This window comes from Rhinichthys klamathensis, unplaced genomic scaffold, assembly GCF_029890125.1.
Source record: "Rhinichthys klamathensis goyatoka isolate OS25496 unplaced genomic scaffold, OSU_Roscu_1.1 h1tg000157l_1, whole genome shotgun sequence".
In the NCBI taxonomy this organism is placed as follows: Eukaryota; Metazoa; Chordata; class Actinopteri; order Cypriniformes; family Leuciscidae; genus Rhinichthys; species Rhinichthys klamathensis.
In genome coordinates this window covers 4,820,055-4,876,895 of record NW_026606692.1, presented here as the reverse complement: position 1 = coordinate 4,876,895, position 56,841 = coordinate 4,820,055, and the positions used below count along the sequence as shown (strand labels likewise).

The 56,841-nt window shown below is 40.5% G+C and overlaps 2 protein-coding genes across 2 annotated transcripts; both read left to right on the top strand.

Moving 5' to 3' along the window:
* Positions 1-2,445: 2,445 nt before the first annotated feature.
* LOC130091030 (interferon-induced GTP-binding protein MxA) lies at positions 2,446-7,468 on the top strand. Its single transcript, XM_056258707.1, has 12 exons — positions 2,446-2,688; positions 3,892-4,029; positions 4,117-4,271; positions 4,352-4,490; positions 4,590-4,788; positions 5,137-5,215; positions 5,299-5,421; positions 5,530-5,671; positions 5,941-6,099; positions 6,627-6,703; positions 6,865-7,110; positions 7,199-7,468. The coding sequence occupies exons 1-12, from the start codon at positions 2,490-2,492 to the stop codon at positions 7,421-7,423; spliced, it is 1,881 nt and encodes a 626-aa protein (XP_056114682.1). The 5' UTR covers positions 2,446-2,489; the 3' UTR covers positions 7,424-7,468.
* Positions 7,469-20,714: 13,246 nt separating this feature from the next.
* Positions 20,715-36,783, top strand: LOC130091031 (interferon-induced GTP-binding protein MxB). The gene is made up of 13 exons (XM_056258708.1): positions 20,715-20,980; positions 30,791-30,928; positions 31,005-31,159; positions 31,319-31,457; positions 31,557-31,755; positions 31,947-32,025; positions 32,116-32,238; positions 32,367-32,508; positions 32,815-32,973; positions 34,112-34,188; positions 34,449-34,691; positions 34,781-35,494; positions 36,566-36,783. Exons 1-12 carry the CDS (start codon positions 20,782-20,784, stop codon positions 35,003-35,005), a joined length of 1,878 nt encoding a protein of 625 aa, XP_056114683.1. The 5' UTR covers positions 20,715-20,781; the 3' UTR covers positions 35,006-35,494; positions 36,566-36,783.
* The last annotated feature ends 20,058 nt before the right edge of the window (positions 36,784-56,841 follow it).

The following is a 56,841-nucleotide window of genomic DNA, read 5'->3' as shown; positions in this document are numbered from 1 at the left end:
ACATCCTTCAAACTACTTGGCTGACTCTAAAACTGGAGCTCAGTTTCCATTCCACCCAAACTATAACTTCAGGATGGCTTGTTTCAGCTGCCTGACTTTCAAGACACATCCAGTCATGCTATAGCACCACATGCAATGTCTAATACTGAGGCTTGGGTGGGCTTGGAGAGCCAGCTAATGTATAAAATCACACGATCAAATGGGGTCACAATAATGCTTCCTCAAGACTATAGACGTAATGGGAAATATCTGACACAGAATAAATATTTTAAAAGCTCATTTATAACAATATTTACAACATCTTTCAATGTCCCTGAAAATGTGTTCTGGTCAATAAACACTGGTCAAACAGCCAGTGATACTAACAGTCCTCCAAGGCATTGAGCAAAGCTTGTGCATTACTTTGAACTTGCACCTTGTTGGTTTTCAGAAGAATAGTCTAAAAGAAAGCACAAAATGAATTAAAACCATTCTTTGAAGCAGTTTTGGTAAACAAACAGTATAAACAACTGCTGTACTTTTTCAGTAACAATTTACAAAAACGTCATATTTGAAATTATGCAGAATACAATGTTGACAGAAGAATTCCTGTCCTTTTACACTAGTTTACAGTGTTAAAAATGTGATGACCTGTGTTCAATGAAAAGAATGCACTTGCCAAGAGCTATACATGAATTAATGTCAGCTGTTAGGGCTTGCGGTGGTACAAATGATAGGAATGGTACAAATTATAAGTCATGATACATACATAGACTACAGCATGATAGGTTTAAACTTTTGAGATGACTTATTATTGTGGGTGCTTTAATTATCATGGTCAGAAAACCTTCTAGTCAGACAGTGCTGCTCTGTTCACCTAATCATCTCTGTATTGTGATTATGGATAAACACCCCCCTCTACAGGGTATTTCAAATATTATTTCTAGAGGTTATTTTTTATACCCTAGCAATATATTTTGATTTCAACTGAAACTTCACCAGAAAACACAAACTTCAACCAAAAATTGACACTAAAATAAATTTTTTTTTGAATTAATTATATTTATTATTTTATTTAATTATTATTATATTTCAATATCAATCATTTTGCAAATAACGCATGGGTATAACTTTAAAAAGTAATTGATCATATGGGGAGATTAGGGCCTAAATTGCATTTGTAGCACTGTATTGCTTTTATGCTAATTCATACACAATGCTCGTAGTAGGCTACATGCTAAAACAAATAGGGAAGCCATGCATGCGTATTCATTTGAATAGAAACAGCAGGATATTGTTCAGTGTTGCCAGATTGGGCGGTTTTGAATTTTATTGTGCAGGTAGAAAAGGGTTTGGGCGGGTGGTCAAAATTTGGGCTGGTTTGGGGTCATTTCGGCGGTTTTCAAACATCTACATTTTAAAGTCTAATCGGTTAAAAAAAAAACGAAACTAAAGTGCATGTAGTCCATAAAATCAGTCATCATGACATTACTGTACACGCACACGCTCATGCAGAGTCAGCTGGCGTTAGTGTTGACATCACCGACGAGCACGCACTTTTAGCCAATCAGCGATCCGCAGGCAGACGCGATTGAGCGCGAGAAGTTGTAGCTGTATATTCAAGTGATCGCTAAGGCAAAGTGACATAGCCTACTATACAAAAGAGCGTACAGTAGTGAGCAACTCTAAAAAACGCACACGTGGAAGGAGATCACTCTATGGTGAATATAACTCTCTGAGAGGAGAGCACAGTGAATGACTTGAATTGAAATCAAATATGGGACGATTCCTGTCCATGTCATATGTGCACACTAGCCTAACCAAACATCTGTAACTTTACACCATCCAGACTGCACTCTACTTGTCCCTGACAGCTGCTGAAAAAGGTTTGAATCAACGATGAATCCGTTTTGACTGCTAAATTCTGCGTTATGTTCTGCAATGTGTAGGCTACTTCCGATCGAGGGTTAAAGTCTTCGGTTCATTTCTTGATTGCTGTTTTGACAGTGTCCACCTGGACATTTTAGTCATATTGTCTAATTCTCCTTAATTATTGCCCTGTTTTGATCTGTTTTCCTGGAAAATGTTTTTTTTTTTTTTTTTTTTTATCATCGTTATTTTGTTTTAAGGAGATACAAATTGTGCTTATCAACCTTAAATGACTTGGTAATGAAATGATATCACATTATTTTGCAGTACAATTTTGGGCGTTTTTTTCTTGTAGTGGGCGGGTTTTGGTGAGCTTTTGGGCTGGAAATCGCCGTCCCAATCTGGCAACACTGATTGTGGTATAGTCTAACGCGTATTTAAAGGGGCGAAACGAAACTATTGTGATACCCAAGAAATGAAACTTACCCACGTACATAAACGCTCTAGGATTCACTTTACCGGATACCGATAAAACCAGCATCACTCTGAGACAATCCATACGAGGAGTGCGCGAATAAACAGCGTCAGCGTCTGACATATCAGCAACCTTTATACTGTTGACATTTTGACGTTGTTTAAGGATGGAGAAAATGAGTTACACGTTCAGTCAGCATTATGAGGAAAAAATCCGCCCTTGCATCGACACTATCGACAATTTACGTTCTTTGGGAGTCGAAAAGGACCTGGCGTTGCCTGCCATCGCCGTCATTGGAGACCAAAGCTCAGGAAAGAGTTCTGTTCTGGAGGCGCTGTCAGGGGTAGCGTTACCCAGGGGTAGTGGTAAGGAGAACACATACAATTAAAACATACAACAATATTAATTGTATTGCTTTTACGTAATTAACTTTTAACTTTCTATAAAATACTGTGGATATACCATGGCACAGTGATGGTAGGGGAGACCGGGGACAGTTGCAACAGGGGATGGTTGCAACATGTCATTTTTCTCCAACCAGAAACAAGCTAGAGTAATGGCACTCACACTCCACATGCTTAATTGGATGCCCCCCCTTGCAGAGAAAAATCAAGGAGATTCCTGAGCTTATCCAGGATTTATTGAAGAAAAACTGTTTTTAGAGTATGAAAGTATTTTTTTTCTTGAGCTTTGTTTTTTTTAAACTGTTGTCACTGTTTTTGTGATTCAGCTCAAACTTATATGGTTTAAATTAGTGATATGTTAACTTTAAGCTAGTATGATTACCATGTATCAAGGTCAATTGTTTAGCTAGCACATGTGGTTTTATCATGGCTGACAGGAACGGGGACAGTTGCAACAGTAAATTGCCTTACAAATTGTTCCATTCTTCCTGTCACTAAAAGCCTACTGTATTTTATATCAATTTGAATATTTGACATCTGCATATAAGGCCTACTCATCTAGACAAATCTATAATTGTCATCTAATCAAAGCTGATGAATAAATAACACTGTAATATAACTTCAATTTTTGATAATAATAATTTTGCTAACACGGACATATATTGTAATATATTGTATTTGTAACATGTTGCAACCATCCCCAAACAATGTTGCAACTGTCCCCGGGCCCGGGGTCAGTTGCAACATCTGACTCCTTACATTCAAATGCAAATTGTGAAAAATGTAGATTCTGTAATTATCTTTCAATGGTTTAGACTATTAACATACAGATATAAGTTTATTCTGTAAACAATTGGTTTGTCTAATCCAAACCGTCTCTGAGTAACAGAGCCAAATGCAAAAAGCGTTGCAACTGTCCCCGGTCTCCCCCTACTCTCTATACCACGATACAGAATGATTACCTTCATATGCCATGGAATGTATACATACTGTACGACACTATGAACAACACCATATCTCTTATGAAAATTAACCTTGGTTTTACTACAAATAAAACCAAAAAACCATGGTTATTATAATTAAACCAATTAGCCAAAAAACATGGTTAATTTTTTATAAGGGATGGTGAAACTGTCTGGCATCCACCCTTTCATGTTTTGTAAGGAATTGTTACACGATGCCCTCTTGAGATCAAGATGATAAGAACTAAAGGCGAAGAGAAATGGCATGGGAGAATCAGTTACAAGAACTACGAGGAAGACATTAATGACCCAGCAGAAGTGGAGAAAAAGATTCGTGAAGGTAGAAAATGCTTAGAATGCACTTTGAGGTCTTCCAAAATAGTATAGATACATTTCTAAAAAGTCTTACATCTAATTATGTTTGTAGCCCAGGATGAGATGGCTGGAGCAGGTGTTGGTATTAGTGATGAACTCATCAGTCTGCAGATCCATTCTGCCAATGTTCCTGACCTCACTCTCATTGACCTCCCCGGGATTGCACGAGTGGCTGTCAAGGGTCAACCTGAGAATATTGGAGATCAGGTAAACTTTGTATATACTATATTTGTCAAATTACATTTTGTTGGAAAGACACGATCATTAATCAAATGCCTTTCTTCTAGATTAAGAAACTGATCAGGAAGTTTGTTACAAAGCAAGAAACTATCAACCTGGTTGTGGTGCCATGCAATGTTGACATCGCGACCACAGAAGCATTGCAGATGGCTCAGGGGGAGGACCCTGAGGGCGAAAGAACTTTAGGTGTGCAATACTCATTGCATTTAAATGCTGTCAGTAAAACCATAGGTTACCATGCATTAAGAGCATTAATATTCTGATCATATTTTTACTACACAACAGGCATCTTAACAAAGCCGGATCTGGTGGATAAGGGCACTGAAGGGACAGTGGTAGACATTGTGCACAATGAGGTCATTCACCTTACTAAAGGCTACATGATTGTAAGGTGCAGGGGACAAAAAGAGATTATAGATCAGGTCACTCTTAATGAGGCCACATTAACAGAGGATGCCTTCTTCAAAGACCATCCTCATTTCAGGTGGGTAAATGGTCTGTTGAGAGTTGAGCTGAACGAATGGTTTAATGTCAAACCTTTAATCTACAAATACATATATCAAACATGATATATATATATAGACATGACATTAAATACACATATCAAACAGCATAGAGTTTACTGAGAACCTTCATGTGAGCGGCATGGCTAGTGTTTGTTTCTCTTTTTGAACCGTTTTGCATGCATGCTTGTTTGCACAACTGTACTTAGTAAATCAGGTAGTGTATGTGACCATGCAATCATAAGTACAAACAGATTAGTACCTGTTATTTGAGATTTTAGTAAATCTGTGCTTTTATAGAATGCATGATGTATGCCATTTTTCCTCAGCAAACTCTATGAAGAAGGTTTTGCTACTATTCCCAAGTTGGCTGAGAAACTAACAATTGAATTGGTTCATCACATTCAGGTGAAATAATTAATTTTAACATAAGATAACTACAGGATTTTTAGACTTGTAATACACAGCTAATTTTCATAATTGCTATATAGAAATCCCTGCCTCGTTTAGAAGAGCAAATTGAGACAAAGCTTGCAGAAACACAGAAGCAACTGGAGGCATACGGCAACGGACCCCCATCAGATCCTGCAGAAAGACTGAGCTTTCTCATTGATGTGAGTACAGCCTTGAAATCTACTATATCAAAGTATGAATATTTAGTAAAGGGTCATACTGATATCTCAGAGTCACTGAAATCTTTCACATCTTATCACTATATTTAGAAAGTTACAGCTTTCACTCAGGATATGTTCAACCTGACCTCTGGGGAGGAATTAAAGTGTGCTTCAGATCTACTGATTTTTCCAGAACTTCGGGAAGAATTTGAAAAATGGAATGGCTTCTTAAATCGTTCAGGACATTCCTGTGAGTGAAGCTTATACTTGGTATCTCCTGATTGTACTCTTGCTTTTGGCCAATCTGCTATGTTATTACTTTGCTTAAAATGCTTTATCATTTTCACATCTGATGCATCCTGTTTTATCCTGAGTTGCAATCAATAAATTACCAGCCTAAATTGCTAAATTAATCTTAAATTACTTCAATTCACAAAAAAGCACTTTTAGAAGCCAAACTCATAACTGAGTTGTGGAACTGAATTTGTTTTTCTGACAATGTTCAAAAACTCTGTGCAGTCAAGAAGAAGATTGAGAAAGAAGTTGATAACTATGAAGCCAAATATCGGGGAAGAGAGCTTCCAGGATTCATCAATTACAAGACCTTTGAGGGGCTTGTCAGGGAACAGATCAAGCTGTTGGAGGAACCTGCATTAAAGACACTAAAGACTGTCTCTGGTTTGTGTTGTTTTCTATTTCAAATCTATTTATGCAGTTTTCAGTCTTTTTCTGGTTGTTGCTACATTATACTATATACAGAAGTTATTCCGACTGTACTGTTCTACTTGAGGATACTCTCATAATGCACTACATGACCAAAGTATGTGGACACTTGCACATTGGCAATTAACATCTTGGGTATATACGGCATTGACAATTTTCACGTGGGCCTCAAATTGTGCCTGGGCTCTTGGTCATGCTGAAAAAAAAAAAAAAACCTGTTGCCTCAAAGATAGAATCTTAGAATTTTCAAGAAAACCAGGACCAGGAAATACCAAACCCAATGAACTTTCCAGTTGGCACAATGCATTTGTAGGTAGTTTTGTTGCCTAGTGGATAAATATCAAAGATTACATTGAAAGGCAACCCATGAACTTAACATTCTCTCCTCGAGTGAGGCATGTAAGGCAACTAGATTCATTGGATAATCAACATTGAAAGTGAAAGTTTGCAGTTGTACCAACAGTGTGTTTGTGTTAAAATAGATGTGGTTAGAAAGAGGTTCGTCCAGCTGGCCCAGTGCAGCTTTATTGGCTTCCCTAATCTTCTGAAAATAGCAAAGGTACTTTTTTTTTTTCAAGTGTTGATGATGCTAATAAATTCCACAGAATTACAAGTCACGTTAATTTTCAATGTTCTATTACGCCTTTAAATCACAATACAGATTTAAAGAAATTGTGTTCTTGTTTCATTTTTCAACTAATCTTTCATTTACTTTCTTAGACTAAGATTGAAGCCATCAAGCAGGATAAAGAATCCTTTGCAGAAACCATGCTGAGGACCCAATTCAAGATGGAGCTCATTGTTTACAGTCAAGATGGCTCATACAGCCAGAGCCTGCAGTATGCAAAGGATAAAATGAAAGAGGAAAATGGCGTGCTCCCATATAAAACCCAGGTGGCAGACGTGAGCACAGGCAATCATGCCACCTTGCGAGAGATGAGGTTGCACCTAGAGTCCTACTTCACAGTAAGTGTGCCAACTAAGCTTTATGTGCCATCAGAGGAAGCTCAAAATGTACTGTATATCTGAGATGCTGTCTTATATACCTCACCAGATTGCAAGCAAGCGTCTAGCCGACCAGATCCCAATGGTGATCCGCTATATGTTGCTCCAGGAAGCAGCTTTGGAGCTGCAAAGGAACATGTTGCAGTTGCTGCATGATAAAGATAGTGTGGAAAACCTGCTTAAAGAAGACTTTGACATTGGACAAAAGCGGGAAGGCTTACTCAGTCGCCAGAAACGCTTGATGAAAGCACGAAGCCTCCTGGTTACCTATTAGAAATCACTTCCATTATATAGTCGATTGCAACATTTGTAATGCAACACAGACTGATCTCATGAAATGGCGTATGTATCACACGCCAATTCGTATTTCCATTTTTGGCGTGCTATCAACACGCATAATAGCTTTTCAGCGTGTTTATCAACGCCGTTGACTTAACGTTACATTACTGTATATATAAATATATGACCTACCCCAACCCCGTCCCTAAACCTACCCGTCACTGGGGTTAATACCATTTATGAATCTTCCCCTACCATCCTAGGAAAAAAAATATCGCTCCCCAGATGTAGATCTACATTTTGCTTTGTTTCGCTCGGACATTTAACGGCGTGTACATACACGCGGAATCACTCTGACATTTAACGGCGTAGACATACACGCAAAAGATGACGGTTCGTTTCGGCGTGGACATACGGCGTGGATAGCTCAAAATGCGTATAGATAACACGCCACTTGACTTGAAAGTGGCGTGTATGTTTACGCAAAGTCATGATGCCATGTTGTGCAACAAAATCATATGCTGGTTGTCAAAAAACATGAGCAGCAAAGTAGAATAGAGAATAAAATGGAGTAGAATTTGAGCACTTTATGAACTTGAACTTTACACCACCACCCGAAGTGCCTCTTTATGCAATACTATTGTACTTACCTTTTTCCAGTGTCAATAAAGTTGTGTTCTATTTTTGGGTCAAGTGCAGTATATTGTACAGTCCGTCCAGGATTTCACGATTTTTTTATGTGATTTTTGCGATCAAAATGACTGATTTTGTGGTGGTAATTTCCAAAAATTTGTGAAAAAATTTGCGATTTTGATATTTTATAATTAGGACATCACATTTACCATAATAGTATTATGTCAGTTGCACAATAGTCATACATGACACAAATCACAAACAAAATGCATAAAGCTTGTTTATTTGGTCTAATCAAATTCTTTTTTTTAAATTGTGCTGTAGCCTATTGTTGTTGCTTGATTAACATTAACATTAATGCTTGGTAAATTAGGTTACTGTCACTTTAAGACCTACTACAGTAATGACAAACGTCCCAATCAGTTATTACTGATTGTTTTACGTAAATACTTGCCAAGATGAATATTTTGAAGTAATTGTAGCTATGTGTATTTGTTCAAGCACTACAAAGAGAATTCAATATTCTAACTAGGCCGACAGGCAGTGACACGCAGTCAGTCAGTCAGTCACACACACACACACACACTTGTTGTAGTCAGAGACAGACTGTCACTCGACTGGCTGAAATTAGTTCTCTTTCACGGTATACTGCGCTTTTAATAATTCTTTTAAGTACCATCGAGCATATCATACTTTTTGTTATGTAATTCAATCATGTTAAACGCGTTAATAAGTTTGCCGTACTGCCTAATGAAAACTTGGGCGCTTATGTGAGAGGGCAGGAGAGACGCTTTTTCTTTCGCCATGTTTCTGACAGACCGCTCACAGACATCACGCGTGCGCAACATCTATTCTGTAATCTGTACCCATGTAAAAATGCATTGAAACTTTAATTAACTAGAGATATTTCAATTGGGTGATTATAATGTTTTGTGAGGACTTTTTTTAATTTTTGTGATTATTTTGCGGTTAAATTAGGAATTATGCAGGATCGCAAAAAAATGCGACATTTTGTTGATTTTGCGTTGTATTCAGCGATCGCAGAATCGCGAAAAACTGGAGGGACTGATTGTAGTGTCTTATCAGAGTTTCTATTGGTGAAGCATAAGAACTTTTATTTCCAAAAAACAACTTCATGGCACCTCAGTCTTCATTTTCAATGATTATGCCATTATTTTGTCACAACAGCGAAACAATAGTGTCAGAATTCTGAAAACAAATGTGACACAATCTACAAACAGAACATGATCTTCACCTGCAAACAAGTCACTTTACATGCATTCAAATTATGGTTTTCAAGAACAAGTCACTGATTTCTGTCTGATTTGTGAATCAGGATGTTTTTATTTGTGGATTTTTAATCTTTTTGTAGATCATGCTTTATATTTGTGGATCACAAAGAGTTTGTTTGAGGACTTTGTATCTATTTGTAGATCTTGTTTTACATTTGCGGATCATGAGGACTTTGTTTGCGGATTTTATATCTATTTGTAGATTGTGTTTTGTGTTTACAAGTTGTAATATCTATTTGTGACTTTTAGTCTGTCCATTTTCAATGGTTTTGGCATCAATTTACCCCCATAGAACAAACTCCGCAAGTCCTAATTCTGCAAATGGTACAGCAGCGTACTTGATAGCATCACTCAGCTTTCTCTGGCTACGTGGTTATCTCTGTATATGTACACTGTAAGGAGTCCATAAAAAAGGGCCCTACACTGTAAAAAAAAAAAAGTTGCTGCCTCAAAGGTATAGCGGAGGATTTTCTTTTTCCGGGTGGATCATCAAGACTATTGGTCCTCCTAGTTGTCAATCATTCTGGTGATATTCATGGTTATGAAAAAGCTGTCTGAGGATAAGCTGGTTTTACTACTTAAGTGAAAAAAAAAACAGCATTTAAGGGAAATCCTAAGTGTTTTTGACGTTTCACTTAAAGAAACCCGTAAGTATTAATTTTTAATAGGAGGGTGGGTCTTCTCTAAAATTCGGAAAGATCCTCCGCTATACCTTTAAATTGTAAAGTACAATCACCTTGAATATTTATGTAATTTCAAATTAAATTACATTAAACTGACTTGAAAAATTTGTTAATCTTGTATGACTTATACAAAAAAGTAGAAAATGGCTTAACTTATTTTGATTAGTTAATGCAATGTAAAAACATGTGTTCATAACTTATTGATCATATAATTTTTTTACAGTGTATATTTTAGGCAACAATAAAACAAAATATAAAACGTTATAAAACGTCTCAGTTATGTAACCTTTGTTCCCTGAGTAGGGTGCGATTCTGTCGCTATGGGAACGACGGTGTGAAGAATGTCTGAAGCCTTTGAAGGGTTGGTCAAAATCCCTTGCCTCTTCAAATACATATATAATCATATATCATTTTGAATGGTTATATACTTCCTTTATAAAAATCAATAATCAAATATATTCATTATCACATAATAATTTTTATATTCTTGTGCTTGTGAAATTATATTTTCTTAAATGCATGGATGCAAGTAACCAGTTTCTTTTAGGTGCATTCCAATCTTACTTTGAGATTGCACTTAGTACACGCAGGACACGAAGGCCACTTAACCCACAAGGCCGTTTGTCTCTTTCTCTGGGATCAGTAAAAAGGTTAGAGGGTCCTAAAGGCAGCGTGGGCACATATGATTCTTCGCTGGACATATGGTCAAGCTATATTGAGCGTTACTATCAAACTTTAATTGTTGTATTAAAATGTATTCTTTCCAGTATATTTCCTTCCTTGGGAGTAAATGCCAGTGATCTGTTTTTCTCCCAAACGAGTGAATGTTTTAGCATTATGTTTTGGTATACTTAACTGATAATAAGGAGCTCAGACTCTCTTCAGCCTTGATGGGAGCTGTTATTTGCTAGTGTCTGTTATTTGTGTGTGTGTGCGTATGACATTCTATGTAGGTTCTGGACGGTCGGACCAGACACCCCGGCGCCCTTCTCTATAACCTGCGAGGCCACCACAGACCTAAATCTAATGAGTGGACGACAACTATCTTTACTAATGGCGATAGGCACCCCTATCTCCTCACATGTGTTAAATTGTTTAGGCTTTCATGTTTCTTAGCCAATGAGAATCATTCAACCTGTAAGCAATGACATAGCTTAGACCTTGGAAATGGTATAACTGCTGTGATCTTTGTAACTGTAAGCGGGGCGGCCTACGAACTCCTGTGTGAGTCTTCAAGCTGACTTCTGCTGATGAAAATGCAAACTATCTTCAGTAAAACTTTTCTTTAATTTTTTTATAATTCTGACTCCGGGTCTTCATTCTTCATATCTGGTTCTGGGTCTTTGTATACCCCTTACACCTTTATACCATCACGCCAATCGTACTCATGGAACAAAGGTTAAATACGTAACTGAGACGTTCCATTTCATAGGTCTCTCAACAGCAGTGTTGTGCTAGTTACTAAGAAATAGTAACTAGTTACAGTTAGTAGTTACTTCATTCAAAAAGTAACTCAATTACTTGATTACTTACACCAAAAAGTAATGCGTTACTGTTAAAAGTAACTTTTTAGTTACTTTTTTAAAGAAAGTTCTTAAAAAAAATTCCCATTAATGCCCTTTTATGCGTTATGGTCTATACAAACACAAAACTGACTTAAACAGAAAGTAATTTTTAAACACTATTTTATTTAAGTCAGACCAGCACAAACTGAATATATCAAGGATTTCTGAAATAAATAACAAAACAAGCATTTTTAAAGCTAGTGACTTGTTTGCTTTCTCAACAGTGATATGTTCATGCAGCTGACGGTATACGTTTTTACCACTGTGGTTTTTACTGCATGAATTAATATTTGAGCAATACAATTGTACCTTGATCATTCTTGTTAGTTCATAGGAGGCCTACATTAACTAAGAAGATACAAATACATCTAACAATGAATGATACTTCTACAACATTTATTAACCAAATTTAATGCTAAAATTGTAATCTTATTGTAAAGTGTTACCATTTATATGATTCAAGCTTAAAGAAGATGGCCATATTTAAATATCTGCAAAGGCCAGAGCATTAAAATTACATAAATGTAGACCTATATTACATGTACAGTCTTTCACTTTATTTGCTTACATTTTAGAACACTTGATTAGACTTGATGTCGGCTGCATGAACATATCAATGTAAGCAATCAATCACGTCACTAGTTTTAAAAATACAACTTCGCCGGCTAATGAATGCATAAAAGTGACCAGCTGGATATAAACTAATGCAAATAGATGGTAACAATTGCGACATAAAACATGTGGGTCAGGTCTGCGTGTGTTTTTGTCACATTGCTTTAATCGCTTGAGATAGGTTAACTGTTACTAATGTTATTCCTCTCAGACTCGACGGCAAGCTTCTGTTCTTTCTCTGCTGATGCAGCATCTAGTCAAAAAATTAATTAGGCTACTTTATAATGATATGGCGATGTGTACTTAAGTGTTCTGTATTCATACCGTTTCGCTGTCTGTGTTTTAAATGTGCATCAAGTGCTCAGCGCTCTCCGTGCAGTTTGTAATCTCCGTGCTCGCGCTGCCTCACGTGTACGTAAACAACTCTGCCAGTGAGTTTGTTATGTGTCCACTCCTCAGGTGTCCTCTCGCTCTGTATAATGCTAGCAGTCTCTTCAGTGCTCTCGTACTGTGTAATGACAGCGCACACTTCTCAGCCGCTCCAGCAACTAATTAATTTAAAAAAGTAACGGACAATGCGCCATATGGTAACGGTAACGGAGTTAATTTATTTAAAAAGTAATGCGTTACAGTATTAGTTACTGTCAAAAGTAACTGCGTTATGCGTTACTGCCCAACACTGCTCAACAGTCAACACTGTGATTCCGTCGCTATGGGAATGATATACCATAACTCCTTCACATACCTGAGAATAGCTGGAAGACCGTGGAAAGCGTTCGCTCAAGCAGATAAGACCTGGGAGCCAGGAGCCATCCTCATGTCCAGACCGTAGAACTTGATAAAGGTGTTCAGAGAGGATCATCCTGCCGCAACACAAATATCCACTAAATAAGAGTGTCTAAAAAGAGCCTGTGAAGAAGCCATTGCTCCCAAGAGAGGGTTTTTTTTGTCTTAAGAGACAAAAACTTTTCTGACAAATATTCTTATGGTTCGAATGGATGATCTGCCAGACCTTCCATAACAATAGCTAAATCCCCAGAGGGAATTCGTACAGGGCAGAAAGGCACAAGCCGTCTCGTCCCTTGTAGAAAACGAGAAACAAGGGGGTGTATCGGTTACAGTATCTGTAATCTCAGCCGAGAGACCAGATTACATTAGTGTGCTCTGCTCAGGGGCCAAACCCACAGCTTCCATAAGTCCGAAAGGGGATGCCAAATTGTCCCCTGGGCCTGAGTCAGCAGGTCTGATCTGAGGGGAACCTCCCAAGGAGGGCCGACTAACAGACTGACCAGGTCTGAAAACCATATCTGAGTGGGCCAGAACGGGACCACCAGCAACAGATGTCTCACTTCGACCTCTCTTACACTAAGGAGAAACGCTGAGAGTAATCGAATCATTGGAAAGGCATAAAGCCTGGCCATGGGCCACTCCTGAGCCAGAGCATCCAGTCCCAGAGGCGATGGAGGAGACAGGGAGAGCCAGAGCGGACAGTGCGTAGTCATGGTCAACGCAAACAAATCCACCTCCACTCACCCAAACTGCTGCCATATGAGGCTCACCACTTGAGGGTGCCCCCTCCATTCCCCGGGTTCCAAGCCCTGCTTTGAAAGCAGGTCCGCTCCCAGGTTCAGATGGCCTGTGAGCCGCACTGACCGACAAAAACCTGGTCTGCGCCCAAAGAAGGACAAGCTTCGCCAACCTGTACAGGGGACGAGAGTGTAGATTCAGGTGTGAAACTACAGTCGTGTTGTCTGTCCTGACCGATATGTGACAGCCCTTCAGACAGGGTGAGAACCGTTTGACTGCCAGAATCACTGCTGGCAATTCCAAACGATTTATGTGCCTGATAGACTGCCCCCCAGCCTGTGAGAGATGCATCTGTCGAGACAGTCTTGCGACGAAAACACGCCCCCAGCTGGACTCCTCTGTAAAAGAGCGAAAGTCTCGACCACGAATGCAGAACATAAAGAAAAATAAGAAGAAGAATCTTTTATTGTCATTATGCTCGCACATAACGAAATTTTGTATGAGACTCTCGGCTTTAAGAAAAGTGACACAGCAATTTATATAAACACAAGCAATTCTATAACACAAGCAATTATATAACACAAGCAATTATAAGCCCAACTTTTTAAATAGAAATAAAAAATAGAAATAAAATACCTCAAGTAAAAACCGAACACTAAATATATTCGATAGCAGCAGAGTGAATATATTTCACCATTTCGCCATTAGTCTGCGTCATAAACCCACCTGGACTAGACATCCCATCCTAAACTAACTCAGATAGCACTGCAACGACTGAACCTAGTTCTAGAGTCTAGTTCTACGCTCAGAAAAGTAATGTGCTGACGTGGTAGCAGCACACTCTTCTGAAGGTTAATTCGTAAACCCAAGCTCCTCAAATGGCTGAGTACCAAGACTCGATGTACTATTGCCAAGTCCTGAGATTGAGCTAATATCAGCCAATCATCCAGGTAGTTTAAGATTCGGACGCCCTGCAGCCGAAACGGGGCCAGAGCCGCGTCCATACACTTTGTGAACGTTCGAGGAGCCAGAACCGGTCCGAATGGAAGAACACAGTATTGATTCGCTTCGCCCTCGAAAGCGAACCTGAGGAGCTTCCAGTGCCTCATAACGACTTGGATGTGGAAGTACGCATCCTTCAAGTCGATAGTCACAAAATGAATCTCCAGTTTGGATATGAGACAAAATTTACTTCAACGTCAGTATTTTGAATCTGCTCACTCTGAGCACAAGGTTTAGGTGTCGTAAGTACAGTATCGGACGCAAACCACCATCCTTTTTGGGCACAACAAAATAGCAGCTGTAGAAGCCTGACTCCGTCTGAGCGGGGGGTATGTCTTCTACAGCCCCTTTCTCTAGGAGCGACACAATCTCCTGATTCAAAGTCGAGATCTCCCAGGGACGCACCGTCGTGAGAAGGATCCCGCCGAGAGGAGGTGGGCCTTTCCTGAATTGGATGGTGTAACCGTGTCGAATGGAACGTAACACCCATTGTGAGACTTCGGGCAGGCGCTGCCACGTGGCCCAGTACTCCGTTAGGGGTGTTAGCCGTTCTACCCCTGGGGTGCGGCTAGTCAAATAACAATCGTCCGGCTTCGAGTGGGCCTGAGTTTGAGCAGGCTTGCTGTCTCATTCCAGCCCCAGTTTGTCTACAGCACGAGTAACCACGTCTAGCAGCTCGTTATACGACGGAGAAATACGCTTCTCCTGTCCGCTCGGAAGGAGAGAGCCACACAAATCTCCTCAGAATCAGAGGCCACTGTAAACAGCACGTCATCATCAAACTGGCCACAACCGTTTCTGGAGTAGGCCGCAAATCATCACAAGTGAAAATGACGGGGTCTGCGCCACGCGTGTCTGCGAGCAAGCGGCTCGGGGAGAGAGAGAAAGGGCATGTTTAAGACCCAAACATTGCACGCACCTGTCATGAGTGTCTCCTCCTGCGATGAACCTGTCGCACGAGTTAATGCATTTCTTGAAACCCATCGTGTCCACTTGAAAGAAGTGGAAAAACTGCTCTGAAGTACAGAAAAGAACACGATACGTTTCTATCACAATTCTATCATGCAGCATTGTTTCTAACTAATCCCCGAAAGCACAGTTCACAGACAAACGTCTAAGCTCAGCAATGTAGTTAGAAATGCTTTGATTAGGTTTTTGCTTAATCGTTTAAGGCAGCGACAATGTTTGCTTGAAACACAGTAAGGCAAGGCAAGGCAAGTTTATTTATATAGCACATTTCATTCACTTTAGCAGTTCAAAGTGCTTTACAGAAAGGAATTAAAATAATCACAAAAAATAAAAGCAAGGAAAATTAAAACAGTTATAAAAGAAATTAAAAGAGATATATGGTACAGTTATAAAACGAATTAAGAGAGTAAAAAGATGATACATAGATAAACTACTCATCTGGCAAAACACCGGTGTATCATATTTTTCACAACTCCCAGTTGTACTCAGAGATTTTCCCATGGTGATTACACTGTGTCTGTAGTGTTCTTTCGGTGCGCCAAAGAAATCTATTGGACGTCTCAGATGGACCTAGCCTGGGTTTCCCCATACTACCTTGCCGCAGCGCGATTTTATTCACGCTGCTAGGTAGCCTGGATACCATGGACCAAATTTTCACCTCATTTAGGGAACCAATCACACAATCACATTTATAACATTGATAGTCTTGAAAGTTTGATAGACATTCTTAGCACCCAATAAACGGCTCTGGGCATTCGTAAACCACGCCTCAATTACGAGAAAATGAACATGTGGTTCCCAGACCCAAGTCTCAATGAGACTTGGGTCTGACGTTAGCCAGGCTAAGATGGATCCGATTTTCCCCTAAAATCGGACAGGAGGAGCTCTTGGACTGTCTCACGGGGTAACCTCAGGTTCACTGCCCCATCAGTCCACACCCCAAAAACCCATTTGTTCGGAAGCTCTATGGAATCAATCCAGTCCACACCCCACAGAACCTTGAGTTTAAATACACATCAAACTCACTACTCACTACAACAGACCCATGTCATCAGGTTTAATCTCATCTTCATCTCAGCATGGTTTCAAGTTTCCCAATTAAGTAATTTATGTTTGTCTCTTACCCAATTCTCAGTGCCATTTGAGGTCAGTTTTGAATCAAAAGGAATAATACAGTGCCATCAGTCGGACATATAGTGGATTATAAAAATAATTAAAAGAGTAATAAGATTATGCATTAATAAACTTCTCATCTTGCAAAACACCGGTGTATCATATTTTTCAAAGTAAACCCTTTGTTTTTCTAGCTGATGTGATCCTAATGATGTGAGTGATCTGTTAGGTTTATATTTATTGAGCATATCTTCAATGTATTATGGTCCTAGGACATTGAGTGATTTATATACCAGTAATAATACTTTAAAATCAATTCTAAATGTAACTGGGAGCCAATGTAAAGACCTGAGGACTGGTGTGATATGTTCATATTTCAATCAGAAAAGCCCTATATAAATGTAATGAATTATTTTATTATTATTACACACATTAAGAGTAATGAACTCACAAAGCTAACTGTGGACACACACACCCGGAGCAGTGGGCAGCGGGACAGATTGGGGAGTAAAGGGCAAGGGCACCTCAGTTGTTTCCTATCGGTATTGAGACCTTCGGTGTACAAGTCTAACTCTCTAACCATTAGGCCACAACTTCCTTTAGTGAAATGGCAGCATAGTTATCTTACTTTTACACAGAGATATATTAGTAAAATCTGTTGACTTTAGCCATTTTTGTTGCATTATGCCAATGGTGACAGTTCAAACATGAGAAAAAGCACTTGTCTTCCCCCAAAGTTTGCAGACCTGTAATTCAAAAAATATTAAAGATATCTTAATATCCTTTTTAAATTCTGGTTCTTAACAAACTTTTCTTTTCGTCATTTTGAAGGCCCTATACTGTTTAATTCTAAGAATGAATTGTTCAATATGACACCTAAAGGGTAACTAAACCCCTGGTCAGACCCTGACTCCACCCACTGGCAATATTTGAAAAATGCTGGAAAAGTGGGAAGAGGATTTGGCACAGAAATTGAGGGCCTTGCAAAACTCATCTCCTCTAGTGCAAGCCTCCTCTCTTCTAAGGCCAGCTTGGCCTTCTTGAGCTCAATGAGCTGCTGTTGAAAGTTGTTGTCTCTCTCATTGGCTTCTTGAAGGCATTGCCTAAAAGCTTCTCCCTCTCCAGCTGCACTAGGTCCTGACTACAGCTACAGACATTCTCAAACTGCCGAGGTGTTGTGGCTGCAGTCTGGACCACTGAAGATGGAGGCTGAGGCCTGGGAGGGTTGTTTGGAGGACTAGGAGATGGTAGGTGCTGGGAGAAGGCAGATAAAACTGATGGTTCCTCTGAGCATGAAGGACCTGACTCAGGCTCAGGCTCAGGTTGAGTTATCCCTACTCCTCCATGGATGTCAATACCCCCACTAATGCCATCTGAAGCACTTGTGCCAAGTATTGACAAGGCCTTTTCTTCCTCTGCTGTGAGAAGGGGGGACTCATTGGTCCCACCACCTGTTTTTTTTTTAATTGCAGTCCTCTGCAGTGCCTTCTTTCTTTTTGCCAGGCTTGCAAAATCCTGCCACTTCTTGCGGACCTCCTTCCCTGATCTTTGAACACCCCTGGTTGCAGTTAGTTTGGTAGCAATGTCCTCCCAGACGTTTTGTTTTTCCTTATTTGTATGGTGTCCTTTAAATCTGTTAAAAATAACATCTTTGTTTCGCTCTATCTCCTCTAAAAGGACATTAATGTCATCTTTTTGAAAGGTATCTTTTCTTGATTTTTTTTTCAGCCATTTTGTCAGTGCCTCACCCTGTAGGTAGGTGCTTTATATAGACTTGTCTTGATTGCTAATCCACAACAGATGACAATTATTAGGTTAAAAGTTCAGAATACGATTCCATATAAGGTTATATTTCAGCACTTCGCAAATGGACAGCGGCTCTTAAGTAGCACGTAGAACGCGTAGTCGCGCGTTCATTTTAAGTGCATTTTTGGGAAACGCGCGTCAAATTGCGGCGAGCGTTTGTAACTTTGCACGTAGAGAGCGCTCTTAAGAGCTAAGATACATTGTTATCGGGAAACCCCGCCCAGGCTAATCCCTGCTTAGCTTCAGTGGGCAACCTGTCTTGGGCTACAGGGTGATATGGCCACTGGCCAAGGTTGTCCACCTCTGTGTCATTCGCCCAGAAACCCATGTGCCCTTCTGTGTGCATTTGTATTGATGTAGCCTATATCAATACTCTAAAGTTTAAACCATGATCAGCAATGCAACAAGAGATTGGCATAAATATATGGAAATGTATTTAAAATACAATTACAAAATACTGTGTGGAAAATTTTATTTAAATACAAATACAAAATACTGTGTGAAAAAAATTATTTAAACACAAATACAGTATTTTGTATTTTGACAATACACAAAATACATGTGAAATTGGCCATCCAGTGCAGGTAGGTCACAGTGAATGAATTGCTGGCCATTACAAATAAACTTGTGCAAAATAAAAGCCATTTATATTTCTGACCAGGTTACAATGTAGTCGATTACTTGTGGTGAACACTATTCAAAAATTCATATTGTATGTAAAACTGTGGGAACCTTTTCTGCTATCTAGCAAAGAATATGACCCAAAATCTTAATTTTACTTCACAGTAACAATATATATCATGGTTGCACAATTCTCAATATTTTGATACAACAGCAAAAACTGAATTTCAAACTCTGTTGAAGCTTTTATTTATGTATTTATTTTTTTGCAGGTAGTCCAATGCTTTTTAAGTAGGGGTGTGTAACGATACCCTAATGTCACGATTAGATACATATCACGACACTGCACTCAAGATACGATATTATTGAGATTCTCCAAGACATATGATAAAAGGTTAACAAAAAATGTACTGTTGATTAAAATGCTAAATTTTATATTACATTGTGTGTGTAAATGAATAGGCTTGGACTTGGTGCTGGAAACCCAAAGCACAGGACAATAGTGACACCAGAATAAAAATATTCATGATTCTGAGCTGAAAATACAATTATTTAAGACGAATATGCTTGCTTTAAAGAATAAAAATATTCACTTTAAAGAAAGGCTTAATGAAGTGGTCAAAATCTTGTCTGACCCACTATTGCGCATGCACTTTCCATAATCAACATAGATGAAACAAAAATAACATTATAATATTTTTAACAAATATGAAACTAAATGCGCTTATTTAATGGCTACAACAGACTCTATATTTGTACAAATTGCTGCACATTCATTTAATTCTGAATTTTGCACACATAAGTTGAAAGGCATTTGTTTGTGCATAAATTATATCTGCAACATTTATTAAGTTCACGGATAATTGTGCGTGCATGTATTAATCATTATGATACTAAAACCATATAGGCTATTAGGCCTATGTAAAAAAAAAAAAAAAAAAAAAAAAAAAATAATTCAGATGAGCCTAGAATATGAACGCACCGTGTTTCCTCCAGAAAACCCTTATAACACTTAATGTGGCTTAATGCAGACCCCTTATTATGTCGGAATAACGAGTTAATATGTCTACATAACAACTTATTATGTCGAAATAACGAGGTATTATGTCGAAATAACGACTTATTATGTCGAAATAATTGGTATTATGCCGAAATAACGACTTATTATGTCGAAATAATAACAGATATTATGTCGAAATAACGCTATATTATGTCGAAATAACGAGATATTTTGTTGAAATAACGACTTAATTGTTGTGGTGCTCTGATCATTCTTGGGGGTGCTGTGCAGCCCCTCCCTCTAGCACCGCCCATGTTGAGAAATAGAACCTTTCTTCAAAGGATGAAACGAAACTATTGTGATATCCAGGAAATGAAACTTAACAAGCAACATAGATTCACCTTACCTGTAAAAACAGCATCACTCTCTCTGAGACAATCCATTCGAGGAGTGCGCAAATATACAGCGCCTGACATATCGAAGTTGCCTATTTCTCTTTGTTATTTAGACATTTCCGACGTTGGTTGAGGATGGAGAAAACAGGTTATACGTTCAGTCAGCAATATGAGGAAAAAATCCGCCCTTGCATCGACACTATCGACAATTTACGTTCTTTGGGAGTCGAAAAGGACCTGGCGTTGCCTGCCATCGCCGTCATTGGAGACCAAAGCTCAGGAAAGAGTTCTGTTCTGGAGGCGCTGTCAGGGGTAGCGTTACCCAGGGGTAGTGGTAAGGACTGTATGACAAATACAATATATATATATATATCTAGGACTAAAACAGAAATAGTCCTAGATAAAGTATGGGCCTAATTTATGTGATTAACTACATCCTGCAACGAATATGATGGTACTTTCAGGATAGAAAAATATTTTTCATATTCATAGGCTACCTTATAATTTACATTGTACTGTAAAGCCCTATTCGACTAGTTTAACATGGAGAAGTAGGCCCGGTTCCCCGATAACGCACTCTTAGCGCGCTAAGAAGACTCGACAGATATATCTTACCAAAGTTGTGTTTGTGTTTCCTAAGTGTGTTCCCCGAAGTGTCCCTTAGGAAGCTTCTTAACACGCTGCCTCTTACGTTCGACGTTACAAAGGCGCTGTCCCAAGTGAAGGTGCTGAATTAGCTGGCATCGATTGCTCAGGAATCGATTTTCCACTTCGCGCGAAGGTGTATTACGGCGTTAAGAAAGACAACACGTTATATGCAAATTAAACATTCCTCAAATTATTGTAGTAATATTTATTTTAACATAGTTTAAGTTATCAGTAAAATATATTAATTAAATTATCAAATTGTGATATGTCAAAATGTTTGAGATGACCAGGGCTGGACTGGGACAGAAAATCGGCCCTGGCATTTTGGTCCAGACTGGCCCACTACATATGATAATAAACACCACCCATCTTTGCACGCCCTTGAATATGTTTTTGTTCAACTCCTATTCATTAAAAACACTAATGCCATATATGAGTGAGTATAAACGAGTGAGAGTTAACAGATGAAATAAGTACAAAATTGTACTTTATTAATAAAACTGAACTATACTCCACAGTGATGCATCCAAAAAACAAGCTATAATCTGCATTGGCATAGAAATACAAGTTCTCACAGGGATTTGGTAAAACTGTGGTGGGCGGACCTCTGTCCTTCTAGGGGGGTTAGGGGGCATGCTCCCCCTAAGAAAATTGTGTGCATTTTAATGTTAAATTCATCAATCTGGTGCAGTTTGAGGGTTCAAAATTAAAAACTCCAACCCATATTCAGTGTGCAAATATAACAAAGAAAAAATTAAACCTACAGTGTCTGTCTATATTACACTACTACATAATAATAGTTATAACATTAATCTCATGACAGTAGCCTAATAGCCATATATTGTAAAACAAATGCACTGAAAATAAAGAAAACTTTCATAATTTTGTACTAATTTCTAAACTTGAAAGAGATAACCACATGATCTTTTATTTTGACGGAAACTGCATCAAGCTTTTATTTTGGCGGAAAACATGGATAAAAACGCGTCTCATTAAACTTCTGGTAAATTTCTGTAATCGTCAACTATGCAGATGTGGAAATAATGCGTAACTGGGTTATGGGTTCCTATATCCAAAGTGTTTTGAAAGTAGTTCTGCTTACCGCGGACTCTACACTTTCTCATCTCTCTCTTGATCTTCCTTACTATCCTCCTCATCAGCCACTGGATGTTTTCTGCAGCTGGTCCTGTTGCTGCAGAAAACATATTTTGACAGATTTTACAGCGTCTGCTATTTCTATTACACGCTATTTCTCTGCACATTCCTTGCGTTTCTTCTCCATCTCTCAGACTATTTTGACAGATACACACTTGACACTGCACGCTCACTCAAAGCCCAAAGGGGGAGGTGTTTAAAGATGTGATTGGGCCAGCCCCGTGTCAATCAAGAAAACAACCAATGGGCCGCTGATCTACGCGTTTCATGGGCCTGTCTGTCAGTGGGGAAAGAAAACTGACGCTTACTTTTTTTTGACCAATGCATTACACCGGCACTAAACCAGCGCCGTCAATTAAACAAAACAAAACCAGTGGGCCGCCGATGTACGAGTTTTATGGGCCGCTAAAAACAAAGTATGAGATGTATCGGCCCAAAAAGCACGTCGGCCCACCGGGCATTTGCCCGGTATGCCAGATTACCAGTCCAGCCCTGGAGATGACCGATGAAAGCAGGATTTATGTTCACAGAAGCGCGAGCCGCGCGCGAATCCCAACGCGACGCTTTACGAGATAAGATGCAAGTGGCAAAACTAAACAGCTGTTTTATGATAGCAGTTTTAAACGACCGAAATAAATAATCAGTTTGCAAAGACTGTATCAATCAAAGCTCAGCTTCGGGAAGGGGATATTTACAGGTAAAGATAAAGAGACTGAGAGAAGAAGAACGAGAGATGGAGATGGAGATGAGAGAGGAGAGCAGGTAAAGCAATACTGTGCCCAGAATGAGAATAACTTTATTGCAATGGATTCCCATTTAACACAGATATACATAGCCTAAGTTCTTTGACAAAGACAGTGCAAAAATAATATGCCCCCCCCCCCCCCCCCCGGGCAAGATCACTTTTGGGACCTCTGTATTTATAAAACCCTGTGTACGGCTTTTGCACTGAATAGAAAATTATATTTTTGAAAAATACAATGAATTACAAGGCTGTACAGAAGAGTGCACAATTGCAGACTTATATACTGAGGTTTTAATTAAATTATTTTAAAGGTGCCCTAGAATGTTTTTTTTTATTATTTTATAATGTTTCCTGGGTTACCCTTATAATGTTAGTATGTTTTTTAGATAAAAAAATAATCATAATTTAGAAATAAATGGCAATTTTCCTAGCCTGCTTTTAGCCTCTGAACACTCTGTTTGAAGGGGCGTGTCTGCTGTGGGATTCAGTGTAACCGCGGCCACTGCTGTGATTGGCTGACATGCTTGCATATGAAATAGCAACGCATTACATGTGAAACTCTCTCCCGAATACTTTTACTGCTGCTATTATACGTTTTTACTATAACAGCTATCGAGATTAACGAATCGTGAGATGTTTTTAAAGTATTTAGATCTATTCCCATCACATAAAATGTTGCCGTGATGAGCATTGAGCAGATGACAGTCTGTTGATCGCGAGAATGAAGATCTTATCATTGCAAAGCAGTTTCTGCACTCTCTCTGCTTTCACCAATGCAAACACGATGATGTAAATACAGTAAGAGCTTCGTTGTGCAGTAACGTGCGTCATTGATTTCATAACGAGTTTGGCAAGTGTCCAGATAAACTCGCGCTGTGGAAAGATTGTTCTTTGATCGCTTTCTGTATATACATTTACATTTACATTTACATTTAGTCATTTAGCAGACGATTTTATCCAAAGCGACTTACATCTGAGGACTAACCAAACGAGTCATCGTGAAGAGACAATAGAAACCCAAGAAGTGCTCAAAATACAAAGTTCAAACATTGCTCAGAGTAGCATAAACCAGACAAGTGAGGATTTAAAGGTTTTTTTTTTTTTTTTTTTTTTTTTTTTTTTTAAGTTCACTTTAAGTTAAGTGCTCACGGAAGAGATGAGTTTTCAGTTGTCTTTTAAATGCTGTCAGGGATTCTGCATTTCGGACGAGGGTGGGGAGATCATTCCACCAGCATGGAACCGTGAATGAGAATGTTCTGGAGAGTGATTTTGTGGCTCTTTGTGAAGGTACCACGAGCCGTCGCTCATTGACTGATCGTAGGCTTCTGGTAGGGATGTAGACTCGTAGGAGCGAGTGAAAGTAGGAGGGAGCTGAGCCTGTGGTCAATCTGTAAGCAAGTGTCAATGCCTTGAACTTGATGCGAGCAGCGAGTGGTAGCCAGTGCAGGGAGATGAACAGAGGAGTGACGTGGGCCCTTTTGGGCTCGTTGAAGACCAGACGAGCAGCAGCGTTCTGGATCATTTGTAGAGGTTTAGTTGCACATGATGGAAGTCCAGCCAGAAGAGCATTGCAGTAATCAAGCCTAGAGATAACCAGGGCCTGGACAAGAAGTTGTGTTGCATGCTCAGTTAGGAAAGGCCTGATCTTCCTGATGTTGTGCAGTGCAAACCTGCATGATCGAGCTGTCTTTGTAATGTGGTCTGTGAAGGTCAGCTGGTCATCAAAGATTACACCAAGATTTCTGACCGACTTTGATGGGGTGATTGAGGAAGAATCTAGCTGGATAGTGAAGTCGTGCTGTGGAGACAGATTAGCAGGGAGGATGAGAAGCTCAGTTTTTGTCAGGTTGAGCTGCAGGTGATGTTCCTTCATCCATGCCGAGATGTCCGCCAGACAGCTTGAGATTCGAGCAGCTACTGTGGGATCATCTGGTTGAAATGAGAGGTAGAGCTGGGTGTCATCAGCATAGCAATGGTAAGAGAAACCATGTGCCTGTATGATGGGTCCCAGTGATGTGGTGTAAATGGAGAAGAGGAGCGGTCCAAGCACTGAACCCTGGGGAACCCCTGTGGTCAGTTGATGTGCTTTGGATACCTCGCCTCTCCATGCGACCCTGAAGGACCTACCTGTGAGATAGGACTCAAACCAGTGGAGGGAAGTTCCAGTGATGCCCAGTGATGAGAGGGTGGACAGAAGGATCTGATGATTCACAGTGTCGAAGGCAGCAGAGAGGTCCAGGAGGATGAGAACTGATGACTTGGAAGCAGCTTTAGCGATCCGCAGGGCTTCTGTGACTGATAGTAATGCGGTCTCGGTTGAATGCCCTTTCTTGAAGCCAGATTGGTTGACATCCAGCTGGTCGTTCAGAGACAGGAAAGATGATACTTGGTTGAAAGCAACTCGTTCAAGTGTTTTCGCAATGAATGGTAGGAGAGAGATTGGTTTGTAATTCTCTAGGAGTGATGTGTTTAATGTTGTTTTTTTAAGCAGTGGAGTTACCCGAGCCTGCTTAAATGCTGTAGGGAAAATGCCAGTGTGGAGGGATGAGTTGATGATGTGTGTTAGTGCTGGTAAAAGTGTGGGAGAAATGGCTTGTAGAAGGTGTGAGGGGATGGGGTCCAGAGGGCAGGTGGTAGGATGACTGGAGAGGAGAAGTTTAGATACTTCTTCCTCGGTTAGTGGAGTGAAGGAGGAGAGAAGGTTATTGGCTGTGGGAGTGGTTGGTCTAGGTTCCTGTGTGTGTGGATTAGAGAACTGACTGCTGATAGTTGTTGTTTTGTTAGTGAAGAAGTTAGCAAAGTCATCAGCAGTTAGTGAGGAGGTGGGTGATGGTGGTGGTGGACAGAGGAGAGAGTTGAATGTCTTGAAAAGTGTTCGTGTGTTAGGGGCGGTGTTGATCTTGTTGTGGAGGTATGAAGATTTTGCAGCGTGAACATCAACAGAAAAAGCAGAGAGCAGAGATTGATACATACTCAGGTCAGATGTATCATTCGATTTGCGCCATTTTCTCTCCGCTGCTCTGAGTTTGGTCCGGTGTTCACGAAGAACCTCAGATAACCACGGGTTAGAGGGAGTGGCGCGTGCTGGCCTGGAGGAGAGAGGGCAGATAGTGTCTAAAGAAGAAGTTCAAGTGGAGCATAAAGTATCCGTTGCGGTATTCACATCCAGAGATGAGAATTTTGAGGGTGAGGGAAGAGAGGATGACACAGCAGAGGAAAGATGGGAGGGAGAAAGTGAGCGGAGGTTTCGTCTGAAAGTAACTGGTAGGGGAGTTGGTGGAGTGTGGGTAGTGAGTTGTAGATTGAAAGTAATGAGGAAATGATCTGAAACGTGAAGAGGTTTCACCAAAATGTTGTCTGTGATGCAGTTGCGTGTGTAAACCAGGTCCAGTTGGTTGCCTGACTTGTGAGTACCTGTGGTGATGAGCCGTCTGAGATCGAAAGAGGCTAGGAGAGAGATGAAGTCTGTAGCATACGGCTTCTCTAGATGAATGTTGAAATCACCAAAGACTACCAGTGGAGTGCCATCCTCAGGGAAAGAGGACAGCAGCACATCTAGCTCCTCTACAAAGCTTCCCAGTTGCCCTGGGGGGGCGATAAATGACTACAATCTGGATCTTAATGGGAATTGTAAGTGTAATAGCATGACATTCAAATGAGTTGTTATTGCATAGAGAGGAGAGAGTTGAGTATTTCCAATTGTTAGAAATGAGAAGACCAGTACCCCCACCCCTCCCGGACTGGCGAGGTGTGTGAGAGAAAGAGAAGTTGTTAGAGAGAGCAGCAGGGGTTGCTGAGTCTTCTGGACGGATCCAGGTCTCAGTTAAGCCTAAAATATTAAGAGTAGAATGAGAAGCAAAAGCTGGAATGAAGTCAGCTTTATTGACTGCTGATTGGCAGTTCCATAGACCCATAGAAAGAGTGAGAGGTGAGTGTGAGGATAAGAGAATAGGACGCAGATTAGCAGGATTGCGCTGCCTTCTGTACGTGATGAGTGAGCGTTGTCGAGAGACAACAGGAATGTATTGAAAGCACATGACGTTTAAGGGAAATAGGATAAGGATAGGAGTAGGGAAGGGAAGGGAGATGTAGATACTTAAGTGCTTAGCTGATGTCTTTGCTCGGTGGAGTCGCACAGGTAGAGTCGATGGTCTTTACCCGAGTCGGTCTTCACACGAGGAGGCTGAAACGCTTCCTCTTCCGCGACAGCGCGCACACTACATAGATATAATGCACTAGAAAATTTATTTTTTCATTAAGAAAAAATCTACTTGCGCGCTCTTGTCGATTCCACAGACTGACCGTTTGTCCTGGCCTTGTCCTGGATCTCTTCGACTTTATATCTGTGTACAGTGGCTGTCTCTGCCCAGCAATTAACACAGCACCCTCAAATAATCCGAAAATGGGATAAATCGAAACTAGCCCTTGGCCAGTGACTCACTTAAGTGCTATGCAATTTAGACTGCAATACTATACAGACGCGCAAACTATTCAATTTACTGTTATAAAGTAGCAACGCGTCTAATTAAAATACAGATTTGTGAGAAGGTAAAAAATTAAAATAAACACAGAATCGAAAATAGCCCTACCTTCTGATAGAAACTAAGCTGAAACAACAGGAGAACTGGATATTAAGAAAAAATCTACTTGCGCGCTCTTGTCGATTCCACAGACTGACCGTTTGTCCTGGCCTTGTCCTGGATCTCTTCGACTTTATATCTGTGTACAGTGGCTGTCTCTGCCCAGCAATTAACACAGCACCCTCAAATAATCCGAAAATGGGATAAATCGAAACTAGCCCTTGGCCTTGGTATATAATTTGTTCACAATTTAAATACGATTATTTTCATCCTACTAAAAGAAACGATGTGAAGCTGATATTTTAGTCACTGGCTTGACTTACTGATGCATAAACAGAACGATTTTGAGAGAAAGATTACCTGTCTGAACTTGAACAATTACACATCAGCTTGGTAGCTCGATCCGAGGCCAGCTCTGTATTGGCCCAAGTTGAGGAAACACTCGGTGAAATGTTTGGAAATTTCCAGAGAAAATAAAATTAACCCATTGTTTCTTCAGAGGCTCAGATGAAGGAACTAAAAAATACTTTTGTGTTCATGTGTACATCCACACTGAGCAACTGCCATGCTTCGGCTGCGCAGTTCCGCCTGGCATTGAGGGCTGGCATTATGCAAATATTTGGAGGTGTACATATTAATGATCCCGACTATTGCGTCACAGTCGGTATTGTGTGGAGAACCGACCGTTTTTCAGGGGTGTTTTTCATAAACGTGAATTAAATGAGAACGCGAAAACAGTCCAGTTTGAGATTCACTCTATGTCATGTCCATGCACTGAACTCTTGTTATTTGACTATACCAAGGTAAATTCAATTTTGAATTATAGGTCACCTTTAATATAGACAGTCGGGAACTAAAGTGGGCCGAAACTAAGGCATGAAACTCCAGGGCTGAAAATGAGTCCCACTCCGGCCCTGAAACCTCTCACTCAAAGTGCAAACCTACACACCAAATCTACAAAACCATAAGCTATTTATCAGCCTTTGACTCAGTTTTCAATTGCATAAAACACTTTTTCAAAACACTACATACAATTCTCTACCTAAAACACACAAATCTAGCAGGAATTTACTTGCTTTCCTTTTCCAAACACAACCAATCCAAATGCTACACTTATTCACCAGGTCACACACACACTCCTCATATATGTGCAAACACTAATTGCTTTACTGATCACTAACCAATCACTGCTTTACAAGCCTATAATAGGTCAAAGGTCAGATTACCTGTTTGAACAATGGATGCCAACACAGAGACCCCCCACACTCAATTGTGTTCTTTACTGTATTCTAAAGAATATACTTTTGGTTTACATATGTTTATGGTTGCTGTATACAACAGTAATGTTTGGCCTAATACATATTTTCTGTTTCTACATTGCATTGGTGATTACAGTGTACTTGTTACCCCTCTCAGAAGATTACTTTCACTGTAGAACATTGTATTGAAATGTAGATATAAGTGTAAGAATGACCAAAGAGCTTTAGATTTAGAAAAACAATATTTACAAGGTATATCCAAAAATGCACTATTATGAAATAAATGTTTGCCATTTGATGCAAATGTTTCATTCTTACATTGTGTTTATGACATTTTTGAAGGAGATGTGAGGCATTTTGCATTTTGTGTGTAGAGTTTTGAAAAAATGTGACATAGTTGGTCAGTTACTAGACACCACCATGCTTACCCATTTATAGATCTTAGCCATTTAGAGCCAAATTGTTTGCCAGATTTGAATTAGCCTATCAAAAGTGATTGCCAATTTAAACTCTTTAATGACATTACGAAATAGCCTCGGCTAATTACCACCATATTAGTTCTGATACCAAATAAAGTCAACTTCATAAATAGGCCTGTATCCATTGGGAACCTATTTTATTATTAGTCTTAAAATGTCCATAAAATATAAAATCATTGTTGAGACACAACATTGTCAACATACCATAGTTTGACTTGTACTGCGCTGCGCTGATTTCTAAAGACTGCTGCACAGTGGCGGCGACTAGCGTCTTGAGCTCAAAAAATGCTAAGAGAGAGCTTACTCTCCAGACCAACCTTACGAAAGTGTGACTTACAGAAGATATACTTAGCGTACGAACGTGTCGGGAATCGAGCCATAAGGTTAAGAGAGAGGTTAAGGAATAGGTTAAGAACTACTTGGCGATAAAAACGTTTTGGGGAACCGGGCCCAGAGCTTCTCAGGGATTTTAGTCCCGTCCGAATGTGCCACACGTAAATATTCCATAATTTCCTGTTCAAAAGTAGTTTCCCGCAGTTTTTCCAACTGAAAAACTTGAAAAAGCATTCAGTTGCGTTCTAGACGCTGGGAGAAGTCTCTGGCAAAACTCAAGTGTTTTCCACAAACCATCAAAAATAAGATCGAAAGCACTTGAGAGGAAGATGGATGATCACAGGCCATCAAACAAAGCCGGATTTTTGCACCAGGAGTGGCATAAAGTCACCCAACATCAATGTGAAAGACTGGTGGAGAGCATGCCAAGACGCATGAAAGCTGTGATTGAAAATCAGGGTTATTCCACCAAATATTGATTTCTGAACTCTTCCCAAGTTAAAACATTAGTATTGTGTTGTTTAAAAATTAATATGAACTTATTTTCTTTCCATTATTCGAGGTCTGACAACACTGAATCTTTTTTATTATTTTGACCAGATGTCGTTTTCTGCAATAAATGCTCTAAATGACTATTTTTATTTGGAATTTGGGAGAAATGTTGTCAGTAGGTTATAGAATAAAACAAAAATGTTAATTTTACTCAAACACATACCTATAAATAGTAAAATCAGAGAAACTGATAATTTTGCAGTGGTCTCTTAATTTTTTCCAGAGCTGTATCTTATCCCGTGCGAATTGGCCATTATTATTACAGACGTCCTGTGGTAAAATTACATTACTCCATCTACCCTTGTAAAGCTAATCCCGTCCGAATAGGGCTTAAGGCTCTTCAAAGAACATACATGGTATAAAACTACATCTGGCCTCCACCATTTTGTACAGGAATTGTTACACGATGCCCTCTTGAGATCAAGATGATAAGAACTACAGGCGAGGACAAATGGCATGGGAGAATCAGTTACAAGAACTATGAGGAAGACATTGATGACCCAGCAGAAGTGGAGAAAAAGATTCGTGAAGGTATTAAACGCTTGCTTGAATGTATGCAGAGGTCTCTCTAAGTCAGTATTTCAACAATATCTAATTATGTTTGTAGCCCAGGATGAGATGGCTGGACCAGGTGTTGGTATTAGTGATGATCTCATCAGTCTGCAGATCCATTCTGCCAATGTTCCTGACCTCACTCTCATTGACCTTCCCGGGATTGCACGAGTGGCAGTCAAGGGTCAACCTGAGAATATTGGAGATCAGGTAAATATAACTTTCTCATGATGTTCTTTTTGTAATCTATGCTCTGTTTTTGTTTTTTTTACTTTCACAATATTTTTCATATGATATTTTGTTGGAAAGAACATTGTGATTTAATGGTCTGTTTAAAGACACAGGAACATTAATGAAATGCATTTCCAGATTAAGAAACTGATCAGGAAGTTTGTTACAAAGCAAGAAACTATCAACCTGGTTGTGGTGCCATGCAATGTTGACATTGCGACCACAGAAGCATTGCAGATGGCTCAGGGGGAGGACCCTGAGGGCGAAAGAACTTTAGGTGTGCAATACTCATTGCATTTAAATGCTATCAGTAAAACCATAGGTTACCATGCATTAAGAGCATTAATATTCTGATCATATTTTTACTACACAACAGGCATCTTAACAAAGCCGGATCTGGTGGATAAGGGCACTGAAGGGACAGTGGTAGACATTGTGCACAATGAGGTCATTCACCTTACTAAAGGCTACATGATTGTAAGGTGCAGGGGACAAAAAGAGATTATAGATCAGGTCACTCTTAATGAGGCCACATTAACAGAGGATGCCTTCTTCAAAGACCATCCTCATTTCAGGTGGGTAAATGGTCACAACATTTAGTTATTTTTTGAGATTCAAACTGAACTTTTCAACTTGTCTAATTAAATCACCTGCAGTATGCCTACGAAGTGCACATGCAGATTAGTACCCATTATTTGGGATTTTAATAAATCAGGGCTCTTGTGTCCAGGTACAGGTCAATTTTATGATTTTGTTTTTCTCTCAGCAAACTCTATGAAGAAGGTTTTGCTACTATTCCCAAGTTGGCTGAGAAACTAACAATTGAGTTGGTTCATCACATTCAGGTGAAATAATCTTTATTAACAAAAAAAAAAAGGCCTACAGAATTTTTAGACTCATAATAAACATAGCTCATTTTCATGAATGCTGTGTAGAAATCCCTGCCTCGTTTAGAAGAACAAATCGAGGCGAAGCTCGCTGAAACACAGAAGCAACTGGAGGCATACGGCAACGGACCCCCATCAGACCCTGCAGAAAGACTGAGCTTTCTCATTGATGTGAGTACAGCCTTGAAATTTACACAGCTACTACAGTATATCAAAGAAGTGTGAATATTTAGTCATATTAATATAAGTGAGTAACTAAAATTACTCACAATTACTTCACATTTTATCACTGAATTTAGAAAGTTACATCTTTCACACATGATACCCTCAATCTGACCACTGGAGAAGAGGTGAAATGTGGATCAGATTTACTGATTTTTCCAGAACTTCGTGAAGAATTTGCAAAATGGAATGTCTTCTTGGATCGGTCTGGATATTCCTGTGAGTAAAACTTATGTACTGTTGCTTTTGTTTGTTTGTTTGTATAAAAATACTTTAACCATATCCACATCTGCAGTAAATTTTACCAACCTAAATTGCTAATTGAATCTAAGTAACATTTTACTTTTAATCTTCATTTTTGGATTATTTGACAACTTTCATTTCCTTTAATGTATGAAAACTTTAAGCATACATTATGCTTTTTTTATTAGATTTTTTTGTTGTTGAAAAAATCTGATTTAAAAAAAATCTGTGGTAATGTAAACGTAAGAGTGCCTTCTGACATTATTCATAAATCCTTTGCAGTCAACGCAAAGATTGAGAAAGAAGTTGATAACTATGAAGCCAAATATCGGGGAAGAGAGCTTCCAGGATTCATCAATTACAAGACCTTTGAGGGGCTTGTCAGGGAACAGATCAAGCTGTTGGAGGAACCTGCATTAAAGACATTAAAGACTGTCTCTGGTTTGTGTTGTTTAAAAATATTTTTATACTTCGTTTCTGCAGTTTTTTTAATCTTTTAATAATGTGTTGAATATTTTGGTAACACTTTACTTGAAGGGGTGTGCATAAGACTGACACGACACCTTCATAATCATGACATGACACATGTCATGAAGGAGGGTTAAGCATGTTTATGACAACTGTCATTAAGTGTCATTCGGTCAATTATGACATTTTTAATGCAAATATGACATTGTTTGAGATGTCTTTGTTATGACACCTTGACATAAACCAATACATCATAACCTGTCAGTGTCTTTGTCATAACAACTTGACATTATAGACAACACAACCTGTCATAAATATTTAATTTATGATATTTAATTAAATATAAAATTTATGACAAATTCAATTTGTACCACTGTAGTTGAGGTCAAGAAAAATATTCATGACACAGTTATAATGGCCTCATGACAGCCAATGTCAAAACCAACCACCTGACAGTTTCATGTAATGTTAACCCATACAGCTAAGTGGTTTCTTAAGTTTAATAATTAATCTGCTATGTCATGTTTATTACATATTTATGACAGCATGTGTTTTCTTGGTGATGTCAAGTTGTCATGACAAAGACACTGACAGGTTATGATGCATTGGTTCATGTCAAGTTGTCATGTGTCATGTCATGATTATGAAGGTGTCATGTCAGTCTTATGCACACCCCTTCAAGTAAAGTGTTACCAATATTTTCATACGGATCTTGCTTTGTGCACAGGCCCTTTGTCATTATGAAACTGGTGGAGTCTTAGAACTGCCAAGAAAAACCAGGAAATCCATTTTAACCACAACTGAACGTTCCGGTTTATCCAATAGATTTGCTGATTGTTTCATTTGTTGACAATACGTTTTGTTGCCTAGTGGATACATATCAAAGATCACATTGAAAGGTGACTCATTAACTCAACATTCTGTCCTCAAGTAAAGCATGTAACCTTAAGTTGCTTTGAGTTTTGTTTGATTACATTAACATCTTGCTTTGGATAAAGGTAGCTTAGTACAGTGCAGTTTCTCCTGACTCCTGGATTCACTGGATAATCAAGCTTTCAAGCTGGAAGTTTGGTAAAGAAGCTATATTAACAGTGTGTTTATGTTTACATAGATGTGGTTAGAAGGAAGTTCATCCAGCTGGCACAGTTCAGCTTCATTGGATTCCCTAATCTTCTGACAACAGCAAAGGTAGTTTTTTATTTTTTGAATGCCAATGTTTCTGGCAATACATAAATTCAGATTTTATTTCAAACTACTTTCAGTTGGATTTCTTGGACTGTCAAGTGGAATGTTAATATTACATTCCACACAAATAAATCACATTACTTTTCAGTGACAAATATTCAGTAATGCCTTTAAATAATAATAAAAGTTTTAAGGAATTTTCTGTTTTATCACTCATAGAGGAGTAATCATTTGTCAATAATTAAAAAAAAATACTTTCTAAGACTAAGATCGAAGCCATCAAGCTGGATAAAGAATCATTGGCAGAATCCATGCTGAGGACCCAATTCAAGATGGAGCTCATTGTTTACAGTCAAGATGGCACATACAGCCAGAGCTTGAGAGATGCAAAGGAAAAGATGCAAGAGGATGAAGACACTGGAGACAGTTTGAATTGCATAAGCTTTAGCACAGACAGTCATGCCACCTTGCGAGAGATGAGGTTGCACCTAGAGTCCTACTACGTGGTAAGTGTGCCAACTAAAGCTTTCCGTGCCATCAGTGGAAGCTCAAATTGTAATGTGTATCTGAGATGCTGTCTTATATACCTCACCAGATTGCAAGCAAGCGGCTAGCCGACCAGATCCCAATGGTGATCCGCTATATGTTGCTCCAGGAAGCAGCTTTGGAGCTGCAAAGGAACATGTTGCAGTTGCTGCATGATAAAGATGGTGTGGAAAACCTGCTTAAAGAAGACTTTGACATTGGCCAAAAGCGGGAGAGCTTACTGAGTCGACAGAAACGTCTGATGAAAGCACGCAGCCTCTTGGTTACCTATTAGAATTCACTTCATATATAGTCGATTTCAACAATATGCTCATGAGGTTATAGCTTGAAATATTACATTTACATTACATTTTACATTTAATCATTGAATCATGCTGTCTTGCCCCATATAATACGCAGTGTGTCAGGAATTTTGGGCATCCTATTTGACTGTAGCTTAAAGTTTGACAAACCGGTCACTGCTGTTGTCAAGTCATGTTTTCTATCAACTTCGCCTACTTAGCAAAGCCCTTTTCATCCACATGAGCAATTTTGAACTACTGTAATTTGCTGTATAATGGCATTTCTCAGGCTTCCATCTCTCGTCAGCAGCTGGTACAAACGCTGCTGCTAGACTAATCAAAGGGAAACACAAACATGACCACATTTCTCCTATTTTAATTTCTTTGCACTGGCTCCGTCGAGTATCAGATTGATTTTAAACTCATTATTTGCCTACAAAGTCCTCAATAACCATGCACCTCAATACTTAACTGATTTATGGGTCAATACTTAACTGATTTATGGGTCCAAAATCTTAAAGGGGTCATATAATGGTACCTGCACTTTTACAAGTTGATTGTACTGAAATGTGTGTTGGCAGTGCCTGTACACAACCATCATAAAATGATAAAAATCCATCCAGTGTTTTTGTTTTAATCTCCTTATATGTTTTCCCCTGCCTCAAATTGAGCCGTTCGACCGTGTGACGTCACACGCTCGGAAGCCCCTCCCACGATTGTTGATTGACAGGAGCGAGTCAACACAGACCCGCCCTCGCTTGTGAACCAGCTGTCAATCATAGTCTGCGCGGACAGGCGCGGTCATTGTTGATATGCTGGAGCACTGTCTATGAGCCGAATGGCGTCTAAGCGATTGTGGTGTTCTGTTCTTGGGTGTAATAACGAACACAGCAGTCATTTTAATGTTCCTAAATCCAAACCGCTGAAGACGCAGTGGCTGTGTTTGTTTTCGAAGGGAATATTCCCCACGAGCAACGTCAATGCTTTCATGTTTGCGCGAATCATTTCACACACCAGACTGCTTTATAAACGAGGATCAGTATAAAGCTGGATTTGCTAAGAAGCTGCTCATGAAAAAGCATCGGTACCAGAAATTCGTGTTCCTGCTGAACCTCCAGAAGAACGGAAGTGAGTGTAACGTCTTATTAAACTTTATATTAATATATTAATCTTTGCAAATCGCTAGCTGCACGCTTCACAATGAATGCGTCTAAGGTTTACACTCAGGGTACATTACAGCATGTTTTCTATGTATGATGTTCTCAATATAATTCATAATCCCACGTTTATACTGAACAACGCGTTATAGTTATTGAGTTACAAACGGTGTATGCGCAGAACAGAGAGGCGGGGTGAGCAAAGCTCATGATCATTTAAAGTCATACGCACTGAAACGGCGTGCTGAAAACAGAGCTGTTTTTGACCAGGTAAAATAAGTGTTTTCTTACAATACTAATGAGAATTTTTAATTAAAGTATATTACAAACTTTTAATTTAGACCCTAAAGAATCATATTAGCTTGTACAAAAATGGCATTATATGACCCCTTTAAGGTCCTGCATACCCCTTCTAGAACCTTAAGATTTTGTGACCTTGGCCTACTCACTGTCTCTAGAGTTAAACTTAAAAATCGTGTCTATTTCGCTTTCGCTATACTGCTGGACCGAAACTCACTTGGAATAGCCTTCCTCTTTAACTTAGGCATGGCCCATCTATCACTGCTTTTAAATCCTATCTTAAGACATTTATTCTCCCTGGCTTTTTAACATACCTTTAGTACAGTGGTGTAGTCTACGTGATACGCAGGTATAGGCTACGCCGTATACCCACTAGGAAATATCAAGGATTTACGTATACCCACTTAAAAAAGCGTGAGGATTCGTAACAACATCGTTTTGTGTCAGAACTTTCAAACTTTCATTCATAAATTCACCCCGTCTGTGTTTGCGCAGCGACACGGATCGAATCGTGGAATCCAGTCACAAATGTAGCCTACTTAGCCGACTGTCTAGCGGAACGTCACGCAATTTGGCCATTTTTTAATGAATAAATCAAAAGTAGGGATGTACAATGAATCAAAGCTCGATATGTACTAGTGTCTATGAATATTAAAGCTCAAAAAGACTCAAAAAGACAACTGTTTATTGAAATAAACTCTGCATGTTCTGCGTGTCTCTGTGAATGAGCTCTCAATGTGTGCTACTGCACACAGAAGTGTGCGTGACACTCGTGGGGTTTTCAGCGTCTATGAGGAGGACATGCACACATTTAAACTTCATCGCAGAGCTTTTATGAGAGTCACTTCACAAGAATTTTACCATTTCATTTGATAAAACTAACGTCATTCATTCGTATCATCATATACACTCACAAACTTTAAAGTCTTCATGACAACCTGTCAAAATAAAAGTTTGGTATAACTTTAAGAAAATATAACATTAATATATTACTATTGCACATTAGAGTATACTTCAAGTAGGCCCAATAATAATAATAATAGTAATAGTTTATTAAAAACACACAGAAACACAAATGTCTTTATTAAAACCCACCAAAATAAAAGTTTGTAGAGAGAAAGTAACTCGAAGAAATTATGAAAGAAATTGCATAAGATGTAGCCTACTTTTTAAAATAATAATAATCAAATCTATTAAAACATCATTTTAAAGGAATATCACACAAGTTTAATAATCATTTTTTGGTATATCACAGTATACTCACTACAAAAAACTAGACCACCACTGCTTTAGTATGTTATTTTGGGTCTCTCTTTTTATAGTGTTGATTGTCTATTGTTTTGTTTGTTTTTTTGCTTTTATTTCTATATTTTGTTCTTTTCATTGCGATTATTTTATCCATTGTAAAGCACTTTGGTCTACCTCGGTTGTATTTAAATGTGCTCTAAATAAACATTGATTGATTAAAATCAACTTGCATCAACTGTTGCTTCAGCTGATCCTTATAGCGCTTGCATGGGGATCCTCGATTTCGCTCTCCCTGGCAACCCTTATGAAAAGAAAATATATTTCCCTATATATGAATGATCAATACTGTATATTAAATGGTTGAAAAATATACAGAATAATATATTGTGTTAATATATTACAAAATATTGAATAATGCATAAGGAATTGCCGCTGTTCATATATTGAAAAATATGTGACACTATTTACTAATATATCATAATGTATGTACTTTTATATTCAGTAATACACTTCATAACATATTGATGTAGATGTGATCAGATATGGTACTGCATGTGTAATATATTGCAAATATATTTACTCATGAAGCATAAAAACTTTTATAGTAAAATGCATAAAGTAATATATTTCTTATATTTTTTAATAATTTACATTATAAATGTTTCAATTTTTCAAGCTATTTCACAAAAGCACATGCATACCTGTATGTACTAAAGTATTTAGCCATGAGTCATCACAGTACTAAGAAGTGCACAGTCGTTACTTATAAAATATAGTAATTCTAGTTTAAATGGTGTTAGACCAATCATTAACCTAACCACAGGCTCTACTCTTCAGCATAATGGTAACCCCAAAAACTCACACATACCAGGACAACTTTTAAATTCCAAAATAAAAGAAAATTAACAGATCCCCCCCTCCCCCTCATTACATTAAAACATTAAAAAACACTTAACTTTAACATTTGCTCTCATTTTACAGTCAGAAGCAAAGCATGCTGGGAACTAGAAATCTGTTGTAACTCATTCCATTAGTGCGTGTGTGCGAACATACATTCACATTTATATGGGAACATGAATGTGCAATATATGTACACAATAAAGGATAAAACTTTTTAAATATTACATGTAATACTATATTTGTCTTCATTTATAAATATTCTATATGTATTAATATATAGCCATACCTGATCAATGCATACATTGCATTATATTGAAAAATTTCAAATCCATTTATGCAGTTTTCAGTTTTTTTCTGGTCGTTGCTACATTGCAATATATATATATATATATATATATATATATATATATATATATATATATATATATATATATATACTGTATATATATATATATATATATATATATATATATACTGTATATATATATATATATATATATACTGTATATACACTCACCGGCCACTTTATTAGGTACACCTGTCCAACTGCTCGTTAACACTTAATTTCTAAGCAGCCAATCACATGGCGGCAACTCAGTGCATTTAGGCATGTAGACATGGTCAAGACAATCTCCTGCAGTTCAAACCGAGCATCAGTATGGGGAAGAAAGGTGATTTGAGTGACTTTGAACGTGGCATGATTGTTGGTGCCAGAAGGGCTGGTCTGAGTATTTCAGAAACTGCTAATCTACTGGGATTTTCACGCACAACCATCTCTAGGGTTTACAGAGAATGGTCCGAAAAAGAAAAAACATCCAGTGAGCGGCAGTTCTGTGGGCGGAAATGCCTTGTTGATGCCAGAGGTCAGAGGAGAATGGCCAGACTGGTTCGAGCTGATAGAAGGGCAACAGTGACTGAAATAACCACTCGTTACAACCGAGGTATGCAGCAAAGCATTTGTGAAGCCACAACACGCACAACCTTGAGGCGGATGGGCTACAACAGCAGAAGACTCCACCGGGTACCACTCATCTCCACTACAAATAGGAAAAAGAGGCTACAATTTGCAAGAGCTCACCAAAATTGAACAGTTGAAGACTGGAAAAATGTTGCCTGGTCTGATGAGTCTCGATTTCTGTTGAGACATTCAGATGTTAGAGTCAGAATTTGGCGTAAACAGAATGAGAACATGGAACCATCATGCCTTGTTACCACTGTGCAGGCTGGTGGTGGTGGTGTAATGGTGTGGGGGATGTTTTCCTGGCACACTTTAGGCCCCTTAGTGCCAATTGGGCATCGTTTAAATGCCACGGCCTACCTGAGCATTGTTTCTGACCATGTCCATCCCTTTATGGCCACCATGTACCCATCCTCTGATGGCTACTTCCACCATGTCACAAAGCTCTAATCATTTCAAATTGGTTTCTTGAACATGACAATGAGTTCACTGTACTAAAATGGCCTCCACAGTCACCAGATCTCAACCCAATAGAGCATCTTTGGGATGTGGTGGAACGGGAGATTCGCATCATGGATGTGCAGCCGACAAATCTGCGGCAACTGTGTGATGCCATCATGTCAATATGGACCAAACTCCCTGAGGAATGCTTCCAGCACCTTGTTGAATCTATGCCACGAAGAATTGAGGCAGTTCTGAAGGCAAAAGGGGGTCCAACCCGTTACTAGCATGGGGTACCTAATAAAGTGGCCGGTGAGTGTATATATATATATATATAAAGTTATTCTGACTGTACTGTTCTACTTGAGGATACTCTCATAATGCACTTCATGACCAATGTGGACACTTGCACATTGATCATTAACATCTTGACCATTTTAACGTGGGTCTCACTTTGTGCTTGGGCTCTTGGTCATGCTGAAAAAAATATGAAAATGGCATTCTCCAGGCTGTTGCCTCAAAGATGGAATCTCAGAATTGACAAGAAAACCAGAACTAGGAAATACCAAACTCAATGAACTTTCCTGTTGGCACAATGCATTTGTACTGTAGGTAGTTTTGTTGCCTAGTGGATAAATATGAAAGCTTTCATTGAAAGGCAACCCATGAACCAATTTAACTTTTAAAATTCTTCCTTTGCTTAAAACTGAGATACTTTTTTGACAAAAACCCAACAACCCCTGTAACACAAATAATCTACACTCCTTTTAAAATGAAGAGCACCTTTTGTCCGCCAACATCAATTGCTCCAATCGATACTTTTGAGAGGCATGTTGATAATCTTCTTTGTCAAATTTTTTTTGCCAACTGTACCAAAGGTGAATCACACCTTCCCTGCAGCAAATGAGCAAGGTCATCGTCAAGTCTGCAGACAAAGGTGGTGGTATTGTTCTAATTGTGGCAACCACAAGAAAACAAGGAAACACTATAGGTTTTAATCTACGCCACCCTGGGAATGTCACCCAGAGAATGTTACCCGCGCACAGGTTCCCCACTAGAGACAGGGAGACATGGAGACATGGGTATTTATGCAAAGTACAAAGAGTTTATTATCATTTCTGATAAAAAAAACAGACACAAAAAGGCAACAAGCCTCAGACAATCAATTACACACACTATGTTCACAGAAAGAACTGCGGCCTCTATTTAGAGATACCCTCGCTTAAAGATATTGCGTTCCCCTCAAACGCACTACACACTCACAGCACAAGAGCCCCAGTGAAATGATCAGTCACAGCCAGGGGCGGCGCCAGATAATTTTTAACGCAGGTGCTGAGGGGGTGCTAGATCATTGACAGGGGGAGCTGCGCAATTAGCCTATATATATATATAGTATATGATAGTATATATATATACGGCGTAATGATATGACGCAGCGCCTGAAAATAGTTCCGTTGTGTTGACGGAAGGTGGCCTATTTTCAGGCGCTGCGTCATATCATTACGCCTGCTGCTCTCATGGTACGGCAGTAAAGTTTCTTGATTATTACGCAGGAATGAGAGTATAGTTCCTAGCCATATCAGCCTAGAAAATCGCAACTTTACATTTTCCGTCGGTCTTAGTGCACGATGTAACTACAGAAGAGTCAAGTTTTAAATAGGAAAAATATCGAAACTCTTTGGTCATTTTCTTTTTAGAAATGCTAATGGTCTTGTCCACTTCAATGATTTATGCTAAGCTATGCTAAAAGTGGTACCGCCAGAACCGGAGATCGGCTGAATGGATTCAAAAACGGTAAAACTCAACAGTTTAACTCTGGGGGAGTTGTAAAATGAGCCTATTTCCAAAAAAAGTGGAGTATCCCTTTAAAGAATCATCCCCTGAAGCTGGTGTTGTTTTCCCTGACTATAATGTGTTTAGAAGGGACAGAGGTAAAGGAAGAGGTGGAGGTGTATTGCTGTATGTGAAGAATAATTTGAAGTGTTTACAATTAAGTGTGCCAAGTGAGATCAAAATTGAAAATGTTTCAGTTAAAATTTCCCTCTCTGCAGAGATGAGTTTTACTCTGATTTGCCTTTACCGTCCATCATCAGCCAAAGTCGACTTTTATGAACAACTGCAGGCACTACTTAAACATCATACAACACACAACAAGTCCAATGAAGTTATTGTAATTGGAGATTTCAATGTGAATTGGGACTGTAAGAAAGATATGAAAACACTAAAGCATACAATGGATAATCTTAATTTTTCCCAACTTGTTCAGCAACCTAACAAGGATTACCAAACACTCTAAAACTAATATAGATCTACTTTTCAGCAACAGACCTGAAAGGATAATTAGATCATACAATTTCCTGACTGGTCTCTCAGACCATGATATTATACTTTTTTAAGTCGAGGGCTAATAATGATTTCCTTAACCCCACAAATAGCAGGTCTCCTTATGAGTTTATACCTAACAGCCAACGACAAAATGTGGCCATAGCCCTGTCATCACTGGAATGGGATACAATCTTGTATGATGACAATCCTGAATTATGTACTAGTAAATTTATTAAATCTCTGAAGGATGTTATCTCAACCCATTTGAGTAGAGGGAGATATAAATGTAAAAAAAGGTGCCACTTGCCATGGCTGAACACAGAATGTAAAAATGTAATGTCAGCTAGAGACCTGATATTAAAGCAATTTTTAAAATCAGGTCTAACAATAGACCGTCAAAGGTTTACCCATATGCAAAATGGAGGATCGTCTCACATGCTTTACCACCTATACTGTCCACAATCAAACAATTAAGTCAATCGTTACATTGGCATCTTCTGAAACCTGATGACATGTGAAATAAAATCTTCAAGGAGCCTTCCCTTTTTTCACACTATAGTGGATGTAATATAAGAGATTATCTGGTCAATTTGGATACTTTCATCAAGGAGAACAAACACGTGACTTTGGACCACTCTACTGGCTTTTTTCCATCTAAGATATGCTCAGCTTGTGATAGTGCCATCAAAACTGATTCATTTGTGAGCACCGCCACTCAAAAAACATATAAAACCAGAGAGACTATCACTTGCTCATCGTCTTTTGTTATTTATCTTATCACATGTTCGTGCGATATACTCGTAAATATATACTGGTAAGTTCTTACCTATACAATATATTGATAAGAACAACCACCAATTAAAGATCTGCATCAATGAGTACATGAGTTCTATAAGAAGGACAGATATCCATTCTCTTGTGGCCAGACATTTTGCAGATGCTGGTCACTGTCATGTTTCTCATGAATTATATGTTAATCCAAAGTACAGCAATCGTTCTCTAATTTGATGTAAACTATTTACCCATATCATGTGTACAACATTTTACGTTTTGGTTTATTTATATGGACTGTGTAATTCAGCATGTGAACTTAAATTGTAAGACTTTTTTTCCTAAATTGCTAAATTGATTATTATTTTTTTTATTCATATTTTTTTTCTTTTTTTCCCAATCTTATATATATATATATATATATATATATATATATATATATATATTGGTCTTGGCTTGGTTGATCATGTGATCTATGTAATGTGACTTCATAATGGAAAACATTTGCCCTTTCTTCAGTAAAGCATTGATTTTATCTCGCTTTTTTGAGTGGAGTGTGCGTCTCTTGAAGTGCAACCCATAAACTTAACATTCGCTCATAGGCTTGCAACCCAAAGTTGCTTCAGGTGGACTTCCCTTCTATTAAAGGAACTGTAAATTAGTGATCAGTGTAGTGTTTGCGGCATGTGGAAAACCCGGATTCATTGGATAATCAACCTTGGAAGTGAAAGTTTGCAAAAGCAGCTGTACTAACAGTGTGTTTGTGTTAACATAGATGTGGTTAGAAAGAGGTTCATCCAGCTGGCCCAGTGCAGATTTTTTCAGATCTTCCCTAATCTTCTGAAAATAGCAAAGGTACTTTTTTCAAGTGTTTAAGTCATTTTTATGGGCTTTTCTTTTAATTATGCATGTTGATGATGCTAATAAATTCCACATAATTACAAGTCGCATTACTTTTCAATGTTCAATTATGCCTTTGAATCACAATACAAATGTAAAGAAACAGTGTTCTTGTTACATTTTTCAGTAAATCTTTTATATACTTTCTTAGACTAAGATCGAAGCCATCAAGCAGGAGAAAGAATCCTTGGCAGAATTCACCTGAGGACCCCATTCAAGATTGAGCTCATTGTTTACAGTCAAGAAGACACATAAAGCCAGAGCCTGCAACATGCAAATGATAAAATGGAAGAGATGAAAACCCATAAAAAAAAAAGACTATGTGTTTGTAGACGATTCAAAGCTTCAGGTAGCGTGCTTTAAAAGCGTCCATCACTACTTTTAGATACCATCTGCATATACGATGGATATTGGTTATGTTAATCTTAATTGGTATCCTTAAATGGCATCTTGATTGGCTAGGTGCACCTATACATAAATAAAATAATTTATATAGATCAGTCAGTCCTATAGCCTGTGCACAAAATGGAGCTTCCATAGTGTGTGCATGTTTACTTGGTGTCGAATCCAGTCCTCCTTTAAATCGGTTCTCCATTAGGACCCCGAGCGATCCCATTCAAGTGGTGCTCACTGCACTGTCAAATTAAGTCCGGCTCCACCTCTCTGGTCGTCTAATTGGTGGAGGGATAGAGTTATGGGTAGGGTTAGGGTGTGGTTGGATATTCTAGCTCCACCCATAAGGCCCAAATCAGAGAGGGGAGCTGGACTTCCAATCCACCCATGGGTCTGTACCCTCTCATTCCATTGGCTCAAATTACTTTTAGGCACTCTTTTAAGAGCCTGCACAATTCCTACAAAATCCTGTTATGAACCATGTTTGAACTATGTTATAATTTGTAACTATGTTACCATTAATGTCTGTAGCTTATAGCAGCATACAGATACCCGACGAGCCTGATAGCTTAGTTTATACACACAGTTGCACTTATCCTAAATGCATTCACAATCACCTATAATGCAAGTAGTTTACGTGTTACATTAAGTGTTAAATGACCAAATATTTTAGTTATAAAAAGAATGTAATGATGTTCATTTATTCACTTTAGGCTATTTTATTCATAAATATTATTATTTATTAATTAACTATCAAGTGAAAGAAATGTTACATTTGTTTTTTAATGCACTATATATAGTGCATTAAAACGATACTGGTTACTAACGTAACCTCGGTTCTCTCTAGAAGAGGGAACGAGTATTGCGTAAGCTAGCTTACGTTACGGGAAAGATTCATCTTCTCGAGATATTGAAGGCAAAAATTATCCTTATTTTGTATATTTTGTCAACGCAGTGCAGCAGCTAGCAGACCTAGAGCGGGCATTCTAGCGCGCTCATAGGCTGCTCTGCTGGAACTGCACAGCCTACCAGTGAGCCTCGACATGACGTCACGTCGAGCGCCCTCGCCGCGTCCTAGCCCGCCAGAATGGGCGTGGCTTAGCGTATATAAGCGGGGCTCGGAGGCTGATTCTCTGGTTTTCATCGACTGAAGCGAAATAGCGCTTGTGGCGTTTAGCACGGCAGGTTACGCAATACTCGTTCCCTCTTTTAGAGAGAACCGAGGTTACGTTAGTAACCAGTATCGTTCTCTTACGAGAGGTTCTCTCGTATTGCGTAAGCTAGCTTACGCTACGGGAACCTGTTGTCCACGCCGTGCGCGCCCGTATCCACCTCATGAGTCACAACATTTCTGTGAACCCAGAAAGTGGGAATAACACACATGTACATAAGCGCGAGCATAAGCGCGAGTACCATGAAGCGTATAAGCGCGTGTAAACAAGCACTGACAGGCAATACAGAGCGGCCGCGTGTGGCTGGTGTATAGGCATATATAGCACATAACCTGAAACAGTGCAGCTCAACCAGAAGAGCTGAAATCATGTGAGGGTAGTCTGCGCATGATAGTATCTGGACAGGGCTAACCTCTCACTTAAACAGACAGCAGTCTCGCCTGCAGGGCGGGAACTTCTAGGTTATAGAACCTGACAAAGGTGGACGGAGAGGACCAGCCCGCCGCCACACATATGTCTTGAATGGAAATTCCACTTGACCATGCCCACGAAGAGGCCACACCTCTAGTGGAATGTGCCCTGATGCCCAAGGGGCACTGCAGACCTTTTGCCGTGTAAGCGGCTGCGATTGCGTCTATTATCCATCTAGACAGGCTCTGTTTCGAGGCGGCGAGACCTTTAGTGCGCCCACCAAACGAAACAAACAGCTGCTCAGAGCGCCTGAACGGGGTGGAGCGCATAATGTAAAATCTCAGAGCTCTGACTGGGCAGAGGAGATTAACATCACCTTCACTATCGGATGCTGGCAGAGCCGATAGAGAGATGACCTGTGCTCTGAATGGGGTGTCAACCACTTTGGGAACATAACCGTGTCTAGGCTTTAGGATGACTTTTGAGTCATTCGGGCCAAACTCAAGACACGACGCGCTTACAGATAGCGCGTGTAGATCCCCCACGCATTTGACTGATGACAGTGCGATCAGAAAAACAGCTTTGAAAGACAGGTATTTCAGGTCCGCTGTGTCCAGGGGTTCAAAAGGGAATGCTTTCAGGGCCTCTAGGACCAGTGAAAGGTCTCACATAGGAACCGAGGGGGGGCGCAGGGGGTGCTGGCTCCTCTGAGGAAGCGGATGATAAGCTCGTTTCTGCCTATCGACTGGCCGTGCATTGATTCAGAGAATGCTGCGACAGCCGCCACATAGACTTTGAGCGTGGAGGGGGATCTGCCCCTATCCAACAGCTCTTGAAGGAAACTGAGCAGCCGCGGGACCCCACACGTTCGCGGATCTAGGTTTTTGTTAGTGCACCACTTAGAGAACACAGACCATTTGGACGCATAGAGCCTTCTGGTAGAAGGTGCTCTAGACTGCGAGATTGTGTTCATTACTGCATCTGGCAGGGCGATGGATACCCGTTGATCACCCACACGTGTAGCGACCAGCGCTCCGGTTGGGGATGCCAGATCGAGCCACGCGCCTGAGAGAGGAGGTCTGCTCTCAGCGGGACAGGCCATGGGGCTGTCTGTGACAGCCGCATTAGCTCTGGAAACCAAGTCTGGTTCTCCCATCGCGGGGCTATGAGGAGCACTGAATGGCGCGTCTCCCTGATTCTCTTGATCACCTGTGATACCGGAGGGAAAGCATACAACGGGCAGCTGGGCCACGTCCGGGCCAGCGCGTCCCTGTCCTTTGAAAAGAACGTCGGGCAGTGAGCGTTGTCTTGTGACGCAAAAAGGTCGACTTCCGCTTTGTCGAAAAGGCGCCATAATAACTGGACTGTTTGGGGGTGCAGGGACCATTCTCCCGGGGGAACGTTGTCCCTGGACAGTCTGTCAGGGCCGTCGTTCAGGTGGCCCGGCACATGTGCAGCTCTCAATGAGCGCAGATGGTGCTGAGACCAAACGAGGAGGCGTTCTGCTAGATTGCAGAGGTTCCTGGATCTGACGCCGCCCTGGCGATTTAAATAGGACACGACAGACATGTTGTCCGAGCGGAGTAGAACATGATGGTCCTGTGTAAGCGGGAGGAAGCGTTTCAGCGCGTTCTCCACCGCTATCATTTCCAGACAGTTTATATGGAGGAGTTTTTCCTGGTCTGACCACAGGCCGAAGACTGGTCTGCCCTCGAGGATGGCGCCCCAACCTGAGTTGGACGCGCCCGTTGAGATGACCTTCCTGTAAGAGACCGCCCCCATAGTCACTCCCCTCTGGTACCAGCCGGCTGCTGACCAGGGCTGCAGAGCTGTGACACAGCTCTGAGTCACTCTGATCCGCTCGCGACCTGACTTCCAAGCTCGGTGAGGCACACGCATGGCCAGCCAATGTTGTAGCGGGCGCATGCGCAGTAAACCTAGCTGGAGTACTGCAGAGGCTGAAGCCATCAAGCCTAGCATCCTCTGGAATTTTTTCAGAGGGGAAACGCTGCCCGCCTTGAATGAGACGAGCCGTCATGTTCACTGAGTCCAGTTCTATTTCTAAAAAGGAAATTGACTGACTGGGCAGTAATGAGCTCTTGGTCCAGTTGACCGTGAGACCTAGGCATTTCAGATGGCTGAGAAGCGCAGTTCTGTGAGATAATAGCTCTGTCTCTGACTGCGCTAGAATTAACCAATCATCCAGATAGTTCAAAATTCGCACGCCCTGAGTTCTCAAGGGGGCGAGAGCCGCGTCCTTGCACTTCGTGAATGTACGGGGCGCTAAGGACAGGCCGAACGGCAGGACGGTGTATTGATAAACCCGATCGTCGAAGGCGAATCTCAAGAATGGCCTGTTACGGGGTATTATCTGAATCTGGAAATAGGCATCTTTCAGATCGAGAGATATAAACCAGTCCCCCTGGCGAATGTGCGCGGGGAGTTGTCTGGTTGTAAGCATTTTGAATGGTCTTTTCATAAGAGCTTTGTTCACATGCCTCAAATCCAGTATGGGTCTGAGTCCCCCGTCCTTCTTGGCTACGAGAAAATAACGGCTGTAGAAGCCTGACTCGCTCAGAGAAGGCGGCACCGGTTCTATGGCCCCTTTGCACAGCAGTTTCGTTATTTCCGAGCGAAGTAGGTGTGCTACTTCTGCTTTCACTGTCGTCGCGGTCCGTGCTCGAAAGCGAGGGGGGCGGGGAGCGAACTGTAACGCATAACCCTGCTTTATAGTGCTTAGCACCCACTTCAATACCCCTGGGATGTTTTCCCATGCTCTTATATGTGCGGCTAAGGGTAGAATGGGCTCCGGGCTCTGGTCACCGCGTTGTGCCGGCTCGAGAGACTGAACCGGAGGAGAGGACGCAGCGCGCGCGCTCTGTGTGCTTATATGGGGCGGCTCGCTGAAAACAGTGACAGGCTGTTTTGAATGCAGCTTCCCGATTACTGAGAATTGGGAGAGCTTTTTGACCACATTGTGATGCGCGAGCGGCCCCTTGAGAGGCGTGCAAGCTTGTAAGCGCGGGCGCTCGTGGGCGGACACGTGACTTACAACCATAGCTTGACCGGCATGAGCTTGCGCTTTGCGGCGTGTGTTTAACCGTACTGGCGAAGCGCGAGTCAGTAAGCGTAAGCGCTTGTGAGCGGGCACGAGACTTACGTTTATATTGTGGCTCATGTGGGACTGCGCACTGTGGTGCGCACGACTTGGCCGTGTGACAGAGCGGGCAGATAGTAGATGTGAGCACGGGCACGTGGGCACATCTGCTATGGGCAACACTCGAGCAGCGTTTGCCTGCTTTATGAGAGTGGGCTCTATGTGGGACACGGGAAGTGTTGTGTTTACATGTAGGGGTGAACACTGGGTTGTGGGCACTTTTACTACACATAAAACACCTTCGGCATGAGCCGGATAACCAGATAACTTGCTCTTTATGAGATTTCTCTGGGTCGCCATAAAAACGGCGTTTGTGTGCAGGCGAGCGGGTTGTGTTACCGACTCGTTGACTGCCAAATGATCCACTGCAGTAGCCTGAGATGAGGGGACTGACAGGGCTAGAAGTTTCGACGGTGGTCCGGCCGCGGCGAGACACAACCGTCTTTTTCCTCCTGATGGTGCTAGGAGGACTTTGCGTGCTCAGGTTTCAACGTGATCTTCGGCCCGGGCCCTCGTGGGGGGTACGGCCTGCTGCGGTTACCTGAGCGCGATCTAGGGCGGCCGCCCTGTCGCTGCGAAGACTGGCTGTTCTGTCTGGGCTGAGCTGGGCGCTGCGTGGTGGCTCGTGCAGGCGGCTGGTCACGTGAGCGACCTGCAGCTGAGCTAGCACGACGCGGCAGGAACAGGTTCATGGCTTGCGACGTTTTCTGAACTTCAGAAAAGCGGTCGACGATTCCGTTCACTGCTGGGCCGAAGAGACCGGAGGGTGAGAGAGGAAAACGGAACGCTCAGACGCTCTCATATCAGCCAGCGTCAGCCAAAGGTGCCTCTCAGTTACGGTTAACGAGGCCATGCATCTCCCCAGGGCCTGGGCCGCAGACTTAGTAGCGCGAAGGGAGAGATCCGACGCGCTCCTTAGGTCCGTAACGGCAGCTGGGTCCCGGCCTTTCTCGTCCCACTCGCGGAGGAGATCAGCTTGGAGAATCTGCAGAACAGCCATTGAATGCAGGGCGGAAGCTGCTTGTCCGGCGGCGGCGTATGCGCGACCGACAAGGGCAGATGTGGTCCTGCAGGCTTTAGATGGCAGGGCAGACTTTGAGCGCCATCTCGCGGAGGGCGGGCAAAGGTCGCTGCTACAGCTTCCTCGACCTTAGGGATAGAGCTGTATCCTTTCTCGGCGGCGCCGTCCACCTGGGAGAGCGACGCGGAGACAGAGGAATGAAGCCTCGCGGAGAAGGGTGCATTCCACGATTTGGCCAGTTCCGAGTGCAGCTCAGGGAGGAAGGGCGCGGGCCTGGAAGCGGGTGCTTGACGGCGGCGACTCTGAAGAAAGCAGCCATCAAGCCTGTTGGGGGCGGGCTCCTGAGGCGGTGACCACTCGAGCCCGAGGCGGTCGACGGCCTGTGAAAGGAGGCGCATCAGTTCGGCTTCCGCTCCAGCGCGTGTTCTCCCAGACTCCTGGATAGAAGAGGAGGCGGAGCCCGACCACTCCTCGCTATCCGAAGCTAGGAAGGAACAGCTATCTCCTGCAGCGGGTCCATCCGCGTCGTCCTCAGACTTGACGGCAGGGCGGGCCGTAGCCGGCGGCTGCGCGTCGGTGAGAAGAGGCAGGGAGGGCGTCGGCGAGGCTCGAGGGAGGGACTCCAGCGAGCGTGTCGCGGCGGCGGCAGGCTCCGGAGGCCTTTGTGAACGGCACTTCTTTTTCCTGCGCGGTCCAGCAAAGGGCGGAGAGATAGCTTCGTCCCGGAAGGCTTCGAGTCAAGCCCGCAGGATCAACATCGGAAGCTCCTCACAGTGCTCACATCCTTCCGAAGAGAGGGCAAGAGCAGCGTGTTCTTGGCCCAGGCAGAAAGCGCATATAACGTGGCGGTCTCCGACGCTGAGCGGGGCTCTGGACGAGCCGCAAGTGGACCGAGGCATCTTTAAAAAGACGCTCGTGCTCTTTTAGATGCTTGGCTGCTATAAAGGAGGTGTCGGGAGGAAACCCAAAACTTGTGACCTCTGAGAAGGACTGTACTTAGGGTTGATACAAAATCCTCAATCTCCCCAGGTTGTCCGGTCAGAACAATAATGAGGAGGAATTTTACACTCTCATGCCACTCTTTAATGAAACAGTTTGACATAGACGATGTGAGTTTTGTTCATGGTTTCTAAAACAAACAAAAAATGGACTCATGAATAATCATTATTCATACACAATTGTAACAACTAATGCAATTATATTATGAAAGAAGATTTCGATATCACTACAATGAATATAATATAACAATAAACATTATCTCTCAAAAGTGCAAAATACTATACAACTGGTACAAATGGCAAATACAATACTGTCTTGAATTGTACAGACATAAATGATTAAACTGCCTGGATGGCTGAAAACCACCAAAAAGAATAAACTATAACATTTGGCCGAGAAGGGGTTAAATCGCGCCACATCCGAAAAACATGCAGAGAGCGCATGCTGGTGTTGCGTGATCAAAGTTAAAGCCTACGATGCGCACATCCAAAATAAAACACGGTGAAATCGCTCTAAACACCATCAAAGAAGTGAAACTATCATGTAGTCTAAATTTGGTTTGGTTATTTAGATCCAATAATGCATACATCGATAGGCAAAGTAAAATGTAAGGAATAGTACACATACTACATTAATCTAAGCAAGGAACAGACAACAATATTTACATAAACTCACATTCTCATGGACGCATGAAGCAGAACTGAAGAATAGAGATATTTCCCTCTAGATACAGGATCGGAGATGGAGCGAGTGTCTCCGATGAAAGTTACGTGCATAATGACAACAGTCAGGGGTTACGCTAGTGGAGACTGTCTGATTGGTGGAGAAAACAAAGGGGATTGCTGATTGGCCTAACTGTTGCTGGGCACGTGAAAAGTGGAAAGTGACACTACAGTAAACTAGATAATAATAATAATAACTTATTTTAACACAAACACAAGATAAAGTCAGAACCTTATTAACAGCTGCAATAGAAGGATAAAAGGATACGACGCCGGATAGCGTAGCTCGCTTCGGAAGGCTGAAGGTGGCGAAGACGGCCGGCTTCCTCAGTCACTGTCCTAGCTGGCTTGTCGCTGTTTCAACGGCGGCGGCTTCTCAAGGTCCAGCGATGCGTGAAGCTTCGCTGAAGAGATGAAAAATCAGAGAATCAGCCTCCGAGCCCCGCTTATATACGCTGAGCCACGCCCATTCTGGCGGGCTAGGACGCGGCACATGACGTCATGTCGAGGCTCACTGGTAGGCTGTGCAGTTCCAGCAGAGCAGCCTATGAGCGCGCTAGAATGCCCGCTCTAGGCCTGCTAGCTGCTGCACTGCGTTGACAACATATACAAAATTAAGGATAATTTTTGGCTTCAATATCTCGAGAAGATGAATCTTTCCCGTAGCGTAAGCTAGCTTACGCAATACGAGATAACCTCTCGTAAGAGAACTATAGTAGCCTAAGTTATTCGGCCTATGTGTTTTAAATTAATATTGTTTGTATGTACTTAGTACAATCATTAACTGATAATTGATGGAGACCGATTTCAAGGGAGGACCCGATTCGTCATGACTGGCTAGAAAAGTATTTTTAAAATTAAAGAGAAAATGGTGGACTATTAGAGACATCTCTGCAGTTGGTAATTCATAGAGATACGAGATTTTCTTTATTTTGTTAATTCTGCGGTTCAGGCTTGGTGTTAGTAGCCTACTTTAGCCTATTTGGTAACACAGAACAATGTTGTTTTTATTTAAAAAGATGCAAAGAGAACAGGGTGTGTATGTAAAATAGCCTATGCAGTGACAATATTGATATGGATCACGATAGGTGAAAATATGTGCAGAACTGAGAAAAGATTTGTGGAGATAAATTGCTGCGTCTCACAGGGCAAACATGTGAATGTTTACGGGATATTTTATGCAAACAACTAGCTCTCTGATCACGATTATTTTTATAAGCTTTCATCTGAGTAGGCCCTATCTGTTAACAGGAAAGAATGCACAAATATATTTTTCTGATCAAGATAGGCTGCAGGTTACCATACAGGTAAAATCGGTTTAGATATTTTTGTAGGCCTACCCATTTCAGTTAAAATGTTACACAACAAGTGCATTGTAACGCTAAGAGTTGAAATGTTATTGCCCAGAGAGAAAAACAATATGGTGTCGGAGGAAAAGATGCATGAGAGATGGCGTATTTTCCCCAGGTTAAATAAAATTTCTTAAACGTCACACTCATCCACATACATAGGGATTGATTGAGAAAAAGCATACAAATAAACATTACACTCTGGTCACAAATAGAAAGGGAAATAAAAGAAAGTGTGCAAAAGTCGGTAGCGTGGTTATCTCTTCTCCTGCTCACCTTTAACATCTATTAGTAGCCTATACAGACTCACTCTCTATGCACATGCGCATCATGCACATGTTATCATTGTACCCCAAATTACCGTAAATGCTCTAAGTAACCGTTAAAGCATTCGAGAGAGGTAACATATATTGGTCTGTATATTTTATTTTTAAGTTAAGTCATATTTAGCCTAGCCTACATATCGGTAGGCTATTTACAATTTGGCCCGGGTTACTTTTGAGGTATGGTAGCCTACAAAACTACAGGGTACAGCCTCCATGTAGCTGCATGATTAAACATTAAAATATCAATCTCGATTTAAACACACACACGATCTTATTCCTATGACAGTGACTCCGCTTTGTCCATTCAACCTTTAAAATAGCTACTTACAATCCGACAGAATTTCTCAGCGTGGTCTGTTCAGGCTCAACAACTTTAAATCAATGCCAGGCAGTCAAACTTCGTTATAAAAAATATATAATTAGCCTACATTTATTTATTACAATTAGAATATCTAGCAACAAGGCTATTCTACAAATAGGCTACTCTATATAAGTATTAAAGGTGACCTATAATTAAAAATTGAATTTACCTTGGTATAGTCAAATAACAAGAGTTCAGTGCATGGACATGACATAGAGTGAATCTCAAACTGGACTGTTTTCGCGTTCTCATTTAATTCACGTTTATGAAAAACACCCTTGAAAAACGGTCGGTTCTCCACACAATACCGACTGTGACGCAATAGTCGGGATCATTAATATGTACGCCTCCAAATATTTGCATAATGCCAGCCCTCAATGCCAGGTGGAACTGCGCAGCCGAAGCATGGCAGTTGCTCAGTGTGGATGTACACATGAACACAAAAGTATTTTTTAGTTCCTTCATCTGAGCCTCTGAAGAAACAATGGGTTAATTTTATTTTCTCTGGAAATTTTCAAACATTTCACCGATGACTGTTTCCTCAACTTGGGCCAATACAGAGCTGGCCTCGGATCGAGCTACCAAGCAACACTTTCTGATGTGTAATTGTTCAAGTTCAGACAGGTAATCTTTCTCTCAAAATCGTTCAATACTGTTTATGCATCAGTAAGTCAAGCCAGTGACTAAAATATCAGCTTCACATCGTTTCTTTTAGTAGGATGAAAATAATTGTATTTAAATTGTGAACAAATTATATACAGAAAGCGATCAAAGAACAATCTTTCCACACAGCGCGAGTTTATCTGGACACTTGCCAAACTCGTTATGAAATCAATGACGCACGTTACTGCACAACGAAGCTCTTACTGTATTTACATCATCGTGTTTGCATTGGTGAAAGCAGAGAGAGTGCAGAAACTGCTTTGCAATGATAAGATCTTCATTCTCGCGATCAACACGTCATCTGCTCAATGCTCATCACGGCAACATTTTATGTGATGGGAATAGATCTAAATACTTTAAAAACATCTCACGATTCGTTAATATCGATAGCTGTTATAGTAAAAACGTATAATAGCAGTAGTAAAAGTATTCGGGAGAGAGTTTCACATGTAATGCGTTGCTATTTCATATGCAAGCATGTCAGCCAATCACAGCAGTGGCCGCGGTTACACTGAATCCCATAGCAGACACGCCCCTTCAAACAGAGTGTTCAAATCAGAGGCTAAAAGCAGGCTAGGAAAAATGCCATTTATTTCTAAATTATGATTATTTTTTATCTAAAAAACATACTAACATTATAAGGGTAACCCAGGAAACATTATAAAATAATAAAAAAAAACATTCTAGGGCACCTTTAAGTAAAGTACTAATAGCCTATCAAAATGTTTTTCAATCAAGGCAATATCAGCAATGGTAACTTATGGTGTCGGAGAAGCTCTTCAGGGGCCTCCTGTATCAACACTGCGTACGCACAAAAACACGGCGTACGTCAGCTTTCACGTTCAAAGCATGTCCAAATTGATACAACCCGTCTAGCAATGGCAGCGTTGGCTTAGGAATAAAAAATAAACTTCATTAATTCGGTCAGTAAAGATAAAAAAAGAAAGTAATATTTTTATTCAGCAAGGACACATTGAATACGTTTAAAAGTGAGAGTAAATGCATTTATAATGTTACAAAAGATTATAAGATTTCTATTTCTGTTTGAATTAAATTTTTATTCATTAAAGAATCCTGAAAATACTATATCACGGTTTCCACGAAAATATGAAGCAGAAGCACACCTGTTTTCAACACTGATAATACTCAAAAATGTTTCTTGATCATCAAATCATCATATTAGAATGATTTCTGAAGGATCATGTGACACTGAAGAATGGAGAAATGATGCTGAAAATTCAGCTTTGATCACAGGAATAAATTACACTTTACTATATATTCACATAGAAGACATTTTCAGTGAAATTTCGTTTCTTGCTTGCTTTAGCCATGTTCTTGCAGGTTTCTTTTGCCAAATTGGACTATTACCATATTTAAATTAATTTAATTGGGGGAGGAGACTGGGTGGGGTGTTGTGCTCGTGCATGTGCGCTCAATTTTACGTTAATTGGGATGTACAAAGAGAATATGCGTGGGATCCTTCGTACGCAGAGATTCATACATCTGCTTTTTTTTGTGCGTACACACATTTACAGCTTTGTCCGTACGCAATGTTTTAGTATGAATTCAACGCAAGTCTTTGTACATGAGGAACCTGGGGCCTCATGTACAAAGACTTGCACATGCGTTCATACATCTGCTTTTTCTTGCGTACGCAAAAAAAAAAGCAGATGTATGAATCTCTGCGTACGAAGGATCCCACGCATATTCTCTTTGTACATCCCAATTAACGTAAAATTGAGCGCACATGCACGAGCACAACACCCCACCCAGTCTCCTCCCTTAATTAAATACATTTAAATATGGTAATGAGTCCACTTTGGCAAAAGAAAGCAGTAAGAAAATGGCTAAAGCAAGCGGCAAGAAAATAAACTTTACAGAAAGTAATTTGGAGGTGCTACTATCGGAGGCAGAAACGAGAAAAACATTTTTATTTGGAACTTTGTACTCCGGAATTAATAACAAAAGGAAAAAATATGAGTGTAAGAGTTTGGCTGATGCCGTTAATGCGGTGGGATCTGTAGTAGGGTTGCCACCCGTCCCTTAAAATGCGGAATTGTCCCGTATTTACAAGTAAAATGATGCGTCCCGTTACTCCGTATCAAATTAATAAGGGACGCGATTTGTCCCGTATTTTACATAAGGCCCACACACAGCCTAGCCCTATAAAAACATAAGGATTTACTATACTAATAGCAAATATAAAGAAATCAATTTCACAATAATGTTACATTGTGATAAGAATCAAATTAATT

Bases quoted from the DNA above. Each gene is read 5' to 3' on its own strand.
- LOC130091030 (XM_056258707.1), top strand. From the start codon at position 2,490: ATGGAGAAAATGAGTTACACGTTCAGTCAGCATTATGAGGAAAAAATC. The intron at 4,030-4,116 runs GTAGAAAATGCT...TTATGTTTGTAG, and splicing joins GGAGAAAAAGATTCGTGAAG to CCCAGGATGAGATGGCTGGA. The intron at 4,272-4,351 runs GTAAACTTTGTA...CCTTTCTTCTAG, and splicing joins CTGAGAATATTGGAGATCAG to ATTAAGAAACTGATCAGGAA.
- LOC130091031 (XM_056258708.1), top strand. From the start codon at position 20,782: ATGGAGAAAACAGGTTATACGTTCAGTCAGCAATATGAGGAAAAAATC. The intron at 32,239-32,366 runs GTGAGTACAGCC...CACTGAATTTAG, and splicing joins GACTGAGCTTTCTCATTGAT to AAAGTTACATCTTTCACACA. The intron at 32,974-34,111 runs GTTTGTGTTGTT...ATGTTTACATAG, and splicing joins GACATTAAAGACTGTCTCTG to ATGTGGTTAGAAGGAAGTTC.